The sequence below is a fragment of the Marmota flaviventris genome, chromosome X (assembly GCF_047511675.1).
Source record: "Marmota flaviventris isolate mMarFla1 chromosome X, mMarFla1.hap1, whole genome shotgun sequence".
NCBI classification, from domain to species: Eukaryota; Metazoa; Chordata; class Mammalia; order Rodentia; family Sciuridae; genus Marmota; species Marmota flaviventris.
Window position 1 is genome coordinate 58,330,790 of NC_092518.1, and position 71,348 is coordinate 58,402,137.

The following is a 71,348-nucleotide window of genomic DNA, read 5'->3' on the forward strand; positions in this document are numbered from 1 at the left end:
GTTACAGAGCAGCATTGTTGAACAGTGCACACATTAGACAACCCATCATGGGCCCAGGAGCATGGACGTGAATGCAAGAAACAAGAGAGTGCCAGGTACAGTGGCTAATGCTGGTAATCCCACAGTGACTCTAAAGGCTAAGGTTGGAGAACGGCAAGTTCAAGTCCAGACTGGGCAATTTAGCAAGACCCGTCTCAAAAAAAGGGGGCAGGGGACTGGGGATGTAGCTTAGCGGTAAGCCATCCGCAGGTTCTATCAAACAAAAAAAGGAAGGAAGGAGGAAGGGAGGAAGGAAGGGAAGGAGAAAACTGACATTTGTTGAGTACCTGCTATACTTCGGTTTTCTCTTGGGGCCCTTAATGCCTCATCCTTGCATTAATTCAGTAAAAATTAAAATTAGCCTACATGTACAGGAACTTATGGTAAGCAAAGACAGCTAAGGTCCCTGTCTTCATGGATCTCATAGTGAATCTCATAATCTACATGGGGTAGAGGAGCCAGCCATTAATCAATGTGTCTCCCAAGCCAAGTGCAGTAATCCCAGCAGCTCAAGAGGCTGAGGCAGGAGGATCGTGAATTCAAAGTCAGCCTTAGCAATTTAGTGAGGCCCAAAGCAACTCAGTGAGACCCTGTCTCTAATAAAATACAAAAAAGGGCTGGGGAAGTGGCTCAGTGGTTAAGCACTCTGGGTTCAAACCCCAGTACCAAAACAATAAAAATTAAAAAACAAACAAACAAAAAAGTATCCCTCAAATAGATGTGAAATTGCACATGGGACTAGAGATAACAGAAGCAGCTCATGAGAACCTATAATTCAGGGCTTTGTCCCAGCAGGAAGGTTGGGAGCCAACAAGGAAGCTAGGATCTGAAGGACACAGAAATAAACAGAGTGAGCAGAGCTGGGTCGAGTTTTATGCAGAAGAAACAATTAATGCAAAAAGAATTGAAGGAAGGTGTAGAAAAGGGGCAAAGCAGAGGGATAAGGGGAGCATGGAGAGGCAGGTAAGTGAAGCTCAATAAGGATTCACAGGAAATCCTTTCCCCAAGAGCTGGAGAAAGCCAGAGAAGTTCTGGAAGCAGGGGAAGGACATGATCCACTTGTGTTTTGAAAACACCACTCTGGCTGCTGACTGAGGACAGAGCAAGAGATGATTTGGGCAGCACTTTTAGTGATCTATTTATTTGAGTCAGCAAAAGATAGTGGTAGTTTGTAGGAGACTGAAACAAGTGGATGGATTAGAAAATATATTTATGTATTGATTTTAATAGCAAAAGATTACATATAAATGGCACTCATAAATAAGGGACCAGTAAAACAAATGACAGAAGCACCCATTGAATTTTATGTATAAAAATAAGCCCAGGCCTGGCACAGTGGTGCATGGCCTGAAATCCCAGCAACCCAGGAGGCTGAGGCAGGAGGATTGCAAGTTCAATGCTAGCCTCAGTAATTTAGCAAGACCCTGTCTCAAAAGAAGATTTTAAAACGCTGGGAATATAGCTCAGTGTTAAAGTGATTGCCTATCATGAGCCAGGCCTTGAGTTCCATCTCACTACTGGAAAAAAAAGAAAACAAATACTATGTATAAAATCCAGAGTGAGGAAGTTTTTAAAGAACTGAACAGAGACAGCTGACAAGATACATTGTTAGGGGAGGAAACCTAAGGTACAGAACACTGTGTTCAGTATTGTGTATTTTGCAGAAGAAAGAACAAATGAAAATACATTGTGTTTTCCCATAAAGAAGGCATTTTAGGGGCTGAGGCTGGGGCTCACTGGTAGAGCTTGCCTGGCACATGTGAGGCACTGGTTTGGATCCTCAGCACCACATAAAAATAAATAAATAAACTAAAGGTATTATGTCCATCTACCACCTGTATAAATATTTAACAAAAATAGAAGGCACTGTAAAAAAAACTCCACCCCAACTCCCCAAATCATAAAGGTGGTTGGCCTGTATGTGTTCTTGAGGGAGGGTCTGGAAACTGATGGAGTTACAATGAGACTGCTCACTAAATTGGTATATATCATTGATTTTAAAATGTATTACTTATTTAGAGATTATTTATATATATACACACACACTTCTAAATACATATATATGCTTTTTCAATGCTGGGGATGGAACCCAGGACCTCGTGCATGCTAAGCAAATGCTCTACCACAGAGCTATGTCGCCAGCCCCGAAAATAATCATTTCAAGAAAGTAAAATTTATGGAAGTATAATGAACAGGACAGGCTATGGGTTTGTAATGTACAAGATGCAGAGAATGACTCCCAGGCTTGTTATTTGTATAACCAGACTTAAGAGTGTCATTTGTCATGATAAGGGGCAGGAGAAGACAGCAGATTTGGGGAGGGAGACTGTGAGAACAGTTTGGGATGGGTTGAGTCTAACAGTGCCTTGTGAGTGACATGGCACTTTAGAGAAGTTTGTCTGTGAAGGAGAAGAGACACACAGGGCTGGGAAAGGAAGTGGAGTCCAGAAGGTGACTGGTCTGTTGGCTTTGGAGATAGATGTTTAAAAGCCTTTGAGAAAGTTCCAGAGGAAAAAGAGCATCTGGTTATTAGCCAGGAACAGTGGCACAGGCCTGTAATCCCAGTGGCTTGGAAGGCTGAGGCAGGAGGATCATGAGTTCAAAGCCAGCATTAGCAACTTAGTGAAGCCCAAGCAACTCAGAGAAACCCTGTCTCTAAATAAAATATAACACAGGATGGGGATGTGGCTCAGTGGTTAATCATTCCTGGGTTTAATCCCTGGTACCAAAACAAACAAACAAAAACCTGCTTATCCTCAAGCCATGTTATTCTCATTAATCAACTTTTAGGGCTGAGGGAAAGCACTGAGTGTATTTAGCAAGTTCCCTACTGATGCGTATTGCGGTTGTTTCCATTCTTTTCCTCTTCCAATGTTGTGACATCCTTGTACGCACCTATCTGTGCACAATTGTTAATTATTTCTTTAGGAGAAATTCCTGGAAATCAAGGTGCCAAGGCATCCATATTTAAAACAGTGAAACATATTTCCAGATCCTTGTCCAGAGTAACTATATTAGCTTATGTTCTCACAAGAAACTGATGAGAGGACCCATTAAGGGTTGTTTATTCCCTCTCTGATTTTCCTCTTTCCCTCCATAGTGCCTGACACATACTAGTAGGGCTAGGCTGACATTTGTCTTTCTTTCCTTTTTTCAGTATTGGGGATTGAACCCAGGGCCTCACACATGCCACACAAGTGCTCTACCACTGAGCTACATCCCCAGCCCTTTTATTTATTTGTTTGTTGGTTGGTACTGGAGATTGACCCCAAGGCCCCTTTACCACTGAGTTATGTCCCCACCCTTTTTATTTTATTTTTTTAGTTTTAGGTGGACATAATATCTTTGTTTTTATGTGGTGCTGAGAATCAAACCCAGTGCCTCACACATGCTAGGCAAGCACGCTACCACTTGAGCCACAACCCCAGGCCCCTTTATTTTATTTTTGAGACAGGATTTCACTAAGTTGCTGAGGCTGGTCTCAAACTTGTGATCCTCCTGCCTCAGCTTCCTGAGTTGCTAGGATTACAGATGTGGGCCACCACGCCCAGCTGACATTTACTGTTGTATGAATGGGTATTAGCTGGCCTCCTAAAGCCCAGGAGGAAAGTATAAACTCTTCACTTTCAAATTGCTCCTTCTTCTTGAGCTCCTTCATAGTCATTTCTTCCTCCTCCCCTCCCTTATCCTTTGCCTGTCCATGGATTCTATGTCCTGAATTGCTATTTTATTTTCTTTTGGTACTGGGGATTGAACCCAGATGCACTTTACCACTGAGCCACATCCCCAGCCCTATTTATTTTTCTATTTTGAGACAAAGTCTGGCTCAGCTGCTGAGGCTAGTCTCGAACTTGTGATCCTCCTGCCTCACCCTCTGGAGTTGCTGGAAACACAGGTGTGTGCCACCCCACCCGGCTTGAATTGCTCTTGAATTCATCATTGCCTCTCCATTCCTAACCAATGCTGGAATTTAGGCCTCACCATCTCTTGCTCATCTCCTTGTTGCCAGCTTTGCCATGTCTGATCCATTCTTGGTGCCTCCAGGGTGAATGTCTTAAAATGCCAATGTGGCCACCACAGCCCACTTCCATCCCCCAGAGGCAGGTTCCCATGGCCCACCAAACAACTCTCACTGTGATCTGTCTCCTCCCTGCTCCTGTCTCATCTGTGGTCCTTCCCCTTCCTCCCTCTTACTCTCTGATTACAAGAAGCTGCCCACCTGCCTGGGGCACAGCAGGCTGCCGCTCTTTGCTCATTCATTTTCCTGCTGGCTACAATGTCCTCCCCCCTTCTTTTCCTGCCATCAAGCAAGAAGAGCATATGAGTTAGTTTGTGTCTCTCCAGCATCCATGCCTCCCGCTTCCTTAAGACTCCTGTTTCATTTAAGTGAATTGTGTCTGCCTCACTGGGGGTAAAGTGGATGAAACCATGAATCCATGTGTACCTCCCCCCATAGAATCTGAAGGGATATCGCCTTCCTGTCTTCAGACAAGTCTAGCCGGGAGGCAGGAATGGGCCTAAGCCTGGTCACTGGACACTCCCTCTGGACGTTGAATGTGGAGCAAGTGATAGAAGAATAGAGGAAAGAGACTTCAGCCATTTCTGTGGCCCCGTATCCTGATCCAGCCCCTCCCCCCAGAGCGGCCTTTGCTTATGTCTGTTTCATGACTGGTTCTCTAGATGGTGCTTGATTTTGTAGCTTCTTGTAACTTACCCTTCAAATCCCACACTTCCCCTTCCTTTTTTTTTGCCGGGGGGGGGGGGGGGGGGCTACTGGGAATTGAACCCAGGAGTGCTTAACCACTAAGCCACATCCTCAGCCATTTTTTGTATTTTATTTAGAGGCAGGGTCTCCTTGAATTGTAAGGGCCTCATTCAATTGCTGAGGTTGGCTTTGTACTTGTGATCCTCCTGCCTCAGCCTCCTGAGTTGTTGGGATTACAGGTTTGCACCACCACATCTGGCCCCTTTCATTCTTCTTTAGTGTCCCACACACTTGAGGCAAGCACTCTATCACTGAGCTACAACCCCAGCTCCTTCTTTCTGAAGTTACTTGGAGATAGTTTCTGTTGCTTGCTACCAATGATTTCTTTTTTTTTTTTTGAGGGGGGAGGGGTAGTTGGATTGAAACCAAGGACACTCTACCACCAAGCTACATCCCAGCCTTTTCTATTTTATTCAATGTTAGGGTTTTGCTAAATTGCTGAGGCCGGCCTTGAACTTGGCAATCCTCCTATCTCAGTCTCCCAAAGTGGCACCACTACAGCCAGTTTGCTACCAGTGATTTCTGATAGGAAGTCCAGCTCAAATCTTCCTGCCTATGCTAAGTCTTCCCTGATCCTGTACTAGCATACCTCTCTGTACATTCCATGGCTCCCTCTACAAATAGCAGATCATGCTGTTTGTTTGTTTTCCTGTCCCTTCCACTAAGGTAGGAGTTTATCATAGTCCCATTCTTGTGAGCTCTGGGCTCACTAGTTCAGTGCCTGGTCCAGAATCAAACATGTAAGGTAACCAACATTGAAAGCCCAGACTAATGGACCAGTACCTCAGCCTGCTCTCCTCTGGGGGCTTCAGTGACTTAGAACTTAGACTCTGTTACAACAATGATGTCAGCAGGTGCCTCCATTGTGAATCTGGCTGGGATTAACATGAGATGATTTCTGTTTGGATCTCTTTTTGTCTATGCCATGGAAGATGGGAGGGAGGAAGGAGGGAAATGGATCCTGGTGGGGGGCAGGGAGGCGACTATTGGAGCAGCTCAGGTAGAAGATGGTGTTGAGCTGGATTGGCATGGTTGCAGTGGAAGGGAGAGGGGAAGGGGCCAGTTTTCAAGATTGGGAACTGAACATTAGAACTGAATAGGGAACTTGGTTGTTCCTGGTAATTCGCAAAGCAAAAGCTGCCCATTTGAGATGGCTTCCATCAGAAGGAGGTAGTGAGGGAGTATGTGTGTGTGTGCACACGTGCTTGGGGGGATTGTTAGGGGAGGGCGTCACATCATCTCCAGCATCCCCACCTCCCCCCCCCCCTCCCAGCCTACAGCCATGACCGCGCAGGCTGCCTTGCCTGCTTTCTAAAGAGCTTCCCCAGGCAGCAGGGGAGAGAGGAGAAGGGGGGCCGGCCACCCACACCACTCAGCAGAGGTGAGCCGAGGAGCACCCAGTCCTCAAGTCCCCCCACCCCCAGCTACTATAGGCTGCCAGGTGCCTTGTTTGTGATGAAAGCTTTTAAAAACCCATGTGCATGGATGGTCATGCATTCATTTTTGTTCATTTAACTAATACTCACTGAGCCTGGAGCCACGAAATGGTGAGCAAAGCCCGCCATGGACCTTGCTCTCAAGAAGCTCAGGAACTGGCGGGGGAGAAGATGCGTAATCAGGCAATTAGGAACCAGTGTGAGCGGGAGGTAAGCACTGGTTGCTATGGGAACACGAGGAGAGGCCACAGCTGCTGCTCCTCTCCAAAGAGTGGTGGCAGGCAAAAAAAAAAAAAAAAAAAAAAGGAGGCGCGAAGCAGCAGACCTGCTGCCAGGCCCGATGCCATACTAGTCCAGGACAAAGCTCTCTTGGCAGGACAAAACCTGTTCCCTCTCTGCCCCTCCATCTCCACACCCAAGACATCAGAAAGGGAGAGTGTGATCCCAGGACCAGGCAGGATGCTCTACGCATGCGCCGGGCTCCCAGTAGGTCTACAATATCTGAGAGCTGCTAGGAATTATGTTTTCAAAAAATATTTGTTGCTGGAAAGTTTCCTGGTTGCAGGACACCATGCGTAGGGCTGCGAACAAGATGAACAAGGCCCTTGCCTTCCTGGGGCTGATAGTGATTTGGAAGTGGAGAGAATGATTCCATGGCACAAGCATTTATTGTTGTGATAGGTTCTCATGATGAGTATAGTTGAGAGTAGGAGCTGGCTCAGGCTACGGAGTCAGGAAGGCTTCCTGGAAGAGGAGCCATTTCAGCTAAGAGCAGAAGGAAGAAGTAGCCAGCAAAGAGGTGAGGAAACTGCACTCCAGATATGGTGAGCAGCGTGTGTGAGGGTGCTAGAGAAAGAGGGAGTCTGTATGTTCCAAGGGCAAGCAAAGGAGGTGAGTGGAGGCTGGGGTGGGGAGGCACAGCAAAGGAGGGAAGAGGGAGGCTAGAAACATGAGTAGGGTACCAATCAACATCAAGCCTCTAGGCCATGGTGAGGGGTTTGTCTTGGCTCATAGGATGCCCCCAACACCACACTCAGAAGTTCCTCTGACTCTCACAGCCCATTGGTACCCTAAAACAACTGTCAACGTCTGAGATAGGACCAAACTCTAAGGGCCAAAATCAAAGCAGGCTTGCAGAAGATTCTGGAACATGAGAGCCACCAGAGTTCTTGGAGGGATTTAGGTTCAGACTCACTATGCAAATGGGAGCATCATTTGAGAGAGGAGAAAGACATGTTTAGAGTTGCACAGCGAGCAGGGTTATTGGACCTGCAGGTAGAGCTCCTTTAAAGAAGGCCCCAGTGACTTGTGCCTCTGTGGATGACTAAGAGTGGGCTTTTTTGGTGGCTGGGTACAGTGGCACATGTCTGTAGTCACAGTGACTTGAGAGGCTGAGGCTGAAATAGTCCATGTTCAAGGCCAGCTTCAGTAACTTAGTAAGACCCCAAACCTGTCTCTAAATTAAAAAAAATAAAAAGGGCTGGAGTTGTGACAGGAGTAAAACATCAGGAATGAAGGGTCAGCATGGATCAGCAGAGAAACTTGTTTGAACTTGTTTGGACTTGTTTGGACTTTGCAGTAACTCAGTGACTTCTTAGTGCTGGTCACAAGATGACCAGAGAGTGTGTCTATGTTAGATAAGTGGATGATGTAACCTTCTAAGTTGTAGTCATAGGATGATAAAGTAGTCAGGCAGTATGCTTATGTTAGATAAGTTAGGTATGAACAACTTGTAAAGTATATAAGCGCGGGGGAAACTCCATGTAATTGCTCACAACTAACTCTCGTCGCCTGAGAGTAAGATCGTGCAGTTGTGTGCCAGCCACCTCGTGTATTGCTTTGTGTGGTGTGCGAATAAACCAGCATTTCAAAAGGCAATCGAGTTCGTGCTTGGTGTTCGCGTACGTCGCGGTCCGGGGTCCAGTGCAGATATCCGGAAGGGAACTCCTGGTAACCAGACAAGGCTGAGAAGCTGCTCGTGACAAGTTGTGGCTCAATGATAGGGCAACCCTGGGTTCAATCCCCAGAATCACAAACTAAGCTATAAAAATGGACTTTTTCTTAAAAGTGCCCATTTTTCCCCCTCTTGGGTCACTTAGCAGAGTGTTTCTGCACTTTCTTCCCTTCTTGCAGTTTCTCCACTGTCCCCGTTTTCAAAAAGTCCAATTTTCTATAACCTCAGCTTCCCACTTACTTATCCTCCAAACTTCTATTGTGAGTGGGGCAGCCAAAGGCAGGGCTTGGTTCCCAGGCAAGGCCAAATAGAACTATTCTTGTGCCAGCGATTGATGCATCTTCCAAGCTTACCCTAGCTCTTGCCCTTGCCACACCCCCAAGTCATGTTCTGTGGACAAAACTCTCCCTGCTGACATGGCCACAGCGATTCTGTGCCCAGGCAGGCCCCACCACGAACACACACACACACACGCACGCGCGCGCGCGCGCGCGCGCTGACAGAATTGGCAATGGGTCTCAGCCATCATCTGATATAACACCTCCATTGCTGAGATGGGAACAGTGAGGCTCTGGAGCAGCCCAGACTTTTTGCCTGTGAATTGATGTGTTCTAGCCTTTTGACTCTTCCTAGCCCTGCCTCCACCAGCACCCCAGCACCCACACAGCTGGCTTCCCTCCTTCCCTGTTGATGAGGACACAGGGAAGCCAAGGGCAGAAGGGATACCCTATGAAGAGAAGGTGTCAAGTACTGCCTGAGCAGAGGTTGCAGAGGGGAAGGGGAGGAAAACCTGCTTCCCAGCTGACCCAGTTTAGCCTTTCTAGCCCTTTCTACTCTCCTTAGGCACAGGCACAGACCCAGAGTTCAGCTGAACCCAGGAAGCTGCTCTAGATCTTGATCAGAGAACTCTCCCTAGAGGGGCCTCCATTTTAGGTAGAATCTGAGGCAACCACACTCCTCTCCCCTCAGGCCTTTCTTTGGAATTGATAGTTCAGGATCCAAATCCCAGCTCTGCTGCCTCTAGCTGAGTAACCTTGGGTGAATCCTTTAACCTCTCTGGACCTTGGCTCCCCTTGTGAACATAGGACTCCCTACAGGCTTACTATGGAGATAAAATAACCTGGGTAAAACACATACCTGACAGATAAGAGATGTTTGACAAATGTTGGTGTCCTCCCTCCACTCTTGGCTTGCCCCACAGCCCCACACCTAGCAAGTTTTGTCTAATTCCCTCCAGAGTTCCTTGGGGTGAGGCTGGGAGAAGAGAAAGGAGCTGTGTCCCAAGAAGAAAGTCCTAATCCCTGAAACTCCACAGGAGGCACGCAAGGAGAAGCCATGCCAGGGGCGAGGAAGGAGGGAGGGAGGCTGGAGAAGGAGGAGGCAGGTGGTTCCGGCCTATGGGAAGTCGGGGCAGTGTGGGAGAAGGGCCTGGCAGCACAGGGCCCATCCAGCTGGTCTAGGCCATGCCAGAAGGCTGAGAGAGACAAAGGAGGAGGCCTCTAGCTTCAGGCTGCCTGGACCTCTCCATGGTAACTCCTGTGAGCTTTTTCTGGGGGCAAAGGACCTACCCAGGCCCCAGCAGGGGATTCTGTACAGTCCCATTCAGGCTCCTTCAAATCCCTATTCTGTCCCCATTACCTTGAGCCAGGCTCAGAATGCATGGCCTTATTCTCTACCTCCACAAACCAAATCCTCGTCCCACCCCAACCAGGTTCTCTTTTGATCTATTATTCTCTGCAACTCACATCCCCCCAAACATCTCAAGCTTAGACTTCACCGATTTTTTTTCTTTACAAGGAATTCTGCTGTGTTTCTAGAAGTTGTGAATATTAGTTGCCACAAAGAGACCCTGAACTTTGGGCCCCAGGATCTGTATGTATTTAGCAAAAATATATCCACCAGTTCACCTGAACCCCTTTTGTGGCCAGGAACACCCCTTGGAGAGATGCCAAGTGGGGTCAGTGAAGTACGGGGCCAGGAATGGCCCTCAATTTCCAACTTGAGTGAGGACCAAGCCTGTGGCCTGGATCAGAGTTGAATTTGTAGCTGAAATCAGGGTTTGGCTTTGGATCAGGATCAGGGCTCAGTCTGTGACCAGAGTTCGTGTTTCTTTTGGTTGCAAGCAACAGAATTCAACTCTGGCTCACTTGGGCAAAAACTAAGCCTGTATTTTCAAGATATTGGGTTGGTTTTCAGAAGTGATTGATGTGAACATGACTCAATCTTGTCAATCTCTATGTGTTTCCCTTTGAGTTTCAAATCTCTAGGGGAGGAATCTGTACCTAAGAACAGTCAAAATAGCCAGGATATAGTGTCAGGCATTGCCAGTGGAAATGAGAAGCTGCTAGCCTTTTGGGAAAGCAATCTGACACTATATGTTAATACCAATTCATTTCCATGGGGCAGGAGACTGGAGAAAGAAGGAGGTGGCTGATTTCAGGCTATAGGAAGTCTGGCCTATGGGAAGTTGCTGTGACCCCAGCAACTTATTATTGTTATTATTCTATTATGATAATATTGAGTGAGAACAGCAAGAAGTGGTAAAGTATATACAGTTGTCCATCAGTATCCATGGAAGATTGGTTTCACGACACCCCCCTCCATCCCATAGGTAACAAAATCCATAGAGGCTCAAATCCCTAATATAAAGTGGTATAGTATTTACATACAATCTATGCACATCCTCCTGTATACTTTAAACATCTCTAGATGACTTGCAATACCTAATACAATGGAAATGCTAGGTAAAAAGTTCTTACACACTAGTTTAGAGAATACCTACAAAAGTATGAAGATGTTCAGCATAAATATAATTATTTTGTGATACTGGAAATTGAACCTACCTCTGAGCCACATCCCCACCCCTTTATTTTTTGTGAGTTTAGTTTAAGTCAGGGTCTCACTAATTTACCCAGGCTGGTCTTGAACTTGTGATCCCCCTGCTTCAACCTGCAGAATATCTGGGATTATAGGTGTCTCTGGTGTAGGTGCATTTTCCCCAAATACTTTTGATGAGTCATTGGTTGAAACAGCATATATGAAACTCACAGATACAGAGGGCAAATTTTCCATGATCTTATTTTAATAAAAGAAGGACAAATAAAAGCCCACACATTTATTAATTATGTGTATGTATACATATATGTATACTCTATATGATTATGCAAGTATGAATAAAATGTGGAATTAATGAATATTAGGCTATTATCAACTGTTATGGGAAGTATGAAGGTAGGCAGAAAAGAAGAGAGAAAGAGAAGCAGTAAACTGAAAAAAACTAGTTTTAAAAACATGCACATAGGCTTTCCTTTATGAGTATATATAAAATTATATAGATTTTGTGTGCAACTCTAAAAATATTACCTTAGAGCCAGGTGTGGTGGCACACACCTATAATCCCAGCCACTTGGGAGGCTGAGACAAGAGGATGGCAGTTTGTGTTCAGCTTCAGCAACTTAGGCCCTAAAAGACTTAGCAAGACCCCATCTTAAAATCAAAAATAAAAAAGGTCTGGAGATATGGGGATGTAGCTCAGTGGTAAAGTACCTCTGGTTCAATCCCTAGGACCAATATATATATATATATATATATATATATATATATATATATATATATATATATATATATCTCCATAGAAAATTTTTGAATATTTTCTTAGTTGTAGATGGACAAAATACTTTTATTTATTTACTTATTTTTATGTGGTGCTGAGGTTCGATCCCAGTGCGAGGCAAGTGCTCTACCACTGAGCCACAACTCCAGCCCCCATAGAAATGTTTTAAAGACATGAATATGGCACGTGCCTGTAATGCCAACAGCTCGGGAGGCATGAGGATCATGAGTTCAAAGCCAGTCTCAGCAACTTAGCAAGGCGCTAAGCAACTCAGTGAGACTCTGTCCCTGAATAAAATACAAAATAGGGCTGGGGATGTGGCTCAGTAGTCAATTGCCCCTGAGTTCAATCCCCAGTACCCCCACCAAAAAAAGAGATAAAGATATGCCAGAAAAAAATCTTACCCCCAAACAAGTTGACAACAAAACAATCTTACCCCCAATCAATTACTGACCAGATTGACTTTAACACCAAGTCTTACCAAGTCTTATTAGAGATAAGTCTTTTTACAATTTTTTTTAGTGCTACTGGAGATTAAACCCAGGAGCACTCTACCAGTGAGCTACACCTGCAGCCCTTTAAAAATTTTTCTTTTTAAATTTTGAGACAGGGTCTTGCTAAGTTGCCCTGACTTGCCTCAAACTTGTGATCCTCCTGCCTCAATCACCTGAATTGCTAGGATGACAGGTGTGTGCCACCATTCTCAGCCAAGAGTGATTGTATTAGTTTTCCAGAGAAATAGAACCAATAAGATATGTAGAGATATAGATATACTAGAGGGGACTTATTGGGGGAATTGATTCACATTATTATGATGTCCCATAACAGGATGTCTGCACATTGGAGACCCCCGGGATGTTGGTGGCATGGTTCAGTCCAAGTCCAGGGTCATCAGAACCAGGGTAGTTGATGGTGTAATTCTCAGCCTGAGGCCAAAACCCTGAGAACCTGGAGGCAATCGTAATTAAGTCTTAAGTCCAAAGGCCAGCAAGCCTGAACTTATGTCCAAAGTAGCATCACAATTGATAGAGGGAGAAGGAAAGAGAGAGACCGAGGTGGGGGAGGATGAGGGGGAGCAGTGGAGAGCAAGCCACCTTGTGTATCTGTTTCACCTGGGTCCCCAACCCACTGGATGATGCCTACCACATGTAAACTTATGCCAATATCTTCTGTAAACACACTCACTCTAGTTATTCTTTAATCCAGTCAAGTTGACAACTGCAACTGATACCTACAATGATCCAATGAACAATTACCTGGGGAGATAGAACAAACAGGAATCTATGTGTCCTCAATGCATTTTAAAAGCATATATAAATGCTACTGTAATGAATATACCCTCTTACAACCTACTTTATTTCATTTAATATTGTTTTCCAGACTTAACCCTTGTGATATATGTAGATGGGGATTTTGCATTTTAGCTGTGCTATAGTAAGTATTCTACCATAACAATTATTTATTCCCCGTTTGAAAAATATTTAGGTTCATTCTAGTGTTTCACTATTAATAATAATGCTGTAGTGAATATAATAGCACATATTTCATTTAAATCATATACAAATGTACTTATAAGTTAGTTCCTAGAAATACATTTTCTGAGTCAAATAGTGTGCCCATTAGTCGGGCAAGGTGGCACATGCCTGTAATCCCAGCAGCTGCAGAGGCTGAGGCAGAAGGATCTTGAGTTCAAAGCCAGACTCAGCAACTTAGTGAGGCCCTAAGTAACTTAGTGAAACCCTGTCTCTAAATAAAAATACTAAAAATATAAATATAAAAGGGCTGGGGATGTGGTTAAGCCCCTGGGTTCAATCCTTGGTACCAAAAAAAAAAAAAAAAAAATAGGTGCATTACTAATGTGATAGTTTTTTTTTTTTTTTTTAAGTTGGGTTTCTCTTGCTATAACAAAATTCCTGAGAATGTGGAGATATTTGTTTATTTTGTACTTTTTAATTTATATTTTTGTTGGTGCATTATATTTTTATATAAATGTGGGGTTTGTTTTGACATATTTATGAATGAATCTAACATAATTTTCTCTGTTTCAATCCTCAGTGGTATTTTTTCCATTCCCTCCTCCTTCAAAAGTTTGAGACCAGCCTGGGCAACTTAGCAAGATCCTGTCTCAAAACAAAAATTAAAAGGGCTGTGGATGTAGCTCAGTAGTAAAACACTTCTGGGTTCTATCCCCGGTACTGGGGCCGGGGGCTGGGCTATGAGGAAAAGTATGTTGGTATACTTTTCTCATTTTAAAATCAATTTGTTGGACTTTTCTTGATTTATAGGAGCTCTTCATGTAATTGGGAAATGAGCCCTTTTCCAGGTTTTCATTTGTCTTTTTTTTTTTACTTAGAATTGTTTGGTTTTATTTATTTATTTATTTATGCTTCCAAGCAGATTTTATTTATATGTAGGTGAACCTTTTCCTTTTTGCTCCTGTATCTTTTGCCAAACTTACAAAGCTCTTATTCACTCCAGGTTTATGAAAAGCATTCTCCTAAGGTTAATTTTAAGTACTGTTATAATTTCATACTTGCATTGAAAGAAAACACCAACTAGGAGAATATATTTGCAACTATACAAATATAATTGATATCTCATGTTCTGAATATATAAAAAATACCTAGAAATCAATACTAACAAGAAAAACAACATCATTATAAAAATGGACAAAAGATATGAACATACATTTCAGAGAAGAAGAAATTGAAATGGTCACCAATTGTAAAAAGGCACTTGACATCTCTAGTAAGTTAGGGAAAAACATAATCAAATAATGGTGCTCTGCACTCATCAGATTGGCAACAATTTTAAAATTTAGAACCAAGAGTGCTGAGGATGATGAGAACAAACTGCAGGTGGGAATGTAAATTGTTACAACCACTTTGGAAAGCAGTTTGGCAATTTCTGTTAAAGTTCAAATGCTCTTACCCATCCCCCCGTCCCCCCCCTTCCATATGATCACCCCCTCTGGAACTCATGCCCTTGTGTAATCCCTTCCTGTTGAATGTAGGTTAGACCTAGCAACCCACTTTCAATAAGAGTCTGAGGCAGGAGGATCACAAGTTCAAGTCCAGCCTTAGCAATTTAGTGAGGCCCTAAGCAACTCAGCCAGACCCTGTCTTAGTAAACAAACAAATAAATAAAAAGGGCTAGGATGTACCTCAGCGGTAAAATGCCCCTGTGTTAAATCTCCAGTACCAAAAAAAAAAAAAAAGGAGAGAGAGAGAGAGAATATGGCAAAAGTGTTGAGATATCACTTCCAAGAGCTGTCTCAACAAGAAACATTAAAATGTTATTCAGAGAAGAAAATGATATAGGTCAGAAACTTGGATCTGCATAAAGAAGAACATATGAGAAAGAATAAATGATGGTATAAATAAAATGTTTTATTTTTGTATTTTTAAAGGATATAACAGTCCACTCAAAGAAAATAATATTAACAAATTTGGATGCCTATAGCTTGTGGACACATGAAATGAATGACAGAAATAACATAAGGGATAGGATGGAGGAATTGGGAATACCTGCCTGCACCATTCATGAAGTGTTATAGTGTTATTGAAAAGTAGACTTGGATTAGTTGTAAATATATATTGCAGGCTCTAGAATGAAGTTAAAAAAAATAAAGTTAAAAAAGAAGTATAATTGATATGCTCAGAGAGGAGAGAAAATGGAATCATAAAATGCTTAATTAAAATCAGTGAAGACAGAGTGGAAAAGAAAAGAAAAAACAAAGATTAAAAAAATACCAAGAGCAATGGATAGAAATAGCTAACCAGGGGTTATAAGTGCCCCTGGATTCAATCCTGGGTTCAAAAAAAAAAAAAAAGTATACACCTGACAACAGAGTGTTAGAGACACCAAAAAAAAAGTATATGAGGCAAAAACCAATAGGTGTACAAGGAGAAATAGATGAGTCCACTATGATAGTTGAAGATTTCAACACTCCTCTATCAATAATTGACAGATCTAGCAGCCAAAAAATCAATAAGAATATAGTTGAACTGAATAGCACCATCAATCAACCAGATCTAATTGACATTTATAGACTACTTCATTTAACAACAGCAGAATACACATTCTTTCCAAGCTCATGTGGAACATTCACTAAGATAGACCACATCCTGGGCCATAAAACATGCCTTAACAGGTTTCAAAGAATAGACACCATACAAAATAAGCTCTCAGACCACCGTGAAATGAAATTAGCAATCAAAAACAGAAAGATAGATGGAAAGCCCTCAAGTATTTGGAGATTAAACAATATAATTCCAAATAACATAGGGGTTCAAGAAGTTTCACCATAAATTGACAGTGAAAACATAATTTACCAAAATTTGTGAATTGCAGCAAAAGCAGTGCTTTGAGGGAAATTTGTAGCATTGAAGGCAAATGTTAGAAAATATGAAAGATCAAGATGATTGTAAGCTTCCAGACAAGGGAGTGAACAAAATGACTAATATCAGAAACGAAAGAGTGGCTATCACTACTGATTTCATGGACATTATAAGGACAATAGGGCTGGGGGTATAGCTCAATTGGTAGAGTGCTTGCCTACCATGTACAAGGCCTTGGGTTCGATTCCCAGCACCACACACACAAAGGATAATAAATACTATGAACAATTGCACGGCTTCAAAATTGTTAGATGAAAGGGACAAATTCTGTGGATTGCTTTTAATGAATAGGAAACAGCAAAAGTGATGGGATGTCACTTCTAACACAAAGTTATAAAAAGGCCATGCATTCTATCTGGGGTACACTCTTTCTTTCTGTGTGTCTCTTGTTTCTCTCACCAGCTACCATGCCCATGAAGAAGATTCAAGAAGCTGAGACTACATGATAGCATGCGTACCACTGCAACCTGTCCCTGTCATGATATAGTTTATGTAATTTAAAACACACAAAACAATACTGTATTTTGGTTATAGATACAAACATGTAAAGACAGATAAACAAACATGGATGAGAAGAAAACATCAACTTCCAAATGTGCTTATTTGAGGGAAAGAAGTTAAGATGAATAAGATAAATGAGGGCTTCAGCTATAAATTTTGTGTGTGTGTGTACTACATCACTAGCTCTTTTTTGATTAAGTTTTTATTTTGAAGAAGTCTCCTAAATTGTTGAGGCTGGCCTTCAACTTGTAAGCCTCCTGCCTCAACCTCCCAAGCAGCTGGAGTTACAGGCCTGAGCCTCCACATTTGGCTCTTTTTTATATTTAAACTGTATTTCCTTCACATATTTTGAAAGGGCATTTTTATGGCACATAATTGTTCTTATCATTATCTATTCCTTGGTGAATGAAAGACCCTCTTTTGTTCTCTTTGATACTCTCTACTTTGGCCTTGATTTTTACATTAGTCTTGTTACAAGTCTCTCTCCTTCCCTCCTTTTGTTCCTCTTTCCTTCACCTCCCCTTCCCATGCTCCCCCACTCTTTTTTTCTGCTAATATTGAACGGACATGTATTTTCATTACTATTTCTACTTTAGATGAAACTCCTAAATAGCATATAATTGGACTTTTAAAAACAAAATGCTCAGCTAGGGGCAATGGTGCATGCCTGTAATCCCAGCAACTCAAGAGGCTGGAAAGTTCAAGGCTAACCTCAGCAATTTGTCAAGACCCTACGCAATTTAGCCAGACAAGGTGGCTCAGTGGTTAAGTGCCCTGGGTTCAATACCTGATAAAATAAACAAACAAACAAACAAATAAATAAAATGATCAAAATGAGAATTTGTGGCTTTTTTTTTTTGTACTGGTGATTGAACCCAGAGGTGTTTAATCACTTAGCTACATCCCCAGCCTTTTTAAAAATATTTTATTTAGAGACAGGGTACCTCTTGAGTTGCTTAGGGCCTCACTAAATTGCTGAAGCTGGTTTTGAACTTGTGATCCTCCTGCCTCAGCCTCCAGAGCCGCTGGTATTTCAGGCATGTGGCCCAGTGAGAATTTGCATCTTAACAGATGTTAACCCATAATACATACTGATCTGTTTTTCTTTTTACATCCTGCTTAGTCCACCCCTCATTTCTTGCCCTTTATTGACTGAGTTTTTCTTTGTTCCAAATACTATTCCTTTAATAGTTTGAAAATTATACATCTTATTTCTACTCTATTGTTACCCTCGAACTTTTTTGTTCTATTACACGTTGTATTTCTAGTAAGAACAAAAATTTCTTTCAGCTGGTGTCATGGCGCTCACCTGTAATCCCAGCAGTTCCAGAAGCCGAGGCAGGATGGCAAGTTCCAGGTTAGCTTGGGCAATTTAGTGGTGCCCTAAGCAACTTAGTGAGAGCGTCTCAAAAGTAAACGGGCTGGGGATGTACTTCAGTGGCTAAGTGTCCCTGGGTTCAACTCCCAGTACCAAAAAACTAAAACAAAAAACCCGAACAACCTTGATACTGTTGTGAGTATACGAACTTTTTATACTGGCTGTGAAGGTTAAGAGTGCAATTTGAAAATTTCAGATTTCAGTAAAATTGGGTACATCAAAAGCATAACTGCAATAATTTTTAACAGCGGCACAACTGCCAGACTACGAACCCCTGTTGCGCTTCACGATTGATCATTCCTTTTGGATGGAGAAGCTTGATTTTGTGACCAACAGCAACAAATTCCACTGCAAACAGGTTCAACTTGTTTCAACGATCGGGTTAAAAAAAAAAAAAAGAAGGAGCAGCTTCCTGCAACCCTAAGTACAGATTCACATTTTACTATCCTAGACAAACCGTATCATCTAGGATATGATATAGTGAGATAATTACTTACACGTTGGAATTCATCAGAAAGAATTCGCATATTTGATTTTATTGAAGAAAAAAAACAGAACCCAAGGGAATGCGGCTTAATGTTTCACTTTTCTTATCGCTGACCATTTGTCACATTTTTCGCCGTCCTTTTCTGTATCCTTGACGATTTCATCATTTGAAACGAAATAATGCTTTCGGGCCCACCCTGATTAGTGGAAAGCAGCTGCCGCCCCCGCCACATCGAGGGGGCGGGTTCCAGCCGACGTCACAATCACTTCCGCCGCAGTCACCGCCCTCCCGGGTGCTGTCTGGTGGAGGAGGAGCCCGAGACCCGGGAGCAGCGGCTCTGGCGGTGGTGGCGGTCGGAGGTCTGAGAGCTCTGCCCCTCTGAAAAACGTGCTGTTGTCCCTACAGGGTGAGTGAGAGGCTGGTCGTGTTGACGATTCTTCTAGGCGATGGCGGTGGGGCGAGTGGCAGGGCAGGGGCGCGAGAATCTGGGGGAATCCGGTGAACCTCTTTTAGGGTTCGCCCCTCGGGAAGGGGTGGGGCGGACGGGGGACCTGACTGCAGAGTGAGGCCCTTGTCCTCCATGGGCCTGTTCTGGGGCTGCACTCTCCGCCACCGATCTCCTTTGGCCTACCGTAGCCCCTATTCGAATGGCTTTCCTGGCTATTTGAGAGGGGAACGGTGTTCGCGGGCCCTGGCCACTTCTCCCCGCCTCTCCTTTCTCCCTCCTCAGCCCCCTTTGCGGGGCACCCCGTGGCCTCCCCCAGCCATTTTGCTGTTTTTTTGCTGAATGGTAAATGGTTAAGATACTTAGGTAAAAATATTGTTCCCGGGAAAAGAATTGTCCAAAAAAAAAAATGTAGTCTCAGGGAAAAACTATGTTCACACATGCCCTTTTCTTTCTTTGCCCCCTTCCCTGCCACACCGATTTGGGTCTGCCCTTTGAGCTATAACGTTTTCTTGTCTCTTATTATGACATTGCACCCCCCCCTCCCCTGTGTCGCGCAAGCGTATGCGAGCACGCACACGCGGAAACCTGCAGTTGCAGCCCCCTCCCTGCCCCGCCAGCCTCAAGGTTCCAGGGGAGTCCCCCTCCCCTGCGCATGCGCAGGCTCATACACACGCCCTCTCACACACCCTCACACCCTCCTGTGCCTTCCCCCTACACAGACGAGCACACATGGCCTCAGACCCTTGCTTGCCAGTCCCCTCCCCTCAGCTGCCTACCACATACACACCTCTAGATCCCGCCCCTCCTCCAGCTGCCTGCTCTGGCATGCATGTGCAGACACACACACACACACACACACCTTTACCTTTATGCACATCCTCTGTCACACCCTCCTCCCTGCCTGTCACATCCATACATAAGGGCATCTTTTATTGCTGACCATTGGCACAAATACACTCCCACTCTCTGGTTCACACACCCTTCTCAAATGCCCTGTTCTTGTGCCTTCTGTCTGCCACATACTTTGCACTGATGGTTCTCCCCCCCCCCCCCCCCCCCCCCCGTTTGCTGTTGCATGCACATTCACACTCAATAGAACTCCTTCTCCAGGAACAGCACTGCTCTTCCTGCTTGCCATAGTCACATGTGTAGCCATTCTTTGATTACTAGCCTCTTTTCCATCCCTCCCTCTCTCTCACACACCCCTCTCCAGTGCTGTCTGCTCTGCCATGCATGCCCGCCACAGTTGCTCGTGCTGACGTTTTTCAATTGTTGCATCCCATTTGGATGAATACACGCATGCGCACTCACACTCACACACCACACAGACTCTCATACACTCCTCTCCATTGCCACCATACCCTTCCCTGCCTGCGGTATGTGCATAAATGTAGGCTTCCCCCATAATTCCACCTGCCACATACACAGCTACACATCCCTCTTTTCTTTTTCTTATTCCCCCTCACACCACTTTCCTCTGAAGTCATCCTACCCATTACATCACATCCAGAATGGGTCCCATTTTAACAGTCAATCCTTTCCCCCTACAAACCTAGACAAGGCTCCATTGCAGGATTGCAGATACCCCTTCCACCTGTCCCTCTCCTAACTCATCCATGCACAGTGATCTATACTTGCCACTCCAATTCACATTTCTCCTCTATGTCTGCAGGGTTCAGAAATAGACATCCCATAAAAAAGCCCACATCAGCCTTTCCTCTTCCCACGTCAGCACAATTCTACAGTACTTCACCCACCTTCCAAGTGTCTGGTCACTCCCCCCCACCTTCTGTCACACTCTCTCCCCCTATGTCTGGCTTTCCTGTAAACCTGGTGTTGTAATCATTTTGCCAACATTAAAAATGTGTTCCAGGTCTACACCTGACAGTCACTGGAATGCTCCTCCAGGCCTTAGAAGAAAGTGAAACTAATTTTAAAGATCCCTTGTCCCTTCTGTTACCTGTCTGCTGACGTGAAAATAGATCTTCCTGCTCCTTCATGCTGAACTGATTTTGACTTTCCCAGCTCAAAAGCACAAGTGCAGGGAGCAGGAACCTTTCCACCCAAGCCCCAGCTCTATTGGAAACCTTCCTAAACCAGAGCAATGGGTCAGGAATCTAGCAAGCCCGTATGGCCCAAACCAGCAGGAGGGTATCAGTCCAATACAGGCAGGAGGTATGGAAGAAGGCATGCTTATGTCAGTTTCAGGCCATCCACGAGCCAGCAGGAAAGGATTGCCAGCCAGAGAAAGACGACATCCGAAGTCCCAATGCACAGATCAGCCCCCAGTCAAACCACCAAGAGGAGCCGATCACCATTTGCCACCACTCGTCGTAGTTGGGACGACTGTGAGAGTTCGGGAACCAGCCTGAATGTTGATAATGAGGACTATTCCAGGTATCCGCCAAGAGAGTACAGGGCTTCGGGTGGCAGAAGAGGAATGGCTTATGGACATATTGACACTTTGGGGGCAGATGATAGTGAGGAGGAGGGGGCTGGGCCTGTTGAGCGACCGCCAGTGAGAGGGAAAGCTGGCAAGTTTAAGGATGATAAGCTGTATGACCCAGAAAAAGGGGCAAGGTCTGTGGCTGGGGTGCCTCCCCAGTTCTCTGGTTTTAACTGTGATGTGAGAGAGGAGCTTGACAAGTTAGACCCAGCCCCTGTGGCGAGATGCTCTGCTAGCCCAGCAGAGTTCCGGAAGCCGACTAGCATGGGCTCTCAGATGTCTTCTGCTGAAGGCAAGGTGACAACTGGTGACAGTTTGGAGAGGGAGAGAAGGGGGCAGAACTTGACTGCACGTCCCAGTAGGGCTCCTGTGAGTATTTGTGGTGGTGGGGGAAACCCCTCAAAGAGTGCAGAGGAACCGGTGGTGAGGCCCAAAGTCCGAAATCTGGCAAGTCCAAACTGCGTGAAACCAAAAATATTTTTTGATACTGATGATGATGATGATATGCCACACAGTACTTCCAGGTGGAGGGATGCTGTCAATGCTGATGATGGCCACTCGGATGGCCTGGCAAGGAGAGGCAGAGGCGAGAGTTCAAGTGGCTACTGTGAGCCGAAGTACTCTGAAGACAAGAGGGAAGCCAGGAACAACCAAGTGAAACCAGAGAAGGTGCCGAGGAGGCGTCGGACCATGGCGGACCCCGACTTCTGGACATATAGTGATGATTACTACAAATACTGTGATGAAGACTCTGACAGCGACAAAGAGTGGATCGCTGCCCTGCGCCGGAAGTACCGAAATCGAGAGCAAACGCTGTCCTCCAGCGGAGAAAGCTGGGAGACCCTGCCAGGAAAGGAAGACCGAGAACCTCAGCAAGCCAGAGTGAGTGGAAGTGTCACCGACACCAGCCCAAGCCTTGGGACCGGAGCCAGTGCCGTTGCTGGAGCCAGCGCCATTGCTGGAGCCAGTGCCGTTGCCGGTGCTGGTGCCGGCGCCAGCGTCAGTGCAGATGTTGTGAGCAATGGCAGTAGCTATCTTGAGGAAGCTCAAGGGCCACCGTTGCAGGAAGAGGAGCAAACATCCCTGGAAGAAGGAGAAATTCCCTGGCTCCAGTACAATGAGAACGAGAGCAGCAGTGAGGGAGACAACGACTCTGGGCAGGAGCTGATGCAGCCGGGGGTGTTCGTGCTGGATGGCAACAACAACCTCGAAGATGACTCCAGCGTCAGCGAAGACCTCGAAGTGGATTGGAGCCTCTTTGATGGATTTGCCGATGGGTTAGGAGTGGCCGAAGCCATTTCCTATGTGGATCCTCAGTTCCTCACCTACATGGCACTTGAGGAACGCCTGGCACAGGCAATGGAGACTGCTTTGGCACACCTGGAGTCTCTCGCAGTGGATGTCGAGGTGGCCAATCCACCGGCCAGCAAGGAGAGCATCGACGCTCTTCCCGAGATCCTGGTCACTGAAGATCATGGTGCAGTTGGCCAAGAGATGTGCTGTCCTATCTGCTGCAGTGAATATGTGAAGGGGGAAGTGGCGACCGAGCTTCCATGCCACCACTATTTCCACAAGCCCTGCGTGTCCATCTGGCTTCAGAAGTCAGGCACATGCCCTGTGTGCCGCTGCATGTTCCCTCCTCCACTCTAAAGACCAAGGCTTATTTTTACTCCTGGTCTGTTTATTTTCCCCATACCTGAAACCCACAATACTGCAGGAGCCCTCTGAAAATTAATAATGAAAAGGAAACCATTTGGTCAGTTAGACTAAACTTGTTGATTCCTTGTGATTATTTCCAATGTGAAAACGGTTGTGTGCGATTGCATTAAAAATCATAATTGTCCTAGCCAGGTGTGTGTGGGGGCACACACCTGTCATCCTGGCAACTTTGGAGGCTGAGGCAGGAGGATTGCAAGTTCAAGCCAGCCTGGGAAACTTGGTGAGACCCTATCTAAAAATAAAAAGTTAGAAAGGGGCTGGGGGTATAGCTCAGGGGTAGAGCACTCCTGGATTCAGTCCATAGTATCACACACACACACACACAAATAAATCATACTGTCTTAGAGGTTAGAAAGGAAAAACTAAACTTTCTAAATGCTACTTGAGCGTGCACTAAGAGCATACATTTTCTAACCCAAAAGTCAGAATAAATGGCATTTGTTTTCTTCAGTAGAATATGTTGCTGTTAATTGTAATGTCAAGTTTATCTGTTAACTATGTCCAAAAGGCAAAATAATTTTTGTTGCATGTTCTGGGTTAACGTTCCTGTAATTGCAGTGCCGTAAAAGCTTATTAAAGTACTTTTGGTTTTACACAGTAACATGGAATTGTTTGGTTTTGTCTGAAATGGTGGTACCAGGTGACTTTCTGGTTGAGCACTTGCATTTTTTGGTGTTCTCAACAATAGAAAACTTTGGTTTTCACTGGAAATGCAGACTCCAAAAAATGTCAAAAAAATATGGAGGGTAATAGTTTTTCTAAAGTAGGAATAAAGTATATAATTGTATAATAGGGGAAAGGTCGAGTAGAGAAAGAAGGAAAGAAACAATGACAAATCATGGTAAAATATGGAATAATGGTAGGAAAAATCTATACTGAGTGTAGGAATGAATGAGTTAAAATCAACTTCAAGAAGCTCTCAAGAGGGAATCATTTAAAAAAAATTGAACTGTATGCCAATCGCATACCTTAACAGGGACATAGATGGGGACAGAAACATATACCACTCAAACGCTTCAGAAAAGGCAAGAAATAGAGGAACCCTCCTACACAGAGTGAACAGGTTTTATCATTTGGCCATATTTGTTTCAGCTGTCTCTTTTTCTCTCTCTAATAAAAAATTTTCAGACACAGGTGAAGTTCTTCACCCCACCACATGTACCTTTACTCTTCCATAGAGGTAAGCACCAAGCAGAAAATGGTGTGTTTACTTCTTGTCTGTGTCATTATATGTATATGTGAGTGTGTGTGTGTGTGTATGTATATGTGTATACATAGTATATCTGTATATGTGTGTCTATATAAATATATACATACATGTCCATAACCAATTTATGATTTTCAAGTGGACATAATTGATAGAATGTATGCTGTCATTTTGCAAATTGATTTTTCCACTCAACATTGTCTTTAGATTTGGCCTTTTGATACATGTACATCTAGTTTATATATTTTAAATGCTATATACAAAATAATTCAGTTGTATGAATTACCACAATTTATTTATGCAGTCCTTTATGGGTGGGTATTTTAGGCTCTTAGCATTTTTTTTCATGGAAATGAAAATGCTAGAAAGATGTTCCTTGGTGCACATGTGTGAATTTTTCTAGGGGTAAATACATGGTAGTGAAAGGTCTGGGTCCCAGAGTTTTTGAACATCTTTACGCTGACTAGATAATGCCTAGTTGCTATCCCAAGTGATAGCACTAATTGATGTGCCTACTAATAGTTAAGAGTCCTTTCCCCATAACTCCAAAAAGCCTGGATCTTGTTAGCATTCAACCTCACTGGAAATTAGTGATGTGTAAATTAATACACCAGGTGAAACACTGTGTCCTTCAGAAACCAATAGTTCCTCCTGATCATACCCAGTTTGGGCTAGGAAGAGAAGAAATGAAAAGACCAGTGGTTGTTGTGCATATAAACAACAGCAACCTTTTTAGAGAGTAGTGTGCATTGTACCTATCAATAGGAATGTGGCTCATGTCCTTGTCCCCAATGTGGCTACTTTGGTCCTTATGAAATTAATGCTATGCAGCAGTTACAAGCTGTATCAAATACTGATACAGAAAGATTTCCAAGACCTAATGTTAAGCTTAGTGTAGAAAACAGGTACAGTCTTAAGGCACGATGAAGACTTACAAAACCAAAGTATACTTGGAGAATGCATAAGAAAGGTCTGGAAGGTGACATACTGATGGTAGAGGATGCCTCTGAGAAGAAATGGAGGATCAGTGCCAAGGGGTGAGGAAGGAGGCTCTTGATTTTTCACCTAGAATAATGCATTTGCTTGATTTTTTAAAAAACAGTGTCACCATTTTCATGATTATTAACAAAATAGATGTGGTCTGGTAGGCAGCCTGAAGGCAAAATTAAAAATGTGACAAAAAAAATTTCCCAATGCATGTACAGAAACAGAATTTGTGGCCCCTTTTTCTGCAGCTGGCCAAGCTGACCCTTAGGACTTCATTCCTTGCCAGACATTCTGGGTTTCCCTTGGCCTTCAGTGTTGCCTCACCTGGTCATTGAGTAGCAAAACCAGTGTCCATGGAGGGTCTTATCTGGTTGTGGTTTTCCATGAAATTTTTCTGTGCCTTTGACAGGAACCACACCAGGAGATATTTTAGGAGTACCCTGGGTCCTGATCATTTCCTCCCTCTCCCACAGGATAGCAACTGACCCTAATTTCCCTTTAGTCAGAATTAGTCAATCCAGGAAAAGGGAAATTGTTCTGCCCAATGCCTGAGGGCCCCTGCTGGTGTTGGAGAAACCTGCCATAGCAGTGTCTTGGGGGAGGGAAGACTCCTTTGCCAGGGAAGCCCATGAAGCCCATGAATCCTGAGCAGCTTGCACTTGAACCTGGAACCTCAGCTAAGCCCATGAGACATCCATTCCTTGAAGTCTGGAGGGAGGAATTCTGGGGAAGAGGGTCCTGAAGTGTTTACTCCTATGCTGCTTTGGTGGTGATGCTGGCAACAGTGGTGACAATCCAGGACTGCAGCGACATGGGTCCCCTGCTGATGGTGCTGGAGGCCCATAGCTCCAGTGGCAGGCAGTGGCTGTGTCTGGCTGCCCAGTTCCCTTGTTCTTGCCAGTTTCTGATTGACAATTCCCCAAGCTCCTCCCTCACTTTCCAATAAAACTTTTCTGATGAAGTTAACTAGAGTTGGTTTCTGTTGTGACTAAGAGCCCCAAATGGCAGGCACACTTGTTAATGTAGTCTGTTCATGTGCCTGTTTTCCTCATCAAGTGATACATCCCAAATAGTCAAGGGTCAAGAGGTCTCTGTTGAAGATGGAGTGGACTCTTCATTGGCACCTGGGGCCATGGTTCTAGAACTGCAGGCCTCAGAGGCCGCTAGACACCAAGCAGTCATTTTTGAGAGTAGGTTGTTTGGTGAATTCATTGAAGGTGCCAGCCATTACACTTTCCACCTTGGTTTTGGCTTTGTTTTTTTTTTTTTTTTTTTTTTTTTGGCTGTGGAATAAATAGCACCAAATTTCAGTCACTAGTTCATAGCATAAACTACAACATCTTGCCAGGGAGCACCCTAACTTCATGACATGGGGCCCCCAGCTGGCACCACAAGTACACCATCACAAGGCCCTACCTGTGCCTGAAGGCACTGTCCTGCACTTAGCCCTCTGTTCCAGTGAAACCCTTCCACAGATGTGCCTAGGGAACCTCTGAACCAAAATGTCCTCCCCCGCCCTGCTGAACCTACTTACCTTAAAACATGCACCACTTCCTGAAAATGACATCCTGCTACCTGCTGACTCCTTCCCTCTGCGTGTCTCCCATCTTTGTAAGTCCTTGAGGTCAAGAGCTGAGTCTGAGTCATTTCTATAGCCCTGGCATGCTGTGCTCGACAAAAGTGTTCAGCAACACTTGCTGGCAGGAGGACTAGATTGTTCTTCCAAGGTAGACGCGGGTGAGTGCTCTGCTCAGCAACAACCCAGCAGGACACATGGCAGCCTGGTCCACCTAGGCTCACGTGACCCAGTCTTTTTTTGATGAGGGGGGTTACTGGGGATTGAACCCAGGGGCACTTAACCACTGAGCGACATCCCAGCCCCTTTTTTTTTTTTTTTTTTGTATTTTATTTAGAGACAGGGTCTCACTGCTTTGTTTAGGGCCTCCCTAAATTGCAGAGGCTGCCTTTGAACTCGGATCTTCCTGCCTCAGCCTCTTGAGTCATTGGGATTACAGTTTTATGTGCCACCGCGACCGGCTGTGTGACCCAGTCTTAGCCCCACTCCCATTCCTGCCTCTGGGGGCCCTAGCCCCCCTCCTCTGGAACCTTCTGCCCCTCCTCCTGTTCCCTGACTGCTTTCCTATTTTCTGCTTGTCTGACGAATCCCCTGGTGTTTTAGAGGCTGTTCTCAGGCTCAGGGCCCATGGAGACAAGGTGGTATTGTTGAAAGGCAGAGGAATACATGGCAGCCTGCCTTAGTATACCCCTTTGGCCTGGGGTGAGCCTCAGCCATGGAGCTGATAGCCTGCTTCTCCAGCTGGCTGCAGCCTTGGACAAAGCCCAGCCCAGCCAGGTTTAGAGCCCCCGAGCCACCCCTTCCACCTGCCACAGTGTTCATACCTGCAGAATGGCACTTTGTGATCCCTGCATGTTTCTTGTGTTTTTGTTTGCTGCCTCCAAACTTCTTGGGAAACCTTAGTGAGGCTTCACAGTCCCTTCTATTTGGACATGACTTCCCCAGACTTACCCTTGACCTTCAGTGATTTCACTGGCCCTTTCAAGCAACTTCAAAGACAAGTGGATAGGAGGTCTGGTTCAGCCAGGTGATGACCTGTGAAGGCAGCAGGAGGGTATATGGTTGGCGGGGGAGTGCAGTAGGGATGTCTTTCCTTCCAGCCCTTGTCCCAGTGTGCTCAAGAGCAGGCAGGGATCTGGACCTCAGCAGGCTGGCTTCAGCTAGACTACACTCAGGGCCTCTGGTCACAGGTGCCACAAGCTGCCAGCCTCCCAGAAGCACACTGCAGAACCATCCTGGGGGCACCAGCCATTTTGATGGGAGAAAGAAGAGAAACAAGACAGATCTGTAGAAGAGCTCTTTCTGAAGAGCTGGGGACCAGCAGACAGTATCCGCTCATGTCAGTGGCATGTGGTCCTGGGAGCTGGCCTGAAGGTAAGTAGGGACTTGGGCACCAAGCACATAGAAACCAATCTTCCGGGACCCAGGAGAACCAAGTCGAAGGTGCTGCCTGATCAAGACCAGGCTTACATTTGGCAAAAGAGCCAGAGATTGAGAGCTGACTAGTTCAACAAATATTTTTAGAGTTTCTGCCTGTGGTATATTCAACCAGGGCCTGAAAAGATGAAGAAAGTTTAGACCTACCTTCTCTCAAGAGCTCAAAATATGGCTGAGTGCAGTGGTGCAAGCCTGTAATCTCAGCAACCGGGGAGGCTGAGGCAGGAGGATCACGAGTTCAAAACCAGCCTCAGCAATTTAGGGAGGCCCTAAGCAATTCAGTGAGACCCTGTCTCTAAATATAATATAAAAAAAGAGGCTGGGAATGTGGTTCAGTGGTTAAGCTCCTCTGGGTTCAAGCCCCAGTATGAAAAAAAAAGAGTTCAAAATCTAGTGTAGGAGATGGACTTGTAAAGAGAGAAAATTTAATTTATGTGGAAAGTGGAGGCGAACACAAGGAAACCAGGAGCACAGAGTCCAGCTGGTGGAGCTGGGGAGGGGGCTGGCTTTCAGAGGCATCCTTCAGAGGATGAGGTCACTCTCTCCTAAAATGTGAGCAGGCACCAGCCAAGCAAGGAAAGGGACAGAAGGAGGGTAGGATTGGCCCTTTCACTGTGGCCAGGCATGGTGGTTGGGGGTGTCAATTGGTACCATTTGTTTGAAGGGCCTGTTGGTGAAATGCATTAACATTTAAAATCCACACACACTCTGACCCAACAATCCTACTAGCAGGAATTTATCCCATATGAGCAAAAGCCCAAGTTTGCTTTTACAAGGCTATTTATTATTGCATTGTTTGTAGTTGCAAAAGATGGCAAAACATGTAAATGTCTATCACAAGGGGCCTGGTTAAAGAATGGCACAGCTATCACCACACAGCCTGTACCCAACATGACGTGCATCTTCAGTTACTGCTGTGCAAGAGCACCCAAAATCAAGAAATGACAAAAGCCAGGTGTACAAAAAGAGTGGGCCCAGTTTTACTGTTTCGCAAATAGAAAAAACACTTCTGCTTAACTGTACACAGACTGTTTCTGGAAAAATACACAAAGGCCAGGCATGGTGGTGGAAGCCTGTAATCCCAGTGGCTCAGGAGGCTGAAGCAGGAGGATTGCAAGTTCAAGGCCAGCCTCAGTAACTTGGAGAGGCACTAAGCAAATCAGTGAGACCCTGTCTCTAAATAAAATTTTAAAAAGGGCTAGCGATGTGGCTCAGTGGTTAAGCACCCCTGGGTACAATCCCTGGTACAAAAAAAAAAAAAAAAACAATACACAAGGGACCAAGGTCAGGGATGAGAAGGAATGTTCTGACTTTTCACTTTTATTTTTTTTTAATTTTTGCCATGCTGGGGATGGAACTGATGGGCTTTACCACTGACATTGCTCCACCTCAGCCCATTTAATGGACTTTCTTCCTTTGAGTTTTTGATAATTTGATTTTGTTTTTATTTTGGTTTCACTGGTTTGGTTTTGGTACTGGGGGTTGAGTTCAGGAGTGCACTACCACTGAGCTATATCTCTAGCCCATTGTATATTTTATTTTGAGATAGGGTCTCACTAAGTTGCTAAGGCTGGCCTTCAACTTGTGATCCTCCTGCCTCAGCTTCCCAAGTCACTGGGATTACAAGTGTGCAGCACAGCACCCCAAGTGCCTTTTTTTGTTTTAAACCATGTACATTATAAGACAGAGAGACAGGTGGGAGATGGGCAGAGATCTCAGTCAAGGAGAACCAAATGAACAAACACCTAGAGGTATGAAATAGCATGGTGTGTGTGTGTGTGTGTGTCCCTGCATTGTGGAACAAACTTGCCCAGGTGACTTCCAGTAATGCAGTGGAGAGTCAATTGTCAGGGTACGGGTCAGAAAATAGCAGTCATGACTGTCAGTTATGTGGCCAGTTCCTCTAGAAACCTGAAATATCAGGTACAAGCAGGCCTCCTAAGAGAAAGAAGAACCCAGCTGAGCTAGCTCATGAAGATTGTGTGAGGGCTTGGCTCTGGAGGCTGAGGCAGGAGGATCACAAGTTCAAAGCCAGCCTCAGCAACTCAGTGAGACCCTGTCTCAACATAAAATATAAAAAGAGCTGGGGATGTGGCTCTGTGGTTAAGTGTCCCTGGGTTTAATCCCTGATATACAAACAAATACAAATAAGGTCTGGAAGGTAGCCTAGCACCCTGAGCAGGACTACTAGGATGTCAGGTATGTGAAATAGGTCTCCACATTGTATATATCCACCACCAAAAGATGATCAGGAAATCTACCATCAAGTTAGCTAACAGTGATTTTTCTCTTGAGTGCTGAGATTATAGGTAGTTTTAATTTTGTTTGTGTTCTGGGAACATTTATTAAATTGCCTTCAATAAGCAAGTGAGCAGGGCACAGTGGTACCACCTGTAATCTCAGTGACTTGGGAGGCTGAGGCAGGAGGATAGCAAGTTGGAGGCCAGCGTCAGCAACCTAGAGACATCATCTCAAAAAAATTTTAAAAGGGTTGGGGATATACCTCTGTGGTAGATTTCTTGCATAGCATACCATAATATGAGGCCCTAGGTTTAATCCCCAGCACTGCAAGACAAATTTTTCTTTAAAAAAGAATGGAGAGAAACTGCTCTCTCTGCTTAAAGGGATTGTTGTTGCTTGTTGTTATCTTTTCTCTTAGCTCCTTTCTCTGTGCAGCAGCAGTAGGAGTCTAAGGGCTCAGAAGAAATAAAGGACTACTCCCTGGGTAGGAAGAATCCCCCCATCCATTCTCCCTTCAGCAACTTAGCGAGGCTGACTCCAGATGCCCAGCATGGGTCTGGAGTGCAGCATTCCCTTTGGAAGCAGAGTGTGAGGCAAGATGGGGGAGGAGGAGGAGGAAGCAAAATGTTTGCTAGTTTTTTCTATGCAATTGACTTTGCTGGCCGAGGCCCCTTGCTTGCTGCTGTCTGTGTGCACAGATGGCGGTAAAGGGCTTGGCTTCCCGTGGAGCATGCCCACTCTACCCAGGCCTGCTGAGGAATGTGGGCTGGTCCAGGCTGGATGGGCTCTGGGTCTCCTCTGGCCCCTCCCAGAGCCCTAGTCTGACCCCTCCTCAGGCCTAGACTGAAGGAGCTTCTGTGTCCTGGGGCCCTGCCTGATTAGACATGGCTACCGCATTTGCTCCTCCCTCACAGTCTGGGCACTGGGGAAAGAAAGGTCCAAGGCTTGCCCAGAGTCCTCTAGGGCAGGAGAGTAGCTGACATGGGGTTTCCTCTGGGTCTGTGTGAGTTGCTCTGTGTTGCCAAATGAAAGTCTCAGTTTGCCAAGTTTCCAGGCCAGTGAGGATGGGGGCTTCTATGGCCAATGGGGCAGGAGGTCAGTGAAGGCCTAGGACATATACATGCAAATCTGATGGACCTGGAGTCCCCATTCAATGTTAATTGGAGCATGCCCATTGGCTGCAGAAGGAAGAAGTGGGAAGGCCCATGGTCACCAGAGAAGTGTCTAACTGGGGTGTTAAAAAGTACCTTTGCACCTTGGTCCGAATGGGAGAGTTTCTTTGTTCTTTCTCCTCTGAAGATTGTGTGAGGGCTTGGCTCTGGAGGCTGAGGCAGGAGGATCACAAGTTCAAAGCCAGCCTCAGCAACTCAGTGAGACCCTGTCTCAACATAAAATATAAAAAGGGCTGGGGATGTGGCCACTTGACTACTTTGTAGCTCTGGGTTCTGTGTGAATCCCTTCACCTCTCTGAGTCTCAGCTGCCTCATCAGGAAAACAGGGATGACAATAAAAAAATGGAATTATGTCATTTGCAGGAAAAATGAATGAAACATGAGACAGTTATGTTAAGCAAAATCAGCCAAGCTCAGCAGGTCAAGGGTTGTAGGTTTTCTCTTATAGATGGAAACTGGAGAGGAAAAAGGAGAAGAAAATTGTGTGGGGTGTGGGAATGTAATGATTGGGAGTGGGGGGAGTGCTGGGGAGGGATATTGGCCAAATTATATTATTATATCGTATGAATATATAACTATAAACCCCATCATTCTGTACAGCTATAATGTTCCAATAGAAATGTGGACAGTTAAAAAAAATAAAAAAGAAAGAAAACAGGGATGACAGCATCATGGGCCAGCTGGGAAGAGGATCCGAGGGCCGAGTGCAGTGGCAGTCCATAAGAGGCACTCTATAAGGGCCATTTCCTTCCTATATTTACTAAGCACTTCCTTTTTGGAGCACTGGGGAATCCTGAAGTGACTAAATATCTGCCCTCAAGCAGGCTCATAGATTCCAGTTCCCTTGGCCACTAGCCCAGACTTGACCTTGAGCCCCACTTCTGACCAGGAAAATTCTGGCCTGCAGAATTCTCTGTCCGGAGACTCTGGAGCTGTCTCAGGCCCTGCATGGTGCTTAAGGTTCAGGCTTCCTCTGGCTGGTCTAGGCTGTGTCACCTCAGTTCAGTGTCTATTGTCCACAGTCAGGAGATGGTCCTCCCTGGGCAGCCTACCCACCTGATGAAGACTTCCCTGAGTATCATATCATGGAATTTTCACAATAGCTCTATAAGGAAGGGTCCTCTTATCACTAATCTCAAAGACACCCGCTTTCAGGTTCCAGCTCTGTTGTTCACTTGCTGTGTGACCTTGGGCAAGTGCCTTAACTTCTCTGTGCCTTTGTTTTCTCATCTGTGAAATAAAAGTTAAATAAAAGGCAGTTTCCTTTGCAGGGAACAGTTGAAGTGTTTAGACACATGACACGTGTGAAGCTCTCAATACTTAGGAACCAAGTCCCAGAGTAGGGACATGACCTGTTGGAAGTCACTTAGTAGGAAGCAACAGAGCTGGGGCTGCTCCAGGCTCCCTGTCAGTGACAGTTATGCTACTCTTTGCTTCCTACTTTTTGGATTTCTGGATCCTGTGCATGTCTGGATCCCTATATCAGAGTAGTTGATCAGGACCCTTGTAGCTTTTCTTTTCTTTCTTACTATTTTTCTTTTTATTCATTTCTTTTTATTCCTGCACTAGGCATGGAACCCAGGGCCTCACTAAGCCACACCCCAACCCTCATACTGACTTCTCTATTGGACTGTTGCAAGCAATTGCACCCATTGTCTTGCCATCTAACCCTCTACCTGCCAAGGCAGGCTTCCCTTCTACTTTCCTTTTTTTTTTTTTTTACTGGGGAGTTGAACCCAGGGGTGCTTAACCACTGAGCCACATCCCCAGCCCTTATTTTGTATTTTATTTAGAGATACCTCACTAAATTGGGAAGGCTGGGTTTGAACTCAAGATCCTCCTGCCTTAGCCTCCCAAGCTGCTGGGATTAGAGGTGTGCACCACTGTGCCTGGCTTGCTTTCCATATTTTAAATAATAAAACTAATTAATAATGCTAATAAACTGGGCTAACTGGCCCTCTAAAATATCAATGTAAACTGGGCATAGTGGGACATAACTGTAATCCCAACTACTTGGGAGGTTTGAGGCAGGAGGATTATAAATTGGAGGTCTGCCTCAGCAATTTAGTGAGGCACTTAGCAATTTAGGGGGACTCTGTTTGAAAACAGAAAATAAAAATAAAAAGGACTGTACTGCCCTGGTTTCAATCCCCAGCACCACCTCCAAAACAAACAAATAGATAGATAGATAAATAAATAAAGGGCGGGGGGGGGGGCGTTCAACATATGCAATCGTGAAATTAGCTCAGGTGCTATCATGACCCCCATTTTTCACATGAGAAAACTAAGGCCCAGGAAGATTAAGTGACTTGCCCAAAGCTACACAGTCACTAAGTGGCAGGACCAGAATCCAAAGCCTGACAGTGGTGAGCTGGTTCAGAATCATTGATACCATCCAGTATGTTCTAGATTCCCCCACTTAGCCATAGCCCACTGTGGTGAGCCCACCCACCCCTCACATGAACCCTCTTGCTTTATTTGGGGGGGGGAGTGGGGACACTGGAGATTGAACCCAGAGGAGATTACCACAGAGCCACATTCCCAGCCCTTTTTATTTTTTACTTTGAGACAGGGTCTTGCTAAGTTGCTGAGGCTGGGTTTGAACTTGCAATCCTCCTGCCTCAGCCACCACCACCCCAGCCTCCAGCCACTGGGATTACAGGTGAGGGCCACCATGCCAGGCTAGCTGATGCAAACTTCCTTGGGAGTGTGAACTATGTTGGATTTGCTGACAGTGGCATCCTCAATGGCTAGCGCAGTGCCCAGCATATAGTATGTTTAATAACTAGTCGTTGAATAAGTGAATGAATGAATGAAACAAACTGAAATCGTCTGCTGGCCAGGGGGAGGGAGAGACGAGACAGATTTGAAAGATAACTGACCAGATTGGGAGGCCGATCCGATTGCGAGTATGAAAAAGTGTTGGATGACTCCCAGGATTTTGGCTTGGGTGACTGGCTGATGAGGTCATGTACAGAGATAGGAACCCCATAGGAGGGACACGATGCAGGGTTTTGGAGAATTCAGGTTAGGATGTGTGGAGTTGGAGGTGCCTTTGAAACCGGCCAGGGGATGTCCAGGAGCTGTGGGATACCAGAAGTTCAGAAGAGGCCCTGGGCCTCCAGCTGCCTCCTCCCACCGCCCCCCCCTCCACTCGCACCCGGCCGCAGGCCCCGCAGCCCCCAGTACTCTTCCTACTGGGAAGGAAGGGAAGGAATCTTTGATGGTGGGAGTGGGAGGGGGCAGACTGTTCTAAACCAAACAAACACATACACAGTGCCTGCTTGTTGCCGATCCTCGCTGGGCTCTGGGCACCGGTAGGCTAGCTTCCAAGGGCAGACCTTCCCCCACCACCCGCCGGCCCCTGCCGCCTGCTCCCTGCCAAGGTGAGCTCTGACAGGGCGACTTGTCATCTTTTCAACACCTCATTTTTCCCTCCTTACTCACTGCCCGGGGAGAGGTCCTTCCTGTTTGCACACCTCAGGGGCTAGGCCTCAAGGAGGAACAAAAACAGCCTTCATGGGGGAGGGGGAGGGGAGGGGGAAGGGAGGGGGAGGGGAGGGGGGAGGGGGCTGACAGAAGAGGAAGAGGGAGAGGTGGGGTGACAGGAGGCGAGCAGAGGACAAAGTGCAAGACCCCACTCCTGCCTGCCCCTCTCCAGCCCATCGCACCCATAAACACACAGGCGCACGCACTCTGTCCTCACTGCCACCTGGCACTGGGGTGGCAGATTCCCAGGTTAACCCAGAGGGTCAAGCCCCGAGCCCAGTTTAGGACCCAGCTACTATCTAGTCTTTTCTTTTCTTTTTTCTTTTTTTTTTTTTTTTTACCTCTGGCGGAGGTTTGGGTTTAGGGTTACCCCCTGCCAGGTCTCCCAACTCCAGCCAGCCTAGGTGCAGGGACTTCTTTCTCAGTATCCCCATCATGTTTCCTCGGGTCTCCAGGTCAGGGATCCTATACCCCATGGCCCTTAGCTCAGGGCTCCTGGGTTCCCATCCCAGCCCCACCTCCTAGCCAGCACCCCCCCAGCCCGGCCCCCACTGGCTGCCACTGCAGGTAATCCCCTCCCCCTCCCTGCCCCCACAGCTCCAGCCCCTTCCAATTCGCCCAGTCTAGGATCCCAGCGCTGGGGACCAGCTTCTCCCGCTCTGGCTCCCTCCCCAACTCCGCTCCCACGTGGGGAGCCCGACTCCCAGGCCAAGGCTGCTCCATTCACAGCGCCCTCCTCCATTGTCCTCAGCCTGTCACTCACGCATCGCATTAGCATTTCTAAAGCGCATTTCTCCTACTCACTGCTTTGGCCCAGGCTGGGCGGAGGAACTTAGCCCTATAGAACAACTAACAATTACAGCTAACCTTCAAGAGCACTTTAGAGTATATAATTCTCTTTTCTATATAGCCATTTCATTTACTTCTCGTCACAGCCCTTAGTAGTGGGACACTGACAGCCACAGAAGTTCGGTGAGTTGTCCAAGGTCACAAAGTAATTTCCAAAGCCCAGATTTCCACTCAGATTTGTCTGATGCCAGAGGCCACACATTCTTTCCACTACCCCACCTTACCTCTCCGTCAGGCTGTGCTTGCTTCTGCTTGGCCGGGCTTTCTAAAAAGGTAGACTCAGTGGCTTGATTCTCCCAGGGAAAATTGCTGAATGCAGCCTGCCAAGGAGTCCCTGGGTGCTTTCCCTGCTGCTGCTAACCAAGGAGCTCAGCAATGATACCTTCAGGCCACTGCCTGGACAACACAGGCTCATTTAAAAATGTAACTTGGGGACCTGGTTAAAGGTTTCCCAGCCAGGTAGACAAATTCATATCCCAGCTCTGCCACTTAATGGCTGGGTGGCTTGATAAGTAACTTCATTTCTCTGTGCCTCAGTATTTGCACTATAATACAAGGAGAATAACAATGGTATATCATAGGTTGTAATGAACATTAGGTGAGTTAATATGCATAGAAGACATACGACAGCACCTGGACAGCACTATATGAGCCTGCTGGTATTGCCAATGCTCATTTGTGATTCTCCTGGGGTTAGGCACAGAGTGGTGTGAGCACAGGGTAGCTTTGTTATCAGACAGCCTAGGATTCAAATCCTAGCTCTGTTCCTTGCTGTGTGCCTTTGGCTAAATGACTTACCTTCTCTGGGCCTAAACTTACTCAGAAGTAAAATGGAAAAAAATAATGGTTTTTATTTCTCAGAGTTATAAATATTAATATGTACACAAATGTTTACTCTAAAGGTATAATGCTATTGAGACTATAAGCTTTTAAAATAATTCTTATTGAAGCCAGGCATGGTGGCGCACACCCGTGATCCCAGTGGCTCAGGAGGCTGAGGTAGGAGGATCTCGAGTTCAAGGCCACTCTCAGCAACTTAGCCAGGCCCTAAGCAACTTACTAAGACCTATTACAAAATAAAAAATAAAAAAGGCTGGGGATGTGGCTTAGTAATTAAGTGCCCCTGGGTTCAATCTCCAGTGTTATAATAATAACAATAATAATAATAATAATAATAATTCTCACTAATTCTGTTCAATATCCTGTTTAAGAGCTCCACATCCTTTGCCTCTTGCTGCCTCACCTCTGACTCAGGGCCCTGCTTGCTTCCTGGAGCCCAGTCTGCCCTGCAGAAAAATGACAAAAATATTCTGAGCCTGTTCACTGATACTGATCATGCAATCTTCACATTCATAGCCTGCTTTGTTCTCCGGGTAGTGAGGTAACTCCTCCATGTGCTCAACACTTTGAAGTCTAGTGAGTCTGTTTGCAGACTTCTTTATCTCCTGGGCCCTCCCAAGCACTTTGAGACTTGTGGGCAGGCTCCAGGAGTCCCACATTATAGATGGGGACATGATGTTTCACAGAAGGGAAGAAACTTGTCCATAGTCTTGAAGCCAGGAGCCGAGACCAACACTTGAAACCGTCCTCAGGTGCATTGTCCAAGCGAATTATCCATTGTTTCCTGTGTCCTGGTACACATTTGCAAGGTGTGCCTCTGCTATTGCACCAATGATCTGAGTATTTGCACAGATTCAGTATCTGCCTGTGAAAGTCCAAGGCTGCCTAGCATTCATGGATCATGAGGAAAGAAAGGCTAGTTCCATGTGACCAGGGATATTTCCAGAAGAGGCAGTACAGGCTACAGTTTTTTTTTGTTTCCCCTAGAGAAACATATACTGTCTCATCCCACCTTCATAAACAAAGTCTGCAATCACCAAAGAAAAATTATTTCTTTTCATGAACTAGAAGGAGAATGCTTATTTTAATTCTACAGCAACATTTGACTTTGTTGATAAGGTCCCTTTACTTCAGTGATCATCATCATCATTATTTTGCAGTACAAGGGATTTAATGCAGGGTCTCAGACCTTTTAATTTTTTTAAAATTTTGAGACAGGTCTCACTAAATTGCCCAGGTTGACTTCAAACTTGTGATCTTCCTGCCTCGGCCTCCTGAGTGGCTGGGATTATGAGCATGCATGAGTCTGTTTTAGGCAATAGTTTCTTTAGGAGAATAATTCTAATAGATATGCATTGCTCCAACTAAATTACAACTAACCTAAATCACCTGAAACTCCTTTGTTTCCTTAAATGTCCAGGTTAGAACCCTAGTAAAAACATGTTTACAGTCAGGCACGATGGTGCAAACCTGTAATCCCATTGGCTTGAGAGGCTGACCAAGGAGGATTGCAAGTTCAAAGACAGCCCCAACAGTAGTGAGGTGCTAAACAACTCAGTGAGTTGTTTCACATACAAAGTAGGGCTGGGCATGTGGCTCAGTGGTTGAGTACACCTGAGTTCAATTCCCAGCACCAAAAAAAAAAGAAACCCCCAAAACAAACAATAAAACATGTCTACAGTGGAAGAAGATTTTCAGCTTACACCAGTGACTATAAATTAGGCTTGGAAGTAGGGATGTGCTGGTGGTAGGTTCTAGAATTCCCCAGGGCATATGTACTTTACCAAAGCAGATTCAAGATACCTATTTTTCTCAGTGTTCTAATCTCTAGAAAGTCAAGCTTATTTTCAAACCATTTTGATTGCTGTGGGATATATGGAAAATGGAGGTGCACATTCATGAATGAAGATCAAGAAATATGGAGTCAGTGTGGTTCTCTAAAACATGTGAGACCTGGCTGCCTGGAACACCTCTAGCCTCACTTCTGCTTAAACTGCCTCTGCTATTGCACCAATGATCTGACTCTTTGCACAGATTCCAATGTCTACCTGTGACAGCCCAAGGCTATCCCAGCATTCATTGCTCATGAGGAAGGAAAGGCAAGTTCCATGTGACCAGGGATATTTTCAGAAGAGGCAGTAGAGGCTACAGTTTTTTGTTTGTGTGTTTCCTTTTTGGTACTTGGTATTGAACCCAGGGGCGCTTAACCACTGAGCCACATCCCCAGACCTTTTTATATTTTATTTAGAGACAGGGTATCACTGAGGTGCTAGGGCCTCACTAAGTTTCTGAGGCTGGCTTTGAATTTGTGATCCTCCTGTCTCAGCCTCCCAAAGCACTGGGATTGCATCACGAGGCCATAGTTTATGGTCTGAAGAAATGGTTTTCAATACTCACCATGTTTTTTTTTGTTGTTGTTGTTGTTGTTTTGTTTTGTTTTTTCAGTACTGAGGATTGAACCTAGGAGTGCTCTACAACTGAGCTACATATACACAACCATCTTTCTTGAAATTTTTGAGACAGAGTCTCTCACTAAGTTGCCAAAACTGGTCCTCTGCCTCAGCCTCCAGAGTAGCTGGGATTACAGGCATGCACCACCACACCCAACTCTAATATTATTTTCCCCCCTTTTTTTCTGTGCTGGGGATTAGACCCAGGGCCTCATGCAGAGAAGTTGAGGGATTTATAGAATTCCCCAATGACTTAGCATCAGCATCTAGAACCAGGCCTCTTTAAGCCCAAGTCAATGTTCTTTCTGCCTTCCTCCTTTCCCAGTGCAGCGACCTCGCTGCTATGCTATTCAATTATCCACTGTGCCCTGGATTCCTCCAGGTCCACATTCTGCCTCTGCCTCTCTACTATTCAATATGGTAGCCACTCACCAGCTGTAGTCATTGAGCACTTGAAATTGGGATCAAGGGTGCTGGGGGTATATCTTAGCTATAGAGTGCTTGCCTAGAATGTGTAATGTCCTGGGTTCCATCCCTGGCACTGCAAACAACAACAACAACAACAACAACAACAAAGATATTGGGATTGAGATGTTCTGGAAGCAAACATATATATGGAATCTTTAGTGTGGAAAAAAGAAAGCCAAATATCTAGTTAATAATTTTTGACATTTTTTCTGAAAGATCTCTGCATTCTGGAGCTAGCCACTTTCTGTGGCTTGCATGGGCACCAAATAATTTATTTTAAAGAAAAATAAAATAATGCTGAGTGTGGTGATGCATGCCTATAATCCTAGTAACTCAGGAAAGTGAGGCAGGAGGATCACAAGTTTGAGGCCAGCCTGGACAACGTAGCAAGATCCTGCCTCAAAATAAATTAGAAAGGCCTGTGGATGTAGCTCAGTGGTAGAATGCTTGCCTAACATGTGGGAGGTGTGGGGTCTGATCCCCAGTACTACAAAAGTAAATAAACAAATAAATAATTAAATTTGGTATTGATATTGATTACACTTTTTTAAAAAATTATTTTTAGTTGTTGACGGATCTTTATTTATTCATTTATAGGTGGTGCTGAGAATCGAACCCAGTGCCTCACACATGATAGGCAAGCACTCTACCACTGAACTACAACCCCAGCTTGATTACACTTTGAAATTATAACATTTGGGATATTTTAAGTGAAATAAGATATACCATTAAAATTAAATTCACATTATTTTTTTTTCAAATTTAGCTACTAGAAAATTCTTTTCTTAAAACTTTTTAATTTTGAGACAGTCTCACTAAGTTGCTGAGTCTGGCCTTGAAAAAACTTGCAATCCTCCTGCCTCAGCCTCCTGATAGCTGTGATTACAGGCTTGCACCATCATGCCTGACAGGTACTAGGAAATTCTAAGTGCTGCTTGCAACAGATTTCTGTTGGACTGCACTGTGCTCAGTCTCTATCAGTATTCACAATGTTGTCAGCTCTGAAGTGAAGCCCCTAGACAGGGCAGGTAATGGGGTCATAACAGATGACAGGAAGCCAAGGCTCCACTTAACAGGCAGGAGGGCAAAGGAGACCAGGGTTAGAGGGCTGGGTAGAAGTCAGGCAGGTGGGCGGGATCAGGTAAGAGACTCTGATAGGCAGCCAATCAAAGCAGAGGCACAGGTCTTGGGGTTTAGAGGCCTGACTGCAACCCTGGAAAGATGGGGCTGCAGCCTTGGAAAGCAGTGATTACCTGCTTGAGGGCATGATCTCTATACTGGGCTCAATCCCATTTCTCATACTTGCCATCTGTGTGACTTTGGACAAGTTGCTCGCTCTCTGGGCCTCAGGTGTCTTATCTGTGAAATGAGAGTAACGCCAAGAGTTCTATGTCATCGGATGCCTATAAAGCTTTTGGAACAGTGCCTGACACACAGGAAGTACTCAAAATGTGCTAGTTATCCTTATTATTAACACTTTTCAGGGAGCAAGCAGTAATTGGGCCCTTCTCATGGCATCCTCCTGCACTCCTAGAATGGGACCAGGCTGATGGGTTAGGGGAGTGGCTGTTGGATTGGGGGGTATCTTCAGAGGCCCAAGTTGGCAGGAAACAACACCACCTGCTGAGGTTGGGGGTTAACCCTAGGAATCAGGGCCATGGCTCTTTGGCCACAGCTGTGGATCTAAGAGGCTGCAGGCCCAATAAACCACACATCTCAGTTCACCCTCCCACCCCCCATTCTTTCTGGAAACATCCCTAGATGTGAGAGGCTTTGTTCCAGCCCTGCCTATGCATAAGGATTCTGAGTCTTGGCACAGAGAGGGAAAATCACATGGAGACATATAAATCCCTCTGTCTATAGCTCAAATAACAAGACCCTGCTCTTGCTGCAAAGCAAGAAGCAGCACTTGACTGTTCCGAATGCTGCCATTTCTGATTGTGCTTGTCTCCGGACTTGGAGCACTTGTATAGGCAGACAGGGTACTCCATTGATATTCTCAGTCATGCCTAGGAGTTTAGCTTTTCTTCCCCCAGGATAATGGGGTTACAGCCTGGGTCTAGCCCTTCTGATAGCTGAGTCCTAGAAAGTGTGTCCTTCCCCCTCCCTCCTCCTCCTCCTCACTGTGTTTGAGGCCCTGCAGAGAGGAAAGCACAAGTGTCAATCGTAGACACAGAACAAAAGGGACTAAGGAAATACTTTTTAATATCTGGCCTAATCCAGAAAGGCATGAGACACTGAAAAAGGAGACTGAGAGAGACTGGGATGATCCAGTGTGAGGAAGGCAGTGATTTCTGGTTCCCCCATGGCTGATATTCCCTCTCCACTCAGAAGTGGGAGAGAAGACTTGCCCATCTGTTTGGAATTTACTGCAAGAAAAAAGAGAGATGGGGAGGGAGTCAGAGAGGGGAAAAGGGAGAGAGAGAAAGGAGGAGGGTGTGTGTGTGTGTGTGTGTGTGTGTGTGAGTGTGTGTGTGTGTGTGAGAGAGAGAGACAGAGAAAGAGAGAGAGAGAGAGAGAGAGAGAGAGAGAGAGAGAGAGAGAAAGAGAAAGAGAGAGAGAATCTAATCTCCTTGGTCACTACCTCCCAAACCTGTCCCTTAGCACTGATCTTGAGCAGCACTGGCATGGACACCAACATTGTCTGGAGTTTTCAAAGCTCCCTGGGGCAAGGGCTTTGAATGGACACTGGGCCATCTGTTGGTGACTACCAGGCTGGTAGTTTTAATGTGTCACCAGATGCTTCTAGAAATGGTATATGTATGTATATATGCAAGCATATATGTGTTGTGGGGCCATCTCCCACCAAGTCCCTCCCAAAACACAGAGAGGATCCAGAGACGGCCTTGGGATCTGTACAGGCTAGAACAGAGGGTCTCTGCTGGCGCAGCCTGGCTTCTGGCCGGCATGGATAGAGACCAGGGATTGAGCTGACTTGGCAAGGAAGTGGGCAGCTCTGAAAGTAGGAGAGGAACTGGCCAGGAAGCACTAGGTGCCCTGCAGAAGGCCTAGCCTATGGCAGGCTGAGAACTTTGCTGCCAGAAACAAGGTCACTGATCCAGTCACTCTGGCTCAGGTGCTCACCATTCAGCAACACTGTCCACAACCAATTGTGGGTGTTTGCAGTCAGCCTAAATGGGGAGGCACTGGTAGAAACTCCCTCCTAGGGAGCACTGCAGAGCAAATCCAGAGAGATTTGCAGAGATCCCACTAAAGAGAAAGCCTGGTCCCTAAGTTTGAACTGGGGTGGGACTGAATTAAGAGAGAGGCAGGTAATCCGATTTCCTCCAAAATCACTACACGGAGGAAAGTGAACAGGGAAAAGAGAAAGAACAAGGAACTAGGAGCCAGGAGGCCTCCAATTGAGGTTTTGTCCAGAACCCCATCTGCTGTTCTGCCCTGAGCAATGGCTGCTCCTCTCTGGGCCTTGGAGTCTCCTTCTCTCAGTGAGGGGGCCCAACTGCCATCCCTGATTAAGTCAGGACTCACTGAATCAAGATATATAGATTCTATTCATGTCTGCGGACATCTTTGAATCCTTTACATCTGAGACTCAGTGGGACCTCCCAGAGCAATCATCCTTCCAAGCAGGACCCCCTCCCCCTAACCGCCCAGCCCCAGATAGGAATCTCTAGGAACTCCTCTTTAGGGGAAGGGGTGAGCTGCCCCCCCACACCTCTCCCATCTCACCTGCACCTCCGGAAGTCCTTCCTGTATCTCCCTTTCATCCCTTCTGTATATTCGGGTTCTCCTGAAAGTAGTGTCTCTAGGGTCCCATTTTTAATTTCTTTTGTTTCCCCCAACCAAGGAGAGGAAGAATCTGACTGCACATCTGTTTGGAATTTGGGGTGGGGGTAGGGAAGGCTGCTCCCTTCTCCTGCGCTCATGAGTTCCAGGGTGGGGAGAACCTGGGAGAGCCTGGGCCTCTTTTGCTACCCCCCATGCCCACCATGGTCCTTGTCAGCTGCCTCTTTGGCCTTTCTCATCTCTGAAACAAACAAACAATCAGGAAGGCAAACCTGAAACCTTGTTCTGAGACCGTAAACAGTGCGGCCGGGCTCCGGCCTTAATGGGCCCCAGGCCCGGCCTGTCTGCTCCCGCCGGCCTGCCTGCCTCCAATGTGTTTCTGATTTGTACTGAGCTGGCGGCTCTGCCACGCTGAATGTGGCAGCTGCCTCAGCCCCGCCTCTTGGGGATCCAGGGGTGGGAAGGTTGGGGAGAAGTGGGAGGAGGGTACCCCACCTCCCCAGCCAGTTTGGTGCAGAGGCCAGGAACTTCTGAGAGGCAATACACAGACGTGGCCAGGGGAAGGGGTGGGAGCAGGGGATGAATTTCATCTGGCTATAAACAAACATGCTTCTCATTTAAGGACCCAGGGGTGCCACCAGATCCCCTTTACCCATTTTCCAGGGAGCAGGCAGAGTGAGAATTGAAATGGGGATACTTGGGGACTAGAATGGGATTTTGTCAGGGATTTCTACCTCCCAAAAGGTGGTGGGAATTTTCTGAGAATGGGAAGGGCAGAGGTGGCATGGAGAAAATGAACTTTCAGGAAGTCTTACCTCCAGAAAAGGTAAGACTGTGGGGAGCTGGGCATGGTGGCGCACACCTGTAATCCCAGCGGCTCAGGAGGCTGAGGCGGGAGGATTGCAAGTTCAAAGTCAGCTTCAGCAACTAAGTGAGGTCCTGAGCAACTCAGTGAGACCCTGTCTCTAAATAAAATACAAAATAGGGCTGGGGATGTGGCTTAGTAGTTAAGTGCCCCTGAGTTCAATCTCTGTACCCCTTATAAGAGGCTCAAGGGCATAGATGTCAGAAGTTCTGTCTGCAAAATGGCTAAGGTGCAAGGATTGGGGAATGTGCTATTTCTGACACTCCCACCCCAAATCCTACAGTGGAAGAATTTTGGGTGTCTGAGGGCCATTTACTATAGGGCTTGTTCACTCCATGGAACCATCAGGAAGGAGTCCATCAACTTTGCATCAAGAAGGTGGTCTTGTGGGGCATGGTGGTACATGCCTGTAATCCCAGCTACTGGGAAGACCAAGGCAGAAGGATGGAAGTTTGAGGTCAGACTGGGCAACCTAAGGAGACTCTGACTCAAAATAAAATGTAAAAAACAAAAAGAACTGGAGATGTAAACTCAGAAATAGAGTGCACCTGGGTTTCAATCCCTAGCACCCCACCCTTGCCCCCTGCCAAATTTAAAATGGAAGGTGGACTTTAGCAAGGAGTGGTGGCAACAGTTGTGATCCCAGCTACTCCAGAGGCTGAGGCAGGAGGATCTCAAGTTTAAGCCCAGCCTGAGCAATTTAGCAAGACCCTGTCTCAAAATTAAAATGCTGGGGTGGAGCTCAGTGGTTAAGTGCTTGCCTCTGTCTGTGAGGCACTGAGTTTGATTTTTAGCACTGTGAGGGGAAAAAAGAAGATGGTCTTTGAATGACTTGGGCCCAGGCCAGTTAAGCAGGGCATTGCTCATTGGCTTTACATGCCCCCCCTTACAATCCGATGGGCATCTCCTTGTGCACTTGGATTTAAGCATCCTGGACCTCTGCGTGAAGATAATACCTATAATTCTAGAATGCTGAGGGGGCCACTGAGGAGACAGAGTTGGTCACTTCAGGCTAAAAGAGTTTTCCCAAATCAGCTTCTAAAAATCAATGTTTTGGATCATTTCCCTCATATCTTGTATCTTTCCCATGTCCTCTAAGCTACTGCTTTATCATCTTGGTTGGTTTTATGTCTGGAATTGGGGCTAAGACTGGGGTTGGGGTCAGGGCTGAATAGAAACCACTAGCTTCACTATGTACATCTAATCAGACAGAGTGTGTGGACACATCCCTTAGACTCCAGCCCCAACAGCTGTCCAATCATTGCTCTCCCAGCCTGGATCCAGGCTAGAGATTGGATCTGACCAGAAGCCAAGCCCGGAGGGTAGTGGGCCATGGAGAACATTGGGTTCTGTCCAAAGAGCCAGCTCTGTGTGCCCAGTAGGCCATTCTGGGCTGCTGAGAGAGGGGGTTGGCTCCATCTTAGCAGTGTCCTTTCTAGACCCCCATTCATGGGAATGTGGGAGGTGGGAGGGAAGCAGGATGTCCTCAGGAAGGCAGCCCCTGAGACCCTGTGGCTTTGTGGCTGTTTATTCCTCCTTCTGCTTTTTCTCAAGCCCTAAACATTTCTCACAGTGTCTAGCCAGTTCCAGTTATGCAAGCGGCATTGTGTGTTAACAAGAAAAATATCCATCGGTGGTGTGTCGAATCCAAGGGCCTTTGTCCCCCAAGTCACCCAGTACTTCCATTCTAGTTGCAATGCCAGGCCCTGCTGTGAAGTGGAAGATGAAGACTGGCTTTATAACCATCGCCTCTGTCAAACCACAGGATAGGTACCGTGATGCAGTATGTGCATGAGTTTGTGTGTGTGCTTGTGCACATGAACACGTGGAACACAAATTTTGCTCCATAGACTTTTTTGGGTCAGGGCAGGTACTGGGAATTGAACCCAGGGGTGCTTTATCATTGAGCTACATTCCTCAGTCCTTTTTATTTATTTTTAATTTCTTTTATTTTTGGGGGGGGTACCCAGGATTGAACTCAGGGGCACTCAACCACTGAGCCACATCCCCAGCCCTATTTTGTATTTTATTTAGAGACAGGGTCTCACTAAGTTGCGTAGCACCTTGCTGTTGCTGAGGCTGGCTTGGAACTCGTGATCCTCCCATCTCAGCCTCCCAAGCTGCTGGGATTACAGCACCACCATGCCTGGTTTATTTTTTATAAGAAAAAGGGTCTCACTCAGTTGCTGAGAGTCTTACTAAGTTTCTGAGGCTGGCCTCCAACTTGTGATCCTCCTGCCTCAGCCTCTCAAGTTTCTGGATTAGAGGCATGTGCCATGCTCCTGGCCCCATGGACTTTTTGAGAGTAAGGGCAACTGGTTTGGTCTCAGCTGCCTCAAAGTGGGCACAGTGATCTATATTTGCCTCTTATGTTGGTGCCCCTATTCGTAACCAAGGACACCTTCCTCGGCTCCCCCAGATCAGCTCATCTCTCCTCTTCCTTCACACTTTTCTCTGCCCTTCTTGCCTCCCCATGTCTGTCTCTGGGCCCAGAACCCATTGACTCAAAGCTCCCAAGCTTCTGTCTGCATATTTCAGGCACACAGAGACAGTAGAGAAGTGGTATTTATTGATTGGAAAGAACAGGCTTCCCGGATGGGGCAGTAAGACAAGCTCTGTGGTGGCCTACCATCCATGGGCTGCAGGATCTTGGAAAATTCATTCCCCCTTCTGAGTATCAGTTTTTCCATCTAACACATAGTGGGGGCAGAGGTTAGATTAGATGGCCATGAGAGATCCCACCTGTAATGTCCTATGGCACAAGCCCCAAGTCCAGTGCTTTGGAGCTCTCTGTTTCTTTCCTTGAGGTTTCCAACCTTTTAATCCTTCCTCACACAGCCAGCCACAGCAAGCCAGCCCATGTTGTGAAATGGGCTTCATCACAATGATAAAGAGCCACACGGTTCATTCCTTCATTCATCTAATAATCCTGTATTGGCATGATACCCACAGGGTGTCTGGCATTGCCCCACCTCATCCAGCCCAAGAGACCTGTCACCTTCATACCTCTCTGGTCAGGGACCTTGGCCTGGCCTCTCCCCAGCTCAGCAATTTCTCCACCAAGCTGTGAAGAGGCTGCCTCCCCCGCTTCCAGCCCTCTCCTCCTCTCAGCACCGGGCGAGTGTCCAGTGGTCCCTGAGCTGACACTTTCTGGATGGCTGCCTGGATACCGTTCCAGGACCCTGCCCTGCCTCTGATGGAAAAGGCCTCCGGGCCCTCTGCTCCTGAGCTTATTGTGGTCAGGCTATTTAGCCACTGTCACCTTCTCTCTCCAAACTCTAGCCATTCCTCCCCTTGCTTGTTTTGCCTAAGGTGTGGCTGGGCCCCTGCCTTCTGGATCCAGCCTTTGACATATAACCCTCCCCACCACCCCTCAGCACCTCGGAGCTCTTCTCTGCACCTCGGTGAGTAGTCATGTCAACAAAGGGAGACCCAGGGACAGCTTGCAGGGAGGGCCTGTAGCACAGTGTGGGTGCACTTGTGTGAGGACAGTGAGGGGGTGAGGGGAAGGGGAGGGCGGGGGAGGTGCTGGCGAGTGGGCATGGTGGAGTGCATATTGGGGGACAGCCAGCTGGGGTATATGTCAGAGTGAATGGGCCGGTGTGTGGCTCCATGTGTGACCCTCCCAGCAGCCGTCAACCTGCATTAGTGCACACATGGGTGAGCCTGCACGTGGACACAGGAGGCAGCAGGGTCCAGGCGAGGGTGGAAAAAAAAAATATTGGCTGCAGAGACAGAAGAGGTTTCTGGTCTGAGCTCCGCTGCCAGGTTTCTGAGTCCCTCCTCCCTAGTCCGAGCCTCAGTTTCTCCATCTGTAACCAGAGAGGATGGAACTGGACATCTCTAAGGGCTAATAGCCCTGACATGCTCCAGTTCTGTGATGCTTTGTGCACTAAGGCAGGCTCAAAAAGCCTTCCTTTCCGAAGAAGGAAGACACTGGGGAAAGGCAGGCAGAGTCACTTCTAAAATATGGATGAAACCTCCTTTCCTTTTCAGCAATTCCCAGGCCCTGTTCCTTGGATTGTCATCTCTCTAGAACCAATGAAAAAGCAGAGTGAGCAGAGCAGGCTGGGGCTGAGGAACCTCCCCTACTTGGGAGGGGTGGGTGCAGGAGACCCAGGACATCAGCTTTGGGTCCAGGGACATCCCTGTGGATGCTGCATGTCCACAAACACAAAGAGAAGACTGCTGGGGAGACGGCAGGGAACACTTGCCTGCCCTGTCACTGCCAGCATTTCTCTCCAGGAGAGCCTTAAGGACAGCAGCAATCTAGGAGGTGGTTGGAAGTCTCTGGAGAGCACATTCACAGAGCAAAGACGGACGGCATATGCTTATAAGACAAGTATCATACAGTACACAAAAATTGCACTGCTACATCGATGTTCATAGCAGCACAATTCACAATAGCAAGACTGTGGAACCAACCTAGATGCCCTTCAATAGACGAATGGATAAAAAAAATGTGGCATTTATACACAATGGAGTATTACTCTGCATTAAAAAATGACAAAAATCATAGAATTTGCAGGGAAATGGATGGCATTAGAGCAGATTATGCTAAGTGAAGCTAGCCAATCCCTAAAAAACAAATGCCAAATGTCTTCTTTGATATAAGGAGAGTAACTAAGAACAGAGTAGGGACGAAGAGCATGAGAAGAAGATTAACATTAAACAGGGATGAGAGGTGGGAGGGAAAGGGAGAGAGAAGGGAAATTGCATGGAAATGGAAGGAGACCCTCAGGGTTATACAAAATTACATACAAGAGGAAGTGAGGGGAAAGGGAAAAATAATACAAGGGGGAGAAATGAATGACAGTAGAGGGGGTAGAGAGAGAAGAGGGGAGGGGAGGGGAGGGGGGATAGTAGAGGATAGGAAAGGCAGCAGAACACAACAGACACTAGTATGGCAATATGTAAATCAATGGATGTGTAACTGATGTGATTCTGCAATCTGTATACGGGGTAAAAATGGGAGTTCATAACCCACTTGAATCAAAGTGTGAAATATGATATATCAAGAACTATGTAATGTTTTGAACAACCAACAATAAAAATTAAAAAAAATTGCAAAGTTTTCTGAAGATAATTTCATTCATGATTTACATAGGACTTTTGTTTTATTTTAATTTATTTTTATACCACGGACTGAACCCAGAAGTTCTATCACTGAGCCACATCCCCAGCCCTTTTTATCTTTTTATTTTGAGACAGGGTCTCACTAAGTTGCTTAAGGCCTTGCTAAATTGCTGAAGCTGGCCTTGCATTTGTGATCCTCCTGCCTCAGCCTCCAGAGTTGCTGGGATTACAGGCATACAGTCACCACACCCTACACACACATACGTAGGATTTAAAATATGCATCTATGATTATTACAATTGTATTGGGAGTAGTTTAGGAGGGTTGGTCGGAAATTATTGGAGGGTAAAATCTCCCAAACTGCCTGTGCTATCATCGCTTGCTGAGCTGGATTTTAATTCCAACTTGCCACTGGTTTCCCTGGAGGACTTTGGGTAAATCATTCCCCTTGCCTGGGTCTCAGTTTGCTCATCTGTACAATGCTGGAGAGGTCCAGTTTCGGGGAGAGGATGGTTTCCACTGTCCCCAAGGACCTACTTAGCTTTCATGTGCAACAGTTCCCGGGTTTCACAGGCTCCTGAGCTGTAGAGGAGCTGCAGAAGGGGAGGCCAATTTGCATTTACTTTCCAGTAAAAAAGAGAGGCACGATTGCCTGCTCAGACAGGGGAGCACACTTTCTAAGCCCTGATTTGAGATCTGAGAGGCCAATGGATTTGTCCAAGGTCACAGGGAAAGTGGGTGGCAGAACCAGGCCCACACCAGGTTCTTCTGAACCCCTGTCCGGTATTTCTCCACTGTCCTCCACCCATTCACAACTAATTTACTTACCTCAGGAGGTTCTAGGAAAATGGGTGGGAACTAAGAAAGCTCGCAAGATCCACAGCTGGGTCTGAGAAGGTTAAATTCCCAGCTGGAAGCATTCAGCGAGGCTTCCAGAAACCGGGCAGTCCTTACAACTTGCAAATAAGTACTTCAGGCCACAGGAAATGATCCCAGACCACAAGGCCCAGGGATTGCACTAGAAGAACAGCCCTGCGTGCGTGTCAGCCAGCGTGTGGGAGCAGCAGCCCGGGTTGCAGACTGGATGGGAGGCATTTTCCAGACCTGGGGTTTCAACCCAGCTCTTTTATTTGGCTAGCGAGAAACCTTGGGCCAGCCCGCCCCTCCCCCAGCCCCACCGGGCACTGAGAGTCCTAGACAGTAGCTCGTCGTGGGGGTGGCTGCGAGGACTAACCGGCCTGGTGGATGCACCATGGCACTGCACGCTGCTGTAAAATGCTGCTCACGCGGGAGGGGCTGTTCTTAGAATTGTCGCTTGTGCACATGACCTCTGGGTAACTTGGGAGGAGGGAACTCTTTGCAAGTGTCCCGTTCCAGGGCCCATTGCCTCCCATTTGGGAAAAGTGGGGGGAAAGGGAGAATGTCAGTGATGGGGGGGGGAGGTGAGCGGGGGCGTCCTTGGGGAGGGGGAGGGGGACATGGGGGCCCTGCAGCAGCCTTTCATGTGGGGGCTGAACGGCGGGGTCCTGAGGCAGAGATGAGGCCCGTGCACAGGAATGCCATCCCACAAAGCCGCCCCACATCGCCAGAGCCCGCCGTGACCACAGCAGCGCACCGGGGACCCGGGGGAGGGGGCGGGGCTTCTGGCCTTTTCTCTGGGAAGAATCTCCTTCCAAGAGGGTCCAGGCTAAAACACAGGATTTCCATTTCAATGCTCCCTGGCAAACTGCCCTCCCCCGAAATCTTGCTAAAGGCTCACGGAAAAGCCTTTAAAAACACACTAATTACAAACAATTCCTCGGCTTCTCCTGATTTCCCTCCACGCGGCACTGGGGGTGGGGCGGGGCCGGGGACAGGGGGCCGAGGGGTCATTGACAAGCGCCTGCAGCCTCTCGGTGTGTGAAAGCCCCATGCCAGCCTTCCCCTTGCACTGATGACCCAGCGGGCCAGCACCGGGGCTCACGCTTCCTCTCGTGTGCCCCAAGGCCTGGCTGGGCCCAGGTGGCGGGAGAAGCTGTGAAAGCCCAGAGCAGGCGCCTGGGAAAATGCACCGTGACTCCAGGACGCCGGTAGTAAAGGGAGCCGGAGGACACCGCCTGCCCTCCATGGCCTGGGCCTGGACCCCAGATGCTGGCCCTCAACCCTGGCTTGCCCTTGTGCAATCGTGGAGCCCAGGAAGCCACGCCTCTACAGCCCCCACCGCTATAGGGGCCAGAGTTCAGTGTGTGAAAGGTGGATTATTTCCCTGGCTCCCTCCTCTGACCTCCCAGGGAGAGAGTGAAGGATAGTGTCTCATGTTTTCAGAGCCCTCCAAGCCCAACAAAACTCTCTGCAAGGGCTCTAGATGGTTCTGGCCTAAAATGAGGGAGAGCCTGGGGCATCTTTGCCTAAATGTGGCTTGCAGGGGAGCTGGGCCCCCCAGTTCTGTAGGGGTCATTTTATGCTTTTAAGAGACTGAATAAAAAGAACCTCATTAATCTCTTCCAACTGGCCTCAAGCTAAGTCTTTGTTCATGAAGGAGGTGTGGTGCCTTGGGAGAAGGGGGATACTAGTTCCTGCCTCTTGGGCCTTAGTTAGATAGTAACAATTCTCACCAATCCTCAGAGCATGCGCTGTGTACCAGGAGTAGATTACATGGATTGGGCCATTTACTCTTTCTCAACAAGTTCTGTTATCAAGAAAATGAGGCACAGAGAAGTTAAGTGACCTGTTAAGGGTCACACAGTTAAGAGGTCAAGAAACAGCTTGGAACCCAGATGGCTCCAGAATCTTTATCACTGTTCCCTAAGATCTAATCTGAAAGAACAATGACTGGTGCCATTTGTTAGTGTGTCCTCCCGTTGGCCATTTTGCATGTATTCACAGTAAATGTTCACAACATCACTTGGGACTTTTTTTTTTTTCTTTTTGCAGTACTGGGGATTGAATCTAGGGCTTTTTGCATATGTGAGGCAAGTGCTGTGCCCCTGAGCTACATCCCCAGCCCAGTTCATAAAAATTCTTTAAGGCAGACCTGATTGTCTCCATTTTATAAATGAGGCCATAAAGATGAGAGGGGCCCAGTGCAGTGGTGCATGCCTGTAATCTCAACTACTCCAGAGGCTGAGGCAGGAGGATCACAAATTTGAGGCCAGCCTGGGCAACATAAGGAAACCATGTTTCCAAATAATAAAATGAAAACAGGACTGGGGATGTGGCTATGTGATAGAGTACCCCTGGGTTAGATCCCCAGAACTCCCCTACACACACAAAAAAGAAGTCTCAAGAGGTTATGTGACTTAACTTGAGGCCCTATAGTTTGCAAAATGGGATTTTATAATCCGGTTCTGCCTTTTTGTGTGTGTTGTCATGGGGATTGAACTCAGGGCCTAGTATATGGCTTGGTAAGTGCTCTACCACTGAATTACAGTTCCAGCCCCTTTTTAAATTTTTAGTTTGAGACATGATCTCACTAAACTGCCAAGGCTGGCCTTGAACTTGAAATCATCCTGCCTCAGACTCCAGTGTAGCTGGAATTGTAGGTGTGTGCCACCACACCCCATTCCTGCCCGGTTCTCTGACTTTCCTAGAACACCTTTGTCACTGTTCCAAGGTCTCCAGGAGTTCAGAAGCAATGTTGTATTCACTGGGTGCTTGGGAGGCCCCAGGCATTGATCTCCTTGTTCTGCGTGTATCCTTTCTTTTAAAGCTTGCACCTACTATATGAGGATGCCATGTTGTTCCCCTTTGCAGATGAGAATGCTGAGTCTGAGCCCTCTAGGTAGGCCATGCCCAAATCATCCCAGCAGTCACATCCCCCTTTCTTTGAGGAATAACCTCCCAGTCAGTCTCTTTGTCCTCAGACTTCCAGAGGAAATGGGGCTTGGTATAGAGTTTCTGTGTTGATTAAATGTTGGTGTCCAAGCCCTGCTACTTCTGCATGGGACAACTTGTGACAAGTTACAGCCCAGTCTGATCCATGGCTATCTCATTTCAGGTGAGTAAAGATGATCAAATGACAAACTGGGAGAGCATCTTGTAAATTCTGAGGACTATGCAGAGGTGAATGGGGGCTTGGAGATGAAGGTTTGCATCCCTAGTGCTTTGGCATGACCTCATCGCACACGTGTCTAACACATGCGTTGGCACCACTATTGAAACACACATACCAGCAGCAGTAGGCTTCAAACAGATGGCTGGGAGGGGATGGTCCTTGCCCCTGAGTTGTCTCTTCTGCAGGCAGAGCAGCCACTAGTTCCTTTAATCCTTCCGTAGAGGACAAGGTTTCAAGATCTTGCCTCCCCTGAGGCAGTTAGGTAGAGTGGAAAGATCAGAAGGTTTGGAATCCTGCACACTTGGGTTTAAGTCAGCATTCTGCCAATTTCTAGCTATGTGATCCTGGGAAATTCCCTTTACCTCTCTGAGCTTTGGAGATGATAATAGTACTGCCAGGCTGTCTGAGGCTCATATGAAAAATGATGGGCTGGGTACTAGAGATGCAAGAATAAATAGATCTCCTCTCGTTTCTTTCTTCTTTTTTTTTTTTCCACTGCTGGAGATGGAACCCAGGGCTTCACACATGCTAGGCAAGCTCTCTGCCACTGAGCTCTACCCCCTGCCCAATGGATGGTTTGATAGCAGGGGAGGAAGGTCAAGCAGAAGGCAGATGGTCTCAAGTGTCATGAGAGAAGTTAGGACTCTCAAGGTCCAGAAGAGAGGTACTTATCTTAATCTAAGAGGAAGAGGTGGCTTCACAGAGATGGTTCTTAAAGAGGGAATAATAACTAATAAAAGCTAACACCTATTTAGTGCTTAATATGCATCACGGGCTAAGTGCTTTCCATATACAATCTAGTTAGCTCTGTTATGAAGGAAATTCAATATTATGAGGTAAAGACTGTTTCTTTCCCATTTTACAGATAGAAAAACTGAAACAGAAAGTAGGTAAGTGACTTTCCTAAGTAATCAGGCTCCCAAGCCTGCCTGTCCCCATCCCTGTCTCTCTCTTTTAAAGACAGGGCCTTGCTTAGTTGCCCTGGCTGGTCTTGGATATTTTATCCTCTTGCCTCAGCCTCCTGAGTTGCTGGGACTATAGGTGTGTCAGTGTACCCTGATGGGCCCACACTCTTAACTACCTCAGCCCTAAGCTGCGAGTAGACCAAGTATGAGGAGGCTGAGTAGACAGCTCTGTGAGGGCAGAAGTCCTCTCAGGGCTGGACATGGGGCATATGAGTGAGGGTCGGATCTTAAAGGCCCCGTATGTCAGGCTCAGGAACTTAGACTTGACCCGAGAGGCAATGGGGAGTCACTGGTGGACTTTCTTTTTCTTTCTTTTTTTTTGTGGTACTGGGAATTGAACTTTGGGCCTTGCACATGCTAGGCAAGTGCTTTACCCCTGAGCTGCATCCCCAGTGCCACTGGATGGTTCTTATGGGGGAATTCCATGTTCCAGTCTGTGCCGAAAAGATCTAACTGGCTGTAGTGTGGAGACTGGTCAGAGGAGGACGCACTCTGGTGGTAGAGAAATAATAAAGGCCTGAATTAGGGCAGTATTTGTAGGGATGGAATGCTTGGGATGGATTCCAGAGCTATTAAGGAGGTAAAATTGGCAGGTCATGGTAATTAATTAGATGTGAGGGGTGAGGGAGAGGGAGGAGCGGAAGTTTCTAGCTGGGAGTCTGGGTGGATGGGGGGCTGCCTCTTGAGAAATAAAAGCTGGTGGAAATATGGTCTGGGGGTACAATGAATTCTGTTTGGGGTGAGATGGGTTTGACATGTCTCTTTCTCACAACACACACACACACACACACACACACACACACACACACACACAAGGTGAGCACTCTACCACTGAGCCATACCCTCAGCCTTTTGGCATGTCTTTGGAGATGACCACTGAGTCTGTGTCTGTACTAGCTCAGGGGAGTGTCCAGGCTGAGGTGACATAGCATTCACTTGGCTGCCAAGAGAAGGTGGTAGAAGCCTCAGGAGTGGCTGAGAGGAGCCAAGAGAGTATCCATGGGGAGGTGAGGTTTGAGGAGAGTATTTTGGGGAATCCAACATTTAAGGGAGTTACTGAAGAAGAGGGGCCAAGGAAAGAGACTGAAAAAGAATGTCTAAAGAAGTAGAGCTGGGAAAACCTATGTCTAAGTAGGGAGTCTGGAATGAGGGAGTGGAGATTTTCATGAAGCAGGGGATAATGAAACATGTCAAATGTGGCCACGAGGTTTCAGGAAGTTAAGGACAGACAAGTGGTCACTGACTTTTGGAATTAGGTCTTTGTGGTTTCAGGTGAGAGCTGAAGTGCAGCTGGGGGCCCAACAGCAGTGGTCTGAGGTATCAAGGGCAGGTGAGGAAGCAGGTAGAGCCCAGGGAGAACTTGGGAAAAGAGAGACACCAGCTAGGGGGAGACACTGGGTCAAGAGGGGAAGCCAAAAGCAGCGGCTGAGAATGTTAGTCCCTTCCCTCCTGGCTATTTTGCTCCCTGCCTCCCCCCACCCCCAGACTTGGGTCTCTGCCCTGGGCATGCTGGGGTTTGTCAGTGCCTTTCAAAGCGCCGAGCCCTCCACCTCTCCTCAGGCTCCCTCAAGTCTCACAGCAGAAACCTCCCTTTGCTTGGCTCTGGAATAAGCCCCTGGGAGAGCTGATGAGACAGCAATTAGACCAGTTGCAACGGCCATGTGCTCACATCTCTGTGCCAGGGCAAGCCTGCTGGCACCCTGCCAAGCTCTTCTGGGCTAGCCCCATTGCCCGGACTCCCTCCTATGTGACCCCCAGCAGCCACCATCTATGGAAGGGCCTCCAAGGGAATGGAGATTGGGGGATGGCCTTGCTTGTGTCACCGGCCTCCATGGGAGCTGGAGGGTCTCTGCATTCGTGAGGGAGTTTCAACTCCACCAGCCCCGGGGAAGACCCAGTGCCCACTAGTTTAAGTGTAGCTAAGGGAAAGGGCAAAGTTAGAGGCTGGCTTCCTCCCCATGGTCCTGCCTTGGACATCTTGTGTGTCTCTACACATCGCCCCTTTACCAGGCTCCTGTCTCTTCTTCCAAGAGCTTCTAGAGGATTTCAGGCTCCAGGAAGACTCTACCTTTGTGTGTTGGGTTGGTTCTTGCAGGTTGCAACATCTGCCCACTGTGCTCAGCGGCCGTCAGACCCTGATTTTTCCACAGGCTTTGGGACTTTTGTGAGAAGGTTTCATGGGATTTGGAGCATCTACCTCACATGGCCACCCCTAAGCACATTGTCCCTTCCTGTTTCTCACTTGCATTTGATAGATTTGACTTCACCTTCTCAAAGTTGACACATCCTATATAAAATGTTCATCTATCACAACAAGTGTTGGGTGGAATGAAGGCCACAAATACCTCAGCTGAACTGCATGGAAAAGACCCCCCCCCATCCTTTGGCAGCCATCTCAGTGACTGATTCTGTATTGGGTTTTGGAGGGACAAATGTGTTTCCTCAGAGACCATCCCTGCTGTCCCTGAGCATATCATTTGGTGGGAGGCACAGAGGTGACCACAGATCTGGGATACTGTTCACACTCCAGGGAGGGAGGGACAGAATGGTACCCAGGATGGCAGGGAGAATTGAAAGGCAAATGGGGTTCAGGAGGTGACAAAGCAGCATGGGAAGAGACCTCCCAGGTATACAATGACTCTGTGCTTTTGAGGGATCTGGGTTGGGTTTGGGGCACCTGTCATGGTACAGTTGGGGCAATTGAGGCAAGGAAAGGACATCTGTTGGGGGGGGGTGAAGAAGCAGGGGGAAGCTGCCAGAGCTAGAGCTGAAGGGTTGGAGTCCACATGCTGCTTGGAGCTTGGTCTGGCAGAGATAGAATGTGTGGTGGGCTGGGACCAGGCAGGGCCTATTAACTGGTACCAGAGGCTTGAAACCCTCAGTCTTCTTGTCTCTCAAATGGGGATAATAACATATACTTTATAGGCTTGATGTGTGGGAGAAATGACATAATGCCTATAAAAGAGCCTTAGAAATGTCAAGCTCTGTGTGTTCATGGGAAAGATTGTTGGTCTTTTTTTTTTTTTTCCTTTGGTACTAGGGATTGAAACCAGGAGTGCTTAACCACTGAACCACATCCCCAGCCCTATTTTGTGTTTTATTTACAGACAGAGTCTCTCTGAGTTGCTTAGTGCCTTGCCTTTGCTGATACTGGCTTTGAACTCCCAATCCTCTTGCATCAGCCTCTTGAGCCATTGGGATTACAGGCATGCGCCACCACTCCAGGCTGAAAGATTGTTATAGGAACCCATTTATCTGTTTCCTGGGTTAAGAACTTCCACCCTTAGGAAGCCTCCCCTGGTACTTCCCAGCCACAGTCACTGTCCCTCTTCTGACCATTCCCTATACAGCATTGTGAGTGGCTAAGAGAGAGTGTCTAGTGTCTCTGCCTTTGTGTGGGGCCTAGCCCCAGGTAAGGTCCCCTGCTCATCAAGACTCACTTGTACTCAGGCTCCTGCCACCATGCATAAGCAGATGAGTGACTGAGCTAGCATGGACAAGAGTCCAGGTACCCATACCTGGAGATGCCCCATAGCTGGGTATGTTTTCAGTCACACCCCACGAAGGCCACCCATTTACCCTGCTCATGCACCCACAGAAGCATTCCCCTCTAGTTTCCCTGCTTGAGCTGGTAGAACTCAAACACCACCCACTCCAGTTTATGCCTGAACCAAGTGAGGCTCAGATGCGGGTTGTGCAGGCAGTGAACCTCCTGTGGAAATTGTGGTGGGCATGTGCTTTCCCAGGACATGCCCTTGGCCCCATCTGTACCCACGAGCCCCCTTGGGCTGGCTGATTTCTGCTTCCCATCGAACACCATAAGCTATCAGTTTGGTCTTGGGAAGGACTCACAGAACTGGTCACTTACAGGGAGGGGTGTTGGGGGTGGAGAGCTGGGTGGTGTTGGATTTGAGGAGGGAGGGAGGGGAAAACCTGATCAAAACCATGTTACAAAGGAGGGGAGAAAGGGGGGCAGAGAGAGAGAGAGAGAGAGAGAGAGAGAGAGAGAGGTTTCCATTCACAAAGAAATCATTATGGTTAATTTAATTCATTGTAGCGTTTAATACAGAAAAGCTTTTCTACAGAGACTGGGCATCAGGCCAACATTTATATATAAATGGGTTTTATTTTAAAAGCGAATGCAGTGAGGGGGATAGGCTGGGGTTAGCCTTCTCACTCCCTCTCTCATTCCCGCCCCTCTTTCTTTATCTACCTTCCTGAGCCTGTGTAGACCAGGAATTGGGACCCCCACAAAGCGTGAACTTCCTACTCCCCACTCCTATGGCCTTGACATTTCTCTTCCTAAGACCCTGCTTCCTTCACTTTCTCAAGACCATAGGGAGGCTCTGGCCTCAGCCCAGCTCTGAGCTGCACCTGGAAATCAAAACCCTTGTATGTTCTTCCTTAAAACAGCACTTAGAGATCCCTCCATCTTCCTTGACCCTATCCAGGACAGGCATTATCTCCTGCACAGGTAAGGACAATGAGGTGCCAAAAAAGAGTGTGGCCTGAATGTGGGTATACAACTGTGTCAGTGGCAATGGCAGAACTTGAACTTGGGTCTTCTGTTTCGTAGTGCAATGATCCGAAAGGTGTCATGCCCCTGCCCTGTCGGCTCTTCAACCATGGGTGCTTAGCCTATTCCCCTGCCTCTGACTCAGGTCTAGATCTGCCCTGTCAGGCTGTGGAATGGTCCCCCTCCCGTTGCTCTCAGTCTTCCAGCAAGCTAATCAGCTAATTCACACTGTGGTGTCAATGGCAAATAATAACTTACTGTAAAGTGCTAATGGTGCAATTTCAAGCTCTCTGGGCTTGCTGGAGGCTGGAAGGGAGCTGCGGGATAGGGAGATCTTTAAAGAGTCCATCATATTATATTACAAACCATTTATCTCACACCCCGAGTGGCCACAAATGCACGTAACACTCCTTGGTTGGTCTGGGATTCCAGCCTACCCATGAACATAGGGCCATGCATTGTGTGGCACCTGTTCTTAAAGGGACATATCCAAGGGGGCACCCAGATTTGTCTGCGCTCATTTTCTTCCCAGCTTCTGGTTGCAGTGACAGGGACCCAGACACACATGCCCTGGCCCTGAGTGAGAGAAAGGAAGCAGGTACAAGCAGGAACCATGCCACTGACCTGAGGTCTCTGGAAAGTTGGCTTCATTTCACTGCTACCACCAGGGTCCAGAGTCAGCTTTCAGGGCCACCTCCATGTTCCCTCACATGGCAGAACTATCCACACATGCTCTCAATGTAGAGAGAAGGAACTAAGCCCTAGAAAACCCAAGCAACACGTACAGGGCCCTGCCAGTAGGACACAGTGGAGCTTGAGTTGACATTTAGGTCTTGTGATCCCTGGGCTTCATGGCTGACCAAAAGCCTGCACCCTGGGCATAAAGGGCCAGCTTAGGCTAGGTACTCAGGAGAGGGGGCAGAATCCTCCTTGGCAGTGCCAGTATAGGAGGCTTCTGACTCCCACAGGCACACACCACCTCTACCATGAGCATCAGAGCTACCCACCAGGCTCACCAATTCCCAAAGGAAGGCAGCTGGTGAGCCCAGCAGGCAGAAGATTGGCATGAAACCCAGAATTGAAAGAGAACAGAGGCCTGAGCCCTGCCCCCTGCCCCCTGGAGCACAACTAGAGGGACTTGAGACTGGAGTCCAGGTCCTCGAGGAGGCCGGGAGTCCCAGCCTCCTTCCTGTGCACCCCTGGGTCTCCCAGTGGCCTGGCTGGTATTTGGGGTATTTGGGGTTCAAACCCAGCCGAGTCACACATCTGGATCCCGTTAGCTCACTGCGTTCCTTCTTGGCCGGGAAGAATGTGCCGCGCCGGGGAAGCTGCTGGACTGCGGACTTGCCGCCCAGACCGGGCTGTCAAAGCAGAGTGGTGGGCAGCGGGCCCCTGGGGAGGGGCTTCTCCGGCTCTCCATCATCGCGCCGCCGCCGCTGCCCGCCGCCCGCCGCCGGTAGCTCCGGGGTGGAGCAGGGGCCTTTCAGCAGGCACTCGCTGCCCGCCTCAGCCTAGGAGCCCACCAAGCCGTCGGGGCGCAGCCTGGGCAGGCCCGTTGCTTCTGATTAGCGGCTCGCCTGCTGCTCCTGCCCCAGCAACCTGCCCCAGCAGCCAGAGCAGATGGGAGCCACCCGATGCTCCCCCAAATCCAAGGTGGTGAGTAGGGAAGGGGCTTCAGGCCCTTGGCTAGGGCAGGTGGGAGCTGACTTCTGCAGAGCGCTTCAAAACTCAGGCACTTGGTTTTCCCGCTCCAAAGCCTCATTTGCTCTCCCTTTTCTGAAGAGTTCCAACCACAGTCAGCCTCAGTGAGAGGCAGTTATTAAAAAAATAATACTGAGGCATGTGCAGTCTTTTATAGTATAGCATAATGGTTAACGGGGAAGGTTCTGGAATCAGGCGGCCTGGGTTTAAATCCTAGTTTGGCCACTCATTAGCTCTGTGACTTAGGGCCAGTTAGGTAGTCTCTCTGTACCTTAGGTCTACCCCAGGTCCTCTGTAAAATTGCCATAGGGCAGGTCCCCAGGTCACAGTGTTGCTGTGAGACTTAAATGAGTTAATACTATAAAGTGCTCAGAATAGTGCCTGGTACATAGTGAGCACCCAATAAATTATTCTTGTTACAAAGTTTGTTTATATCCATTGACTCATTTGAGCCTCCAGCAACCCTGTGACGTAGAGGTTATAATAGGAAGCAGGTCTCAGTGAATTCAGGCAGGGTTGGGACTCCGCCTCGGCAGGTCTCTCCAGTATCCAGGTGGGTGTCCTCCTGGCACTGCCTGTGGTGCCTCAGTCAAGCAACAGTGGGACAGAGCTTTTTCTAGGCTGTGATTATTTCTTTTGTCACATGGCCAATTGGCTAAGGGGTTAAGGATTTCCAAGTGAGAGTCCAGAGAACTCTGAGCCGTGACTAGAGAAGGAGCATAGACCTTAAAGCTGGGAGTGGTGGTGCATGCTTGTAACCTCAGCAAATGTGGAGGCTGAGACAGGGGGATCACACATTGGAAGGCTGCCTGGACAACTTAGTGAGGCTCTGTCTCAAAAAATATTTTTTTTCAGGGCTGGGGGTGTCCATCAATGATAAATCGCTCCTGGGTTCAATCCCTAGGACCAGGGTGGGAGGGAACCCAGCATATTCTAGTCCTGCCTAGTCCATCAGAGGGGCAACCCACCCAGTGGGAGTGAGAAGCCAGGAGTCCATGGAGGGCCTGGAAAGGGCTTGTGTCTTGATTGTTGTGCCCTGAAGTTTGAGGGGACAGGTAGGCTAGGATGGCCACCCCAAATGGCTGATAGGATAGTTTGCTAAGAGCAGGGATAGATAGCAAGAGAAACTGAGAGCCCACTCTCCAGCCTGAGGGAGCTCATCCCTTGGGTACCCTGAGGCACCTTCTGTATTGTCCCCGCCCCCCCCCCCCCCCCCCCCCCCCCCCCCCCCCGCTTTCCAGGCAGTCTCACACTGTCCTGCCACAGGGGGTAGGAGGCAGCAGAGAAAAGGAAATATGGGAGTCCCTGCTCTATTTCTTCCAGAATGACGCTCTCTCCAAGGCTCTGCCCACAGCCAAGGGATCCCAGCCAGCCTTTCAGGATGCTGGTGGGAGAGCCTCCAGGGAATGTGACCATGGCTAACCCTGCCTCTGCCCACAGGCCAGCTGGCACCAAAGGCGCATGTACCCTTTCTAAATTGAGCTCTGAGATTTGCTGAGGGTTGCGTTCTAGAGGTGGGAGAAGGAAGAGGAAGTAGAGGACCCTGAGGGGCTGCTCAAACAGCCAGCTTCTCCTGCACTATGGGTGGGGATCCCGTGGGCACAGTCTGAATTCTCAGTTCAAGTGCAGATTTAGACTTTTGGTAGATGATGACACTGGGCAAGTCATTCTGTCTCTGAACCTCCAGACTGTCATCTGCATATGGAGGCACTAAGGTGTGTGCTTCAGGGCTGAGGCCAGGATGAAGGACATGGAAGAGGTGCTCAGCACTGTCTCCCAGCCAGGCCCTGTGCAGCTACTACCCGTGCCCTCTGTTCCTCTGGGTTCGCCATTTTTGTTTTTCAACCAGGGATTGAACCCAGGGCTGCTCAGCCACTGAACAACATCCCCAGCCCCTTTTTATTTTTTAATTTAGATATAGCGTCTCACTAAGTTGCTTAGGGCCTTGCTAAGTTGCTGAGGCTGGCTTTGAACATAGGATCCTCCTGCCTCAGCTTCCTGAGTCACTGGGATTACAGGCACGTGCTACCAAGCCCGGCATGATGGCCCTTTAGATTGTGTACAGTGTCCTGCATGGAAGTTAGTACTTCTGTAGGGCAGTTAGCCAGAAGGGGACTGCTGGGTCGAATGGTTATGTTTGATCTTATTATAACTCTATCCTTCCAACTAGATCACACGTTCTTAGAGGACAGGGTCTAGCTTTCAGGTAGGAGATTTATTTTCTACCTGATTTTCCTAGGGGAAAAACACTTCAGATCCCAATTCTGGCCTTCTGATGACACAGGACACTGAATCAATAGCCATCCTTCTGGCCCTCTGGATCAGGCCCATGGCAGAAGAGTCTTGCATGGTTGAGCTAAGGCCAGAGCCAGTAGTCTCACTCCCCAAATCGAGCTGGGACAGGCTTACAGGCAGGATGTTTGGGTAATGCCTCCACCCGCCACTCCATGTGGCCCTGGGACCTGCCTTGCCTATAGCCTGAGTTCCCTTCTCTCTTTCCCCATTTGCACACTAGAGGACAGGGGCTTGACCCCCCCTTCACTAGGGCTGCGCACTTGCAAAGAGCACGTCCAGGCATGGTAGGGCATGGAGTCCAGAGAGCTTGCAAAGTGCACAGCCCATTGGCAGCACCTGGCAGGGGGTGGGTGGAGTGGAGGCCAGAAGCTGGGGATTTTTCCTTAATAACAACCTGGCACCCCAACTCATTGGCGGCTCTGCCTGCCTGCAAGCCAGCCTCCCCCCCACACACCCAGGAGCCTTCATCTTCAAAGCTTTTTGGGAAACAGTTAATTAACCCTCACAGCCCTACTGCCTGCCCAGGAGGCTGCTGATTCCCGTGGCTCTGTGGGGCGTGGAAAAGGAGGGCTGGCGAAACTGAGGTCTAGAAAAGGGTGTGGAGCTGGGACCCAAGTGGTTGAAAGCTCCCAGACAAAGAAGCAGCCTTTCGTTTCAACCCCCTCCTACCCCTCCCAGGCCTGGTGGGAACCCCAGAGGCCACGCCCTACTGAGAGACTAGGGGTTGAAGAACTTATCTTCAAACACAGTTTGCGGGGGATAAGTCACATCATTTCTCTGTGCCTCGGTTTCCCCATATTTACAACAGAGATATTGAGGCTGGGGATCTAGCTCAGTTGGTAGAGTGCTTGCCTCGCATACACAAGGCCCTGGGTTCAATCCCAAGTGCCACAAAAAACAGAAAAAAAAACCCAGAGATATTAATAGAATCTAGGTGTCAGAACTGTGGGACCAACCTAATTGGACAAGGGAAGAGCAAATGCCCTGGGAACTGTGTGTCCAGATAAAGACGGGAAGGAATCAGGAGTATCACAGAGCTGTCTCAGGGGTAGGAGACCTGCATGGAAGAGAGGGGCTGAAGGGAGCCATGGCTGGCTAGCTGGGCCCTGGAGCTCTATAAGGAGGGGCTGCTACCAAACACTGTGAAGAGGGTTAGCCTTGCTCCCTCGTATCTTTTTTTTTTTTTTTTTTTGGTGCAAGTGCTGGGGGTGGAACCCAGAGCCTGGCATACGCTAGGCAAGCCCTCTACCAGTAAGCTCCACCTCTAGCCTTCTAGTACTTTCGTTTCTTACCTCATTTTCACCTGTTCTTTTTCTTATCCCCAATTTCTTCTGCACATGTGCACACACAGCATGTTGATTTAGACATTGTGTGCATATGTGGCCACAGACAGGCACACACATGCATACCCATGAAGGCACCCCGATGGGCCAGTGCAGTCATGGTGGGGGGTTGGAACTTCCTATATGGCTATGCCACACAAAGATGCTTCCTCCCAGGTGTCCAGGTCTCAACTGAACCCAGAGAGGGACCAACGGGAATTAGGTGGTGTATTGAATGCCAGATGAAACAGCCTTCTGCCAGGTGTGTGGCACATGCCTGTAATCCGAGCAACTCAGGAGGCTGAGGCAGGAGGACTGCAAGTTAGAGGCAAACCTCAGCAATTTGGAAAGGCTCTAAGCAACTTACTGAGAGCCTGTCTCAAAATAAAAACAATAAAAATGGCTGGGGCTGAGTGGTGAAGTGGGCCTGAGTTAAATCCTCAGTACCATCTCTCACCCCCCTAAAAAAAAGAAAGAAAGAAGGGCTGGGGCTGGGGCTCAGCGGTAGCGCACTTGTCTGGCATGTGTGAGGCACTGGGTTTGATTCTCAGCACCACATATAAAGAAATAAAATAAAGGTCTATTAACAATTAAGAAAATTTAAAAAAAAAGAAAGAAAAAAGAGATAGACTCCTTCAATAACCCTACATTATTTTTAAATTTTTGTAGTTGTATGCCTTTATTTTTTTATGTGGGGCTGGGGATCAAACCCAGTGCCTCACCCATGCTAGGCAAGCACTCTGCCACCGAGCTCAGTGCCCCTTTCTTACTATTGTTTTTCTGGAAAACACTTAGTGATTATTTCCCTGTGAGGGCAAACACCACCATTCTCCTTTTGTTCTAGTTATTTCTCCACATGTTCTATTTCCTTTATAAGACTAGAAACTTCCTGTAGGCAGTAACAGGGGCATGTTTGTCTGTGTTCCCAGCCCCTAACACACTGGGAATTGTTAGCATGTATTCTATGTTTCTTCTGTACTTGGCACTATGCCATGGGGGTGGGGCTTTAATCTTCACACCAAATTATGAAATCAGTATCATCTTTCTCATTTTACAGATAGGGAAACTGAAGCTTAGAGTGAGGAAGTAACTTGCCCAAGGTTGTACAGTTTAGATAAGGCAGAGGCAGGACTCTAACCCAGCCAGTGTTCTTCCTCCATTCAACATGCTGTCTTTTCTCTGGGTAGGCTCAGCACCTCTTCTAGAATTCCACAGAAACTGGCAGCATCCTGACTGGGAGGGATGCTTGGCCTTCACATGCCTACACCAACTTGGGCCCATCTGTGTAAGAGCTCAGAGGCAGCAGCCATTTTCTCTGATGGCTGGGGAGGAAGGAGTCCCAGAGAGGGGACATTCTGGACAAAGATGGTAGATCCTGGAACAAGACCAGGACCTAAGGCACATGCAGTGGTACATGCCTGTAATCCCAGTGGCTTGGGAGGCTGAGGCAGGAGGATTGTGTGTTCAAAGCCAGCCTCAGCAACTTAGTGAGGCACTGGGCATCTCAGCGAGACCCTGTCTCTAAATAAAATATAAAAAAAGGGCTGGGGATGTGGTTCGCTGTTTAAGTGCCCCCGGGTTCAATCTGTAGTGTCAAAAGAAGAAGAAGAAGATGACCAGGACTGAGCCAGGCCCTTGGGGGTGAGCTCAGAGGGCTAGACTGTCCTCGTCACTGGTGTCCTAACCACCAGACTCTTCAGCCTCCCCTTCATGAGCAGGGCCTGCAGTTGGCGAGGAGGCCTTGGAGCACCAGTGAGAAACTGAGCCCTCCTGAAGCCAAGCCAGGGGCCTGGCCACTGTGCCTGGGGCCTTGTGGGCAGAAGAAGGGGCAGTCTGACGCCTGGTAGGAGGGCTGGCCAGGTGAGCAGCCCTCCTCTGGGAAGAGGAGGAGGAGACTGCACGTCCAGAGGGGGAGGCTTGTTTCTCTGGAAGGAAAACCTTCAAACACTAATTGGTAGTTGCAAGTAATTAAAGTAATTTACTCAGATTATAAAGAAATTTCTTAAGAGTGATTAAGCAACTCCGGCTGTGTATGGTTGTTGGTAATCACTTCCCCAGGGGGATTAGTGCATTTGGCAGGGTGTGCAGGGATGCTCACACTGAAGGGTCCTGATTCCACAGCAGGGAGGGTGGGTCGTAAGGCTGCAGGGAATGTTGGAGATTGCTGAGACTCACAGGTGGAGACTGAGATGGGGTCCAAAGTGTACATGGATGTCCATGTGTTCCAGGCACCCTCAGAGGCTCAGGTGTACCCAGACCTAAGTGTGTGTGCAGACACACAGACGTGCTGTGCCTAGGCAAGCCATCACAGATACCCCTAGACACAGAAAGGTGTGGTGCAGAGTCTTCTCCAGATGCACAGGCACAAAGAGACCTTGAAAATCATGTCCCATCACACAGAAAATGGTCTAAGTTATACACACCATATACACACCTGAGCACACACACAACTCCAAGTCAGCAGGTGCAAGTACTGGTATGGCCACCCGCTCCCTCACCTAGACACTGGTGGGATGATTTCACATGCTCATAGTCCTCCACACACACAGTTGTAGGTATACCCAGAGAAAGATGCATATTTATATGAAGAAATACACATCCACAGACAAAGTGCCACATGTTAACAGACACATGTAGGCAATCACACACATGGCTAGACATCTAGGCTGACTCAAAGAGCCTCAAATACTCACACCTGTACAGATCCAGCATCTTTTTCTTTGGGCATTAGGGATTGAACTCAGGGGCACTCAACCACTGAGCCCCATCCCCAGCCCTATTTTGTATTTTATTTAGAGACAGGGTCTCACTGAGTTGCTTAGCACTTCGCTTTTGCTGAGGCTGGCTTTGAACTTGTAATCCTTCTGCCTCAGCCTCCCAAGCGGCTAGGATTATAGGCATGTGCCACTGCGCTGGCTCAGATCCAGCATCTATGTGCATTTGCAAATTGACTTAGACAGCCAGCTATCATGGGCACTCAGAACCCACACCTAGACAAGACTGGCACTCACTGTCTGCCCCACACCTGCCTGTTGTACAGTCTGTTGAGAGCTGCCTCTGGGATTTTTTTTTAAGAATTTATTTATTTATTTTTTAGTTGTAGTTGGACACAGTACCTTTATTTATTTATTTATTTATTTTTATGTGGTGCTGAGGTTTGAACCCAGTGCCTCGCATGTGCTAGGCGAGCACTCTACCGCTGAGCTACAACCCCATCCCCAAGAATTATTTATATATATATATATATATATATATATATATATATATATATATATATATATATTTATATATACGTATATACATATATATGCATATATACATATATATGTATATACATATATGTGTGTGTGTATATATACATATATATATTTTAGTTATCAATGGACCTTTATTTTTTATAGATTTTTATGTGGTGCTGAGGATCGAACCCAGTACCTCACACATGCTAGGCAAGTGCTCTTCCACTGAGCCCCAGCCCCACCCCTCTGGGCTCTTGAGAGTCCTCTGAGGTGGCTGACACAGCCTGTGTTCCTCAGAGCACTAATCTGTGGATCCCCTACTGGCCACTCCAGGCCAAGCCAAGTGAATGGCAAGTACATTGGAAGGGGATGGGGAAAAGGGCCTGGGTGAGAGCTGGCTCACGGCTGACACACCTCTAAGGAGCCGAAGAATATAGGTCACAGGATACAGGCTCCAATCTCAGAAGATAACTTTCTAGCTACAAGTCCTTTCCTAGTTCCCTTCACAGTTCTGACACTTAGTTTCCTCATCTAGGAAATGAGGATAATAGTGAGGCCTTCTTCTTAGGTTGTATTGTCATGAGGATGAAATAAAACGACCCATGTGGGAGGATTTTGCACATAGTAGGCCAGTAGTGGATGGGGATTTCCTTCATTTGGGCCTTGAGGGACTGCCTAAGTTGCCCCGTAGTTAGGGGCAGCCCTCCTTGGAAACCCCCCATGTAAAGCAGGCGGGAGTTGGCTCTGATGTTCCCGCTATGGCTCATTCTCAGAGTCCCAGACCCTTGGCCCTCAAAGTTGGAAATAAAAAGCAAAATTGGCTAGAACCTTTGGAGCTATCCAAAACCCTGCCCCCTAGTCCTGTCTCAGTCTCTTCCTCACTGTTTAACCCTGGGGGAATTCCCTTCCCTTCTCTGGGCCTCAGTTTCCTTCTTTGTCCCCCTCAAGGGTAGGGACAGGGGGAAGGAATGACCCAGAGGATCTGTAAACTCCCTCTCAGCACTGACATTCCAGGGTTCATGTAAATGACCCACTTGAGTTTGGTCCAACTTGAATGATGTTAATCACAGATGCCTATTATTTTGCCCTAAGAGGGTCTCTGCTCCCCCCAGGGCCTATTGATGGTGATGAGGGCTGGGGGTTGGGAGCTGATCATGAGGGTGCCTTGCTGGGGAATACAGGACCCCAAGCTCAGGGATAAAAGAGAGAGAATAACATTACAAGCAGTGTCCATGAGACCATGGAAGAAAAGGAGTCTGGGAAAGGCCTATGAGAAAGGCTGGGCTGCTTCAGCCCCATTTCCATTTCAATGAATGCCAAAGGCAACTGGGACTCTACTCTCTTGACCCTTTGAGGCTTCCCCTAGGCTGTTATTCTGGTGACAGCCCCCCACCACCACTTGTTTCTCTGTCCAAGTAACCTTAAAGTCCTTAAAACACAAAAGGGCTATGGATCTGTTTGCAGAGACAGCAGGGAGGAGAGAGGCTGGGAATGATCTCTGGTGGGCAGGGCAGAGCAGGTGGGGTGGCTGAGAAGTAGGGAGAGAGTTAAGCAGGATGCTTGCAGCTGGTGAAAGGCAGCAGAGTTCCCCTTCCAGGAAGAAATGGGTCTGGACCAGGCACTATGGATTCTGCACTTCAACTCTCCCAATGGCTCAGATCTTCTCATCATAGTGACCTTCATTCGGCCATGTAGAGTCGAACACTTACTGATTAGGCAGTTGCATGGTACCATCCTTGGGCATTAGTACACACGTTATCTCCTTCAGCCTATCACAAGCTCCATGCGGGTGGGGACCAACCTCCTAGTGCATCTCAGGAGGCACCCCTGTGGTGCTGGCAGAGAGTACCAGATGCCTGGGTGCAACTTCACTTTGAATGAGAGCAGACCTGTTCTCATTGACTCCTGAGCCTAGGGCCCTGACACCTGTTCTCTTTGGAGGCAGGAAGGGCTCTAGCACAATGGTTGCTCCCAGCCAACCCTGGTGCCCAAGGCTGGGACATCAAAGAATGAGGGTGATTGGGTCCGGAGGACCTTGCCCCATGGTGGAATGGCCTGATGCAGTAACTTTGTTTCTGATAAGAGTGCCATCCCCTTCCCCACCTCCTTCTCCACAAGCAGGAGTGGCCCCAGGTTGTCACTGGTCTTCTTGGACACTGTTGAGTAGCAGAGAGCACTGACTTAGGAGCCAGACCCAGGCTCAAACCCTAGCCTTGCAATTTTCTGTGTGTGACCTTGGACAAGTCATTTCACCTTTCTGAATGAGCCTCAGTTTCCTTATTAATAAAATGGACACAGTAACCTCTTGTCTCAAAATCTTGCTTTGAGGGATGAATGAGATTAATTCAGAAGTCTCTGGCACAGGTCCTGATATATAGTTGGCTTTTGATGAGGAATAGTTCCCCTGTGATTACCCAGTCTCTTAGATGGAGTTCTAGTCCAAGAAGTCCTCAAATCTCTCTCCCAAGTCTTCACCAAGCCCTTTTACTTCCTACTTCCTGTCCAGGTCTTGCCAAGTGCTGCTCATCCTGGGCCTTCTTGTTCCTTGATTCTCTTTGAGTCATCATGTCCATTCCTTGGTTCCAGAGAGAAGAATCCTTTGCCCACATTGAGCTGGAATGGAAAGTGATCTGCTCTTAGAGCTTTCTAGAGAAGATGCTGCATCCCCAAATCTAGGGCTGCAAGTTCCTGTATCACTGGCCCCTCTAGATCAGAAACCTTGGGCTCTCCAACTGCAGTTCTTGCTCCTTCTTATCCTGCTGTCAGAGAAAGGGGGAACAGCTGGTTCCCATCCTTTGGATAATAAGCCTGCCGTGCAAATCGTTTTCCAAAATCATTAGGCCACAAAGATTCTATTCAGCTGCGATGTTTGTATTGGCCCCGCCCTCATTTCCCAGAGACTATAAGACATCCACTCACAGAGACAGTGGTACAGAGATGCACCAGAGAGACCTCGGGGTCTGGGCTCAGAGGCCTGTACCGATTTTTCCAGAGAAAGAAAGATCCAGGAAGAGAGTCTCTGAAAGTTCAGGAAGGCCCCTTGGCATAGAGACTCAGAACTTAGGGGGCATTTGGAATCTTCACCCTTTGTGGAGGGACCCTGAGCAGTAGCTCAATCTCAGAAGCAAGAAGCAGGTTGATCTGAAGCCTTCCAGGTGCCCAGCTATGTGCTCAGAAGGGACAGGATGGATGAAGGGGTACCTCCTGCTCTTGGGGGCCTTGCAGTCTAATTGAAGAGACAACAAACACCCAGACACACACAGATATGCATGCCAAGTTAAATAACATAAGGGTTCTTATGCAAGAGATGTCTCCAGAAAGCATGTGCTCTGTACCAGATGGAGGGGCTTGTAAGAAGACTGTAGAGCAGGGAGACACCACACAGTGTCCTTTTCTTGACCAGTCTTGCAACATCTACCAAAGGCCATGGGGAAGGACCATTTTCCTCTCTCCTAGTCATAGAGATCATCAGTCTTTGGCATTATGAGGACCTCCGTATTGAGATTTTCCAGTGAATTGGGTCAAGTGAGGCTCTTGGCCACTTAGTCTTCTATTTGAGGATGTTTTGGTGCACAGTGTGTGTCAGCTGTTGGGGCAAGCCTTAGTCTCTCTGCCCGGTTCAAAGGAAGAATGGAAGCTGGGCATGGTGGTGCACACCTGTAATCTCAGCTATTCTGGAGGTTGAGG

At 47.4% G+C, this 71,348-nt stretch overlaps 1 protein-coding gene and 1 long non-coding RNA gene across 4 annotated transcripts; both read left to right on the forward strand.

The window, feature by feature from the left end:
• The first annotated feature begins 18,853 nt into the window (after positions 1-18,853).
• Pja1 (praja ring finger ubiquitin ligase 1) lies at positions 18,854-23,787 on the forward strand. Of its 3 annotated transcripts, XM_027935846.3 has the most exons (3): positions 18,854-18,979; positions 20,895-21,418; positions 21,983-23,787. In XM_027935846.3, the coding sequence occupies exons 2-3, from the start codon at positions 21,126-21,128 to the stop codon at positions 23,115-23,117; spliced, it is 1,428 nt and encodes a 475-aa protein (XP_027791647.3). In that variant the 5' UTR covers positions 18,854-18,979; positions 20,895-21,125; the 3' UTR covers positions 23,118-23,787. The 3 variants fall into 3 exon arrangements, with proteins under 3 accessions (XP_027791647.3, XP_027791644.3, XP_027791645.3); XM_027935843.3 differs by having other exon boundaries at positions 20,895-23,787; XM_027935844.3 differs by having other exon boundaries at positions 21,224-23,787.
• Positions 23,788-24,334: 547 nt separating this feature from the next.
• On the forward strand, positions 24,335-40,596 carry LOC139703075 (uncharacterized). The gene is made up of 3 exons (XR_011705571.1): positions 24,335-24,366; positions 28,147-28,330; positions 40,500-40,596. It is a non-coding gene; the product is annotated as an uncharacterized lncRNA (long non-coding RNA).
• Positions 40,597-71,348: the final 30,752 nt, after the last annotated feature.

Excerpts from the sequence above, each read along its gene's own strand:
- Pja1 (XM_027935843.3), top strand. The coding sequence starts at position 21,126 with ATGGGTCAGGAATCTAGCAAGCCCGTATGGCCCAAACCAGCAGGAGGG.